This window comes from Camellia sinensis, chromosome 11 (genome assembly GCF_055761805.1).
Source record: "Camellia sinensis isolate YWXY chromosome 11, ASM5576180v1, whole genome shotgun sequence".
Lineage (NCBI taxonomy): Eukaryota > Viridiplantae > Streptophyta > Magnoliopsida > Ericales > Theaceae > Camellia > Camellia sinensis.
The window spans coordinates 173,395,953-173,468,041 of record NC_138971.1 but is presented as its reverse complement, the minus strand read 5'-3'; the positions used below and the strand labels follow the sequence as shown (position 1 = coordinate 173,468,041).

At 37.2% G+C, this 72,089-nt stretch overlaps 1 protein-coding gene and 3 pseudogenes across 14 annotated transcripts in view; 1 reads left to right on the top strand and 3 right to left on the bottom strand.

Moving 5' to 3' along the window:
• Positions 1-17,014: 17,014 nt before the first annotated feature.
• Positions 17,015-20,620, bottom strand: LOC145802882 (protein SPA1-RELATED 2 pseudogene; annotated as a pseudogene). The gene is made up of 2 exons (XR_014344657.1): positions 19,781-20,620; positions 17,015-17,448 (listed from the first exon to the last, which is right to left on the bottom strand). The product of XR_014344657.1 is annotated as a protein SPA1-RELATED 2 pseudogene (transcript).
• A 5,797-nt stretch (positions 20,621-26,417) lies between these two features.
• Positions 26,418-28,263, top strand: LOC114272317 (endoglucanase 6-like; annotated as a pseudogene). Its single transcript, XR_014345133.1, has 4 exons — positions 26,418-26,573; positions 26,755-27,107; positions 27,220-27,285; positions 27,850-28,263. The product of XR_014345133.1 is annotated as an endoglucanase 6-like (transcript).
• A 538-nt stretch (positions 28,264-28,801) lies between these two features.
• Positions 28,802-36,685, bottom strand: LOC145802881 (long chain acyl-CoA synthetase 4-like; annotated as a pseudogene). Its single transcript, XR_014344656.1, has 15 exons — positions 36,668-36,685; positions 36,162-36,173; positions 35,239-35,278; positions 35,063-35,157; positions 34,135-34,302; positions 33,906-34,016; positions 33,744-33,831; positions 33,186-33,256; positions 32,521-32,592; positions 32,281-32,398; positions 31,653-31,898; positions 31,413-31,558; positions 29,832-30,014; positions 29,576-29,692; positions 28,802-29,110 (listed from the first exon to the last, which is right to left on the bottom strand). The product of XR_014344656.1 is annotated as a long chain acyl-CoA synthetase 4-like (transcript).
• A 29,365-nt stretch (positions 36,686-66,050) lies between these two features.
• The window catches only part of LOC114301042 (common plant regulatory factor 1), an 8,512-nt gene continuing 2,473 nt past the window's right edge, over positions 66,051-72,089 (bottom strand). The window contains exons 2-11 of one of the 11 annotated variants that reach the window (XR_014345131.1): positions 71,733-71,849; positions 71,413-71,457; positions 71,184-71,282; positions 70,973-71,053; positions 70,288-70,448; positions 68,498-68,625; positions 68,031-68,236; positions 67,596-67,660; positions 67,352-67,477; positions 66,051-66,550 (exon numbers count right to left, since the gene is read on the bottom strand). Coding sequence is in view for 9 of the 11 variants with exons in the window: in XM_082896294.1 (XP_082752420.1) it covers positions 66,503-66,550; positions 67,352-67,477; positions 67,583-67,660; positions 68,031-68,236; positions 68,498-68,625; positions 70,288-70,448; positions 70,973-71,053; positions 71,184-71,282; positions 71,413-71,457; positions 71,733-71,813 (1,053 nt within the window). In the remaining 2 variants the exon portion in view is untranslated. Of the gene's footprint in view, positions 66,551-67,350; positions 67,480-67,568; positions 67,661-68,030; positions 68,237-68,497; positions 68,626-70,287; positions 70,449-70,972; positions 71,054-71,183; positions 71,283-71,412; positions 71,569-71,732; positions 71,850-72,089 lie in introns of those variants that run through there. The other 10 variants (XR_014345132.1, XM_082896294.1, XM_082896296.1 and 7 more) reach the window with 10 other exon arrangements.

The window sequence follows — 72,089 nt, the reverse complement described above, 5'->3', positions numbered from 1 at the left end:
TGGCCGAGGTGCCACTTTTGTGACTCGTACAAGTAATCTTTTTGTAGGCCGACGTGCCCTTTCTTTTGAACATGAATAGAACTTCTTCTTTTGAATGCTTGCATGTTTGTCATTTTTCTACTCTTGTATGACTCTTATACTTAGAATATTTTACATGTCTTCAATCGTACATCTTAACTGTGTAATCTTCTCGGTATGGAATACTTTGGCTATACCCACTAACAGTTTATCTCAGCTTTGACCTAACACTTGAAAATATTCTCAATATTTTCACAAGTGTTATTTACAACTTGCCACTTCACTCTTTTCCTATTAGGACCTCTGTCTTCTATTATTTCGATATAACCTTGGGTTAACTTCAACTTGTAAACGTTTCTCAAAATTTCAACAAGTGTTAAGCTATCTTCCTTTAACACAGTCTCGACTTAACTTCAACTTGTAAATTTTTTGCCAAATTTCAACAAGTGTTAAACCAATTTTAGCTTGTAAATTCTAATTCCCAAGCATCATTCTCCAGCTCTCTACCCTCTAATGTGAACCTAAGTTCCACTTGGGTTCTCATTAAGCATGTGACTTTGACCTTGTCCCCAAGGTCAGATTCGAACCATGATTGGCCGAGGTTATCAACCTCGGCCTCTTTGTTAATCTGACTGACATGTACTTAGCTTCAATCTGTGTCTGATTCTGCCGATATGACAAGTTCAGTTAATTCAACTTAGTTCAACTCTATTATATACAAGTAGGAACTTTGCCATATAATAAGTCTAAGTTATTCGTCATGTTTCGCTTAGAGACATCGTCAAGTATCTTATCAGTCATACTGCACAATTTAAAAAAATCATGCTAAAACTTTATTATTACTTCGGCTAATAACAAAACAAAAGAAAGCTTAAAAAACAAGAAAATCTAATGATAAAAAAACTTCAGATTGCAACTATTCTAGGGTCTTGGCAACTCTTTGCCTTCACTGTCCTTAAGCCGATATGCTCCATTACCCAAGACCGAGATGATTCTATAGGGTCCCTCCCAATTCGGGCTAAGCTTGCCCTCTCTGGGATCCTTCTTGTTGCCGACGACCTTTCTCAATACGAGGTCACCAACTTGGAACTCTCGTGGGTTGACCTTCTTATTATAAGCCCTGGCAAGCTACTGCTGGTATGCCCCCAGCTGAATTGCTGCTTTCTCCTTTTGCTCCTCTAGTAAATCCAGATCGCGGGTTAAGAATGCTTCATTGGTCCCATTCTCCACTCACTGGGTTCTGATCCCTGGGATGCCGACCTCCAGGGGAATGACTGCCTCTGTGCCATAAACCATGGCAAATGGGGATTCCCCAGTTGATCTTTTCGACGTAGTCCGATATGCCCAGAGTACACTGGGTAACTCATCTACCCACTTTCCCTTTGTTGCTTGCAGCCTCTTTTTAATCCCATCCAAGATAACTTTGTTGGATGCTTCTGCTTGTACATTGCTTTGAGGAAAGCTTGGGGTGGAAAAATAATTCTTGATTTTGAATTTTGCACAGAAGCTCTTAATTAGCTTACTGTCAAACTGTGTGCCATTGTCAGCTATTATTGCTCTTGGGATCCCAAACCTGGTGATGATATTCTTCCATATGAAGTTCTTCACATTAACGTCTCGAATCTTGGCAAAGGGTTCAACTTCCACCCACTTGGTGAAGTAATCTGTTGCCACTAGTAAGTACTTCCTTTGTCCAGTTGCTTGAGCTAGTTTTCCAACAAGATCTATTCCCAATTGGGCGAATGGTCAAGGGCTGGACACTAGGTTCAAGTTTGCTGCTGGTTGGTGTATCAAAGGTGCAAACCTTTGGCACTTATCACACTTCTTGACATAGGCTTCAGCATCTTTCTGTATGTAGGGCCACCAGTATCCCTGAGTAATGGCCCTATGAGCAAGTGACTTGCCCCCAGCGTGGCTTCCACATACTCCTTCATGTATCTCGTATAGAAAATCTTCAACCTGTGCAGGATGCACACACCTCAGAAGGGGTCCAGGAAAAGATCTTCTGTAGAGATGTCTTTCTGCTGCCAAACTGAATCTTGCCGACTTCAGTCTGACTTTATGCGCCTCTTTGCGGTCGTCTAGCAGCTTCTCATCTCTAAGGAATACTATTATTGCATCCATCCAGCTTGGTCCCATCTCCACACACATTGCTTCACGCTCTCTGTGTTCAATGGTTCTATGCTTGGACCTGTCAAGTAGTCAACCATTATCGTTCTTGCCTCTCCAGGTTTCATTGCACTAGCCAAGTTGGCCAGAGCATCCGCATGGCTATTATTTTCTCGGCTAACTTACTGTACTCGACAATTCTGGAATAAGGCTACTAGTCTGCCCATTTCCTTTGCATAGGCCGACATCCTTTCATTTCGGGTTGCAATTTTCCCTGTTGCCTGGTTGACTATAAGTTGGGAGTCACAAAAGACTATTACCTCGTCGGTTTCCATGGCTGCTACTAGTTTTAATCCTGCGATTAGTGTTTCATACTCTGCCTCATTGTTTGAGGCCTTAAACCCCAAACGAATGGACTGTTCCAGTATCTTCCCATCTGGCGATACTAGTACTACTCCTGTCCCTGTTCCTTGTCTTGAACTCCCATTAACAAACAACCAGAAGGAGTCATTGATGTAAATGCTGCAGGGCCTGAGTTTCTCTTCCTTTTTTTGTTCTGCTGTCCCCTGCTGGGTTCTTCCTTGCTCACTTGGACGTTGCATACCTCGACTCAACGGAGCCCGATGTATGACGGCGTCTGGTATGAATTCGGCCACAAAGTCGGCTAAGACTTGGCCTTTGATTGCTGTCCTGGGTCTGAATTCCTGGTCATATTGGCCCAAGGCCACTGTTCATTTGGCTATTTTGCCTGTCAGATCTCTCTGCTGCAGCAGGGACCTCAAAGGATGTTCAGTTAACATCACAATTTTGTGGGTTTGAAAGTAGTGATTCAGCTTCTTGGAAGCCATTACTAACGCCAGTGTTAACTTCTCCAAGGGTAAGTACCTGGTCTCTGCATCTGCCAGGGTTTTACTCATGTAGTAAACTGCCTTTTGCTCTCCCTTTTCTTCTCTAACTACTACTGCACTCACTGCGTGCTTTGAAACTGCCAAGTATAAGAACAGCTCCTCTCCAGGCACTGGATTTGAGAAAACTGGAGCTGTGGTCAAATATTTCTTCAAGTCGGCCAAGGCGGCTTCACATTCTTCGGTCCATAAGAAGTCTATGGCTTTCTTTACTAAGCTGAAGAAAGGTTTGCACTTGTTAGAGCTTCTGCTTATGAACCTATTCAGGGTTGCCGCCATTCCAGTTAACATCTGCACTTGTTTTGCCGATGTTGGGCTCTTCAGTTCTAGGATGGCTTTGATTTGATCTGGGCTTGCCTCAATGCCTTTTCTGGTTACCAGATATCCTAAGAACTTACTAGACCCAACTCCAAATGCATACTTCGATGCATTGAGTCGGAGCCGATATGTTTTAAGGATGTCAAAGACTGCCTTTAAGTCTTCCAAATGGTCCTTAGGTTCCTTGGTCTTCACGGCCACGTCATCTATGTATACCTCTCCTGTTATGCCAATTAGATGTCTGAACATCTTGGTTACCAATCTCTGGTAAGTTGCTCCTACATTTTTCAACCCAAAAGGTATTACTCTGTAGCAATACAGCCCTTTTGGGGTGATAAATGCAGTCTTCTCCTCATCTAGGGAGTACATGGCTATTTGATGGTACCCCATGTGAGCGTCTAGAAAGTTCATTCTTCCATGCCCTGAAGTGGCATCCACAAATTGGTCAATCTTGGGCAATGAAAAACTATCTTTGGGACAAGCTTTGTTCAGGTTGGTGAAGTCCACGCAGACCCTCCACTTACAATTCTTTTTCTTCACCACCACTGTGTTTGATAGCCATGTCGGGTAATTTACCTCTCTAATGGTTTTAGCCTCTAGAAGTCTATCTACTTTCTCTTCCACTGTCTCAACATGCATTAATGTCGACTTCCTTGCTCGCTGGATGACAAGTTTGGCCGATCTGTCCACATTCAGTTTGTGGCAAGTGACCTCGGGGTCAATGCCAGGCATCTCGTAGGGCGTCCATGCAAACACCTCTAGATTTGCTCTCAGGAATGCCTCTAGTTTCTTTTCCTCTTCCTCGGCTAAGCCCCTTGCTGGACAAGGATTTTCTTCAGGGCTTCTTTACTCTTCTTGGCTGGCTCTTTGCCGACGTCTTCTAGGACTTCCACGTCCTCGTCCTCGATCTCTGCTGTTTTTGGTTCTCGTATGTTGCAGGTGGATTTCATTGCTGCTATGGAGCAATTCTTTGCCTGCAACTGATTCCCTATGACCTCCTCTATTCCATGCTCTATTGGGAACTGCAATAACTGATGCAATGTTGAGGGAACAACCCCCATTGCATGTAGCCATGGCCTTCCCAGGATAACATTGTAAGGGGAGGGGGTGTCGATTATGGTGAAGTCTGTTTTTATTCTCTTGGTGCTAACCTGTACCTCCAGACTTGCTACTCCCAGGGGCCACATCGGTGTTCCATTGAACCCAACCATTGGACCAATGGACTGCTCCAGATAATCTTGGTGAAGACCAAGCTCCTTGTAACATCTGACATACATGATGTCACAAGAGCTACCCTGGTCAACTAAGATGCGCTTCACTTGGCATTCTCCAATCTGGAGAGATATTACCAAGGCATCGTTGTGTGGATGCTGCACCATCTCTAGGTCTTCCTTAGTAAAGGACACCACTGGTCCCTGGTTCTCGTCTGCCCTAGTTCTCTTCTTCCCAACCTGATACACATGTTGTAGGTGTTTTACCTTCTGGGTTTTCCCCCTTACCTCATTCTCATTCACCTTCGAGTGAATCACATTAATCAGTCGAGGTCCGTATGTCTGCGGTTGTGGTGTTGGAGGTGGCGGTGCTGTCGGTGCTTGGGGCAGTCTTGCTGGCTCTTCCCTTGTCTTGGCTTCGTCTATTAGGTCCCTTAAATGGCCCTATCTTTCCAAGTCTTCTAGGTGTGTTTTCAGGGCTCTGCACCCCTGAGTCAGATGCCCAGCTTCATTGTGGTAAGCACAGTGCTTGCCAAGGCTTCTTTCCATAAATTCGCTCGGTACCCTTGCTAGTGCTTTGTAATAGGGTTAATTTTGAATTTTCTCCAAGACTTTGTAGACAGGGATTCGGAATACGGTTGTGACTGCCTGTGCAGCCCTTAATCCTGTCTCTAGTTTGTTGTAGCCACCATCACCTCGGCCAAACTTCGGCGAGCTGCTTTTCTTCTCTTGTTTTGACGCCTTTGTGCCCGGAGTGTCCTCCTCGGCCCTGGCATACTTCTCTATCCTGGCCATAAGCTCTTCCATGCTTTTCGGCAATATCTTTGCCAGTGATTTTCAAAGCAGTCAGTCATCTTTCAAGCCATTCTTAAATGACACAACCGCCACCTCTTGGTTGCATCCTGGTATTCGGTTGAATACCTCATAATACCTTTTGGCATAGGCCCTAAGGCTTGCGTCCTCGCTGATCTTCAAGGCCATCAGGGCGTCCACCCTCAATGGTTGTAACTTGTTTGTCACGAACCTGGCCACAAACATCTCGGCCAGGCCTTCTCAGGTTTTCACAGTTCCTTTCGGCAACTTGTGAAACCAGTCCGATGCAATTTCTTCGAAGGATGAGGGGAACACTTTGCAAAGCAGCGGCTCGTTCTCGGTGTACAATGCTAACAAGTTCAGGTACAAACCGACGTGAAAGTCTATTACTCTCTTGTCTGTGTCTAAGTTATAATTTTCTCTGGCCACATCACTTTTCTCCATTATGTCTCTATGATGTTTAATTTTCTCTAGTTGTGTATGTAAATTTCTCTAGCATTTTAATATTATGGACTTGAAATTTTCTCTGGAATGGAAATTTTACACGAATGTGTAATTTTCTCCGGAATGTGTTATTTTCTCTGGTATGTTTATTTTGTTCAATTCTTGGTTTCAATGTAGAATAATTTTCAGTGGCATGTTTACATTACTTTGTTTATTTTATCTTACTAATTGTGGAATGGAAATTTTCTTTGGCTTGTCATGTTTACTTTTCTCTATCATTCATTTTCTGTGCTTGCTAGATATATGGTTCTTTTTTCAATTTTCTCTGGTTATATTTTACTTCTATATGTAATTTTAACAATTATAGAAAATTTCTCTACCATGTTTATGATGCTTTATTGATTTTCTCTAGCAATGGAAATTTTCTATGGCTAGATGTATTCTACAGGAAAACAATTAGTACTCTGACATTTAATTTTTAGTGTTTGATTTTGTCTGACATTTATAATTTTTCCTGGCCACCTTAGTTTTCTCCCTTATGTGTAATTTTCTCTGACATGTCCAATTTTCTCTAGCATGTTCAATTTTCTCTGGGATTTAATGTTGACATCTTTATGTTTTCATCATTGTCTAGAAATGACAAAACGTAAAAGCAGCAAAACCTTAGAAACACCAAGCAAGAAACAGAAACTCTCTAAGTCTTCTTATCATCTAAGATCAAAAACCAGTAGCAAAACACTGGAAACACCAAGCAAGAAACAGAAACTCTCTCAGTCTTCTTATGATCTAAAATAAAAAACCAGTAGTAAAACACTACAAACTCCTTGCCAAAACACACAAGTCCAAGGTGATGAAGCAACTAGCATCAAGATGAGTACCCCAACTTCAACAAACTCAAGCTCAAAGGAGAAAAAACCTGTTGAACTCCAAAGAAAGAGAGCTCACTACAGCATTCAATACCGATCCAACCAATGACATGACCTTGATTTTTGGTTTGCAAAGAGGTAAAGGAGCTATGTCATTAAGATACTCTAAAAAGCCAAAATCTGTATTCCTAGGGAGAAGATTCCAAAATGACACAAGGCTCACTGGTCATGTTCTTAAAAATTCCTTGGTCAAAGCAATGAAAGGCAAGCAACCAACTGACTTTGATTGATTGAGATCAATTTTCTCTGAACTATCAATTTATGTTTCTTCTTTGGTTACCACTGGTTTATTTCTGCCATTGTAATCAATTTTCTCTATAATCCAAATTTCTCTAACCACAATTGTAACACATTAACTTATATGCCCTGATTGATTTTCTCTAATATCTGAATTATGTTGGTTATTTCATAATTTTCACTAGCCCATAAAATTGTTTCTCCTTGTGTGTAATTTTCTCTGGCCCATAACTTATGTGTCATGCATCTTTGATTAACACTGTTTATTTCTACCCTTCTAATGAATTTTCTCTAGAATCCAAATTTCTCTGACAAATTATAGTAAAAAATTAACTTGTATGTTTTAATTGATTTTCTCTAATATCTAAATTATGTTGTTTGTTTCATAATTTTCTCTGCCTGATATAATTAACTCTTTGTCTGTAATTTTCTCTGGCCCATACAATTTTCTCTGAAGTTTGTTTCCCATTAGTATCATTTAGATGAATTTTATTTTCCTTATTTGAATTTTTTCTCTAAGTGAATTTTGTAACATTTCTCTAATAAAAGAGCCTCCTGTTACGAATAGATAACAAGGAGCTAGTCAAAAACCCATCAGAGGAGTTCTGTCTTGGTAAAAAGACGAAGAAAGAATCAAAAAAGGCAATTGTCAAATTCAAGGAGACATTACAAGATTCATCTGAAGAAGGAGGGAATGAAGAAGCAGAAGGCAACAAAGAAGAAAACGAAGCCAGCAATGGACAAGAAGATCAAGCAAGCAGTGGACAAGCAGAAGCCAAAAAAGAAAGTAAAGAAATAGAAGTAGAAGACAAAGAAGAAAATGAACAGAAAGAAGAAGACAGTGAAGAAGAACATGAAGGCACTCAATCTAAACAGTAAGAAGAAAACAATGAGGAAAGTGATGAAAAAAAACATAATGAGCCGATCGACCAACATCGTGATAGCATTTGTGACTCAACAATGCATCAGCCTCAAAAATTTGAGGAATCAAAGGATGCCCAAATTGCTGATCTACGTCGAAGACTAAAGGCACTTTCTAAATCTAAAATAGAAGAAGAGAGAAATTGGATTGAATTACTTGCAGAAAAGGATATCGCAATAAGAACCTTGACATCACTTAACTCAGAACTTCAAGAAAGAGACAGCATAATCCAAATGAAACTAAGGATGTTGGAGGTTTAAAAAGAAGATGATACAAAAACAATTCAACAATTGAGGAATTCAATTTCGGAGCTTGAAAATGAAAATGCTAAATTGCATGAACAAATTCAAGAACTATTCGTCCAACTAGCAACACAACCATATCGAACACCAACACCAGTTCAACCACAAGGTCAGTGAAAATCTTGAGCCACAAAAAGTTATGTCCTTGTGTCAACATAACTCAGAGAAATTTCTATTTATTATAATTTTCTCTATCAATGGTCATTTTCTCTGGAAGTTAAATTTCTCTGAACACATTAGTTTCTGCTGTTTATTTCTATTGATTTCTACTGCTTATTTGATTTTCTCTGTCTATTTTCTTATTCGATTTTTGGGGCTTGTTTGATTTTCATTGTGTATAGTTGCAATGCAAGTGGAACAACAACCAACAACCCAACCAGAACAAATGGCACACAAAGAACAACCAAAACAAAAGACAAAAGACAAAAGCCTATGGTAACTGCAAAATATTGAATCAAATAAATTTACATATTGAAATATCATCTGTTATTTTAGAGAAATTTCACTTTTACTGATATTTTCACTATCTACAGTAAAAAAAGATCCTACATCAGTGATAAAAAATTTAAAGAGAAAAGAAAGGAAAATAAAGCAGCACGATCCAGAATTTCAATATCTCAAAGTTGCGCAAGTGACTAGAGATTCGAAGCAAGCTGCAAAGAAGTATTTGATGCTGATGCATACGTCATGCCTCCACCAACAAGTATCAGAAAATCTTGGGTTTTTTCACAAACTCTACCGGTTTCAAGATTGATAAAAGATCATGTAAAAGACATCTTGCAGCACATATCAAATGCGTCTGGACTTGAGTAAGTACAACAAATAAAATAGAAGATAACAAACAACAATTTACTAACTTATATTGCATTAACAACTATTAAATCCCTTCTTTGTCATCGTGTAGGGCTTTAATCTGGACAAGTGAGTTGAATCTTATTACCTTCAAAGACATTAGAAACCTAATAAAGCAAAAAGAAATTGTCAACAATGTAAGTCTTTCATCAAAATTTCTCTACAATGTTCTATCAGCCTTTATAAACCAATATTACAATTATAAATGATATTTTTTAGGTCATTCATGGCTATGGAGAGATCCTTTTTGCTGACCAAATGAGAGAAAGACAACAACCAACTTTATTTTTTTTCACATCCATGAGTTTAGTATGTTACTACTCTTTTATTTGATTTTCTCTAGAATTTACTTACTACTTTCTCTTGTTAAGATACTTCTTGAAGCCCATTATGTCACTACTTTAATTTTCTCTGGCTAGTTATGGGCATTTAAAATTTCTTTGTGTGTATATTTCTTAAATTCCTGTTATTTTAACTTTCTCATAACATAACCATTTTTTGCTTTTCTTTGACCACAAAATTTCATCAAGATGACGGAAAATCAAACTTTCCGAATCTCATTATTTGACAAGCATATTGAAACAGCATGGAGGAACTACAGTTTCCTCTATTTCCGAATAAATACTGGGGGTAATGAGAAGTCAACACATGGAAATCACTAGACCTTGCTTATCCTAGACAAACAAGACAATTTATGGAGGTTCTATAACTCACTAAAACCAAAGAGGGATGATGCAGAAGACAAATATGTCAAAGATGCAAAACAATTGGTAACGAGTGAAAATTTCTCTGATCCATCATAATTGTCTGCAAATTTCTCTGTTATTTAAAAATTATTTTTTTGCAGCAAGATTATGTGGAGAATTTTTTGAAAGCTTGCCTTGAAAGAGAGGCACAATCACAACCCTCTTTCAAATTGATAAACTCACAAAACACAAATTACGACTTTGAGTATGTCAACAATACTCCACAACAAGACAGTGATTCGTAAGTTTCATACAACATCTATAAATAATCTGATTTGAATGTTTCTTAAAACTAACTATACCTATAATTTGTATGCAGTCAGGATTGTGACCTCTTTGTATGCTATATAATGAGACAATATAGCAGGCATAAACCTAATAGCTCGAAATTGTCCACACAAGACATAAGGTTGATGAGGGCAGAAATCATAGAGAGATTTGTGACCGAAGTTGGTCGGTCATGGACAGAACCAGTTCAAATACCTCCAGAAGAAGAGCCAAAAGTGTAATAGTGAAACTAGTGCAAGGAAGACAATGTACACAATATAATTAGGATTAACTATTCAATTTGTTTTTTCATACATTGAAGGAATGATGATGCTTGACATATATGTATATATCATTTTTTGACTAATGTAAATTTCATACCTATCAATGGTTAAATATATATTTTTTTTATTGTGATTGTCAACACAATCCACACAGAGAAAATTATTTGCAGAAATTTCTCTGGTATGATGTTACTAGAAATTCACAGAGAAATTTAACTCGTATCGTCCCGAGGGAATGCTTATATGATCATACAATCTGTAATACTTTGTGTTGGTACAAAATAATCATCAAATTCAAAAAACACAGCGCACAGTAATTTTCTCTGCTATTGGCAAATTTCACTGGATGAATTTGAAGCTTCAAAACACAATGCCCAGATAATTTTCTCTGCTAGTGGAAAATTTCTCTTGATGAAATTTTCACAGACAAATTTAACTCGTATCGTGCCAACAAGGGTGCCTATATGATCATGCAATCTGTAATACACTGTGTTAGTCCAAAACAATTATCAAATTCAAAAAACACAATGCACACAATACTTTTCTCTACTATTGGCAAATTTCTCTGGATTAATTTGAAGCTTCAAAATACAATACACAGAGAATTTTCTCTACCATAGGCAAATTTCTCTAGATGAATTTGACTGGTATTACAAACCCACTGCCTATAGTATGTATCAACAAACACAATGCACACTTTCACTGCTATTGGAAAATTTCTCTTGATGAATTTGATTGGTATTATTATATACAGTGTCTAAAAAATACATTTCACAAAACAAAATACACAAAATTAATCATCAAATGTATTATTCAATCAATAAAATGTATTATCCTTAACTATTTAGCACTGGTTCCTTGCATGTCCTCTTATTATGGTGACCAATACTCCCACAACGACTACACTTAATCACCCTTTTAAACTCTCCAGTAGAAGCAATTCCGTTCTTCTTTGGCCTCCCAGCTGGTCTCTTACTCAATGGAGGTAAAATCATAGCATCATCAATACTACACACAGGTTTTTCAACAGTTGGAACTGGACAAATCGAAAACGAGTATGCTTAACGATACATATCAGCATGAAAAAATGGTTCAACAAATGAATTCAAATTCTTTCCACTCCTACAAATTGCAGCAACAGCATGTTGACATGGATACCTATTTATTTCCTATTTTCGACATAAACAAGTTCTCAACCCAAGATCAACCATAACCGAAGGAAAACAATGCACTTCAAAGACATTATCAGATGATAAACTCACATTCCATGTCCTCCTATCCAAGAAAGACTTCTCCAATACACTATTCGTACGAGGACAGAGAACTTTATTCCATTTACAAGAGATCAGCCTCCTATCAGATCTCATATTCATAATTTGCAACCGTATCATGTCCACCAAATTTGTTATTGGCAAGTGTCGAGCTTCTCGTATCTATGAATTGAATAACTCAGCAACATTTGAATACATCTCACCATAACGTTTCCTCTCAAAATATGCATCACTCCAATTTTCATATGGTAAACTTCTCAAGAAAACACTCACAACGTCTCCTCCCTCACTTTTTAATTCATTTAACTTGAAATGAAATGATGCCTTTGTTGGTGCATATACACATTCTGAAAACTTTGACACAATCGTCTCCCTAACCAAATTTGTGTTTCCACATGACAACTTATCCCTCAAATTTCTCTTTAGATGTTCAAGACAAAATCCATGAAAGCAGTTAGGGAAAAACCTCGCAATTCCTTCCACAATACCGCAATGTCAGTCTGATATGAAACTTATCACCCTCTCTAATCCCAATACTTCACATAAATGTTCAAGGAACCAACACCAATTGTCTTTATTCTCAGCATCAACAACAGCAAAAGCTTCAGGAAAAAAACCTACAAAACAAATAGGAACAAAAATATTAGATATACACATGCAGAGAAAATTAGAACAATAAACAACCAGAGAAATTTAACATTGCCAACATCCAGAGAAAATTTACACAATGGCAACCTCCAGACAAAATTCACTGAGTACCCAACTCCAGAGAAAATTCACACATTGGCAACATCCAGAGAAAATTGACTTAGTGACCAACTACACAGAAAATTCACACAATCAGAATATCCAGAGAAAATTCACTTAGTGACCAACTACAGATAAAATTCACACATTGGCAACATCTAAACAAAATTCATTTAGTGACAATATCCAGAGAAAATTCACTTAGTGACCAACTACAGATAAAATTCACACAATGACAACATGCAGAGAAAATTCACACGCTGACCAAAATCCAGAGAAAATTCTCACAGTGGCCACAACCAGAGAAAATCCACACGGTGGCCAAAACTAGAGAAAATTCAAAGTGTCAGAGAAAAATAACATTCATTCAATTCCTATATGTATAGAAAATTCACATACTTAGATAAAATTAGACATATTTACAATTACCTTCATTCTCATCTTTTCCCGTCGCAACAAGCATAACTCCTTTGTATCATCCATTTAAAAATGTTCCATTAAGAAAAAACACTGACCGACAATATTTGAAACCAGCAACACATGCATAAAAAGCCACAAACACTCTTTTGGAATGCTTGTTATCTTCAAAATCTAACTCAAAATGACTACCTGGATTGTTCTTCAATGCCTCATCAAAATACCACCGTAATTGATTGAATGACAAACGAGAATCCCCATATTGACTACATTTTGCTTTTTCAACCCCCAACCAACCACAGTTATAACTGATTGAGACCCCATACTTGTCTTTTATTTCTTTGACAACATCCACTAGACGAGTTAAAGTTTTTGCACTTACTTCTTCAAGTATCAGCCCAGAAACTAAGTTAGAAGTCATCTAGTATGTTTATTAGTACGAACCGCCACACCACACGTATTTTCATTGTTCAAAGTTCTTATGTAAAAGAACCCATTTGTTTTTTCAACACGCCACATACATCCCCTTGATTCCTTATATGCACATTCTGCTGTAACCCTCAGCTTGTCATTTTTAACATACGTAAACTGAAAACCAACCTTAATAGCATACTTGCATAAAAAAGTACGGAACTCAACCACACCACCCTCAAACTTTTGTCCAACACTCGTAATATTATTTCGCCAACCAGCTGACAATAACACCTTTTCTTGGTAAAAACAAAACTTAGAGAGTGAATTCCTTTTAATATCCAGCAGCCTATCACACTCACCATCCATAACATTTACCCAATTAGACCCCACTTCATCCTCTTCATCAGAAGTACCACATTTAGTAACTGAAACATCAACTATATCAACACCATGTGCACAAACAACCCTCAACGTATTCAGAAAATTAATATTATTTTGAACCATACAATTCGGATGGCCCACAATAGAATATGAAATACACATAGTCTTAGGTTTCAAATTCTCCCATGTTTTACACAAAATGCCAACCAATTCCTCAAAATTTAATTCGTATGAAACATTAATGACAATAGTATCATTCCCATATTTGCACAGCAACAATACTGCACTGTCTATTGAAACTGAAAGAAAAAACAAGAAAAAATAATTTGTTCAACATAAAAACTCTGCACAAGAACAACATAAAAGTCCAGAGAAATTTCCAAAAATTATAATTTTCTATGAATTATAATAACAAGCTTATAATTTTCTCTGGACTCAAATAAAAGTCCAAAGACATTTACAAACTTATATTCACCTTCAAGATAATAAAAAACAAAATCACAGAAACTTAATGAATCCAGAGAGAATCACAGAGAAATTTACTGTTAACTATTAAACACAATCATAGAAAAAAAATCACACAGAATATCTGTTATGAAATTATAGGCTTCTTTATGATTTTCACTGAATTACAAGCTAACAATTTTCTATGCGTCATTCTCCAATATTGCACTCATAGAAAAATCCAGAGAAATTTACAAACTTATATACACCTTCAAGATAACAAAAAATACTGTATTGTCCATCTAAACTGAAAGAAAAAACACAAAAAATAACTTTTGCTCAGAGAAACAAAAACTTATATTCACTTTCTACAAACATATAATTTTCTCTGAACTACAAATTAAAAGTGAGTAACAAACTTATAATTTTCTCTGAACTACAAATAAAAGTCTAGAGAATTTTATGAACTTACATTTACTTTCTCAAATTCTATCTGCATTAGAAACTTCTAATAATATGTCCATATGAACTTATAATTTTCTCTGTGATTTTCGTTGGATTATAATAACAAACTTACAATTTTCTTTGGACTATACCAACAAAAGTGCAGGGAATGAAATTTCTCTGGTTTAAAAAAATTTCTCTGGTTTGAAAAAACATAGAATAAAAATTATCATTTACCAGCATGTTGATGAAAAACAGAGCACGAAAAATGAACTCTAAATATCAAAATCAACTACACTGTCAACACTCTTTGAAATTGATCAAAAAACAGAGAATGAAAAATTAATTCCAAAAATAAAAATCAACTCTATTAAGCTGGCCTCTCTCTAAACAAAAATTCAAAACAAAAATCAAAATCCATGTGGAATCTCCATCGAAAACAAACCTGATTCAACTCCACTGAAAAACCTACACGATCAAAATACTGTCAACACTCTTTGAAATTGATCAAAAAATAGAGAATCAAAAATTAATTCCAAAAATAAAAATCAACTTTATTAAGCCGGCCTCTCTTTAAACAAAAATTCAAAATAAAAATCAAAATCTATGTGGAATCTCCATCGAAAACAAACCTGATTCAACTCCACTAAAAATCTACGCAATCAACACACTATAACACCTACATGATCGTAGCAATCTTTCTCGTCAACTCCACTGAAATCTCCAACGAAATCTCCACCGCAAAGTCAGTTTCCAAAATCTCCACCGTGAAGTCAACAATATAATATTCAAACAAATTTCTCGTCAACTCCACTGCAATCTCTAACAAAATCTCCACCGCGAATTCAGTTTCCAAAATCTCACCGTGAAGTCAACAATATAATATTCAAACAAATTTATGTTATAAAAGAAGGATAATTTAAGTACTTTATAACCTAAAATAAACTTAAGGGACCTTAGCCATCAAAACATATTATTTTGGACCTCTCCTTCTATCAAAAGTAAAGGAGGGACCTTAGGCCAATTTTTCTATTTTTTTAATTTTTCTTTACAAATATTTTATTTTTTAAGTCCATATAAGTTAAGAAACAAATTTTTTTTAATATCTAAAAATTTCACTAAAAACAAAAAAAAAAAAATTTAAAATCATTTTTAAAATCTCAAAATCAAATAGTCTTTAATTTTTATTCAGATTTTTAAAATAAAAAAAAAATCTCATCATATTTTAACATTGTTTTTTACCAAACTGTTGGATGTTTGAGTCAAATTTAAATTAAATCTTTTTTCATTTGAGTAAAAAATGAATAAAACTCAATTTGATATGAGTATGAAACAAAAAGTTTAAATGAATTTTGAATATTTTTTTACCGAAATTTTAATTTGAGTCAATATATGGATGTGAATGCATTATGCATAATTTGATTACAAGAAAATCTTAAGTTCACTCTCATTCAACTCATTTGGTTGATTGTGACACGGCTACAACCAATATTTTTCTCAAGCTCTAAGTCAAAATAAAATTAGATTAAAACTCTAAATAACATTCCCAACGACTGGTCTCAAGACATTAAATAATTTCGAAAAATTCTAAGTGCACATAAATCGGATACTTGAATAGTTTTTCTATTTGATTGTGATATTTGATTGGTTTATTTTGACAATATCATTTGTTGATGGAATTTTTATCAGTTTAGATTTTGATTTTTAAAAAATAATTTCACCTTTAGATTCATCTAGACAAGGTAGACTAGAAAAATTAAAAAATTGACACAATTTTAAATAAAAAAATCACCAAAAACAAAAAAAAAAAAAGAAAAGAAAAATTGAAATAAAATATAATTTATTTAAAATTTCCTGAACAATTAAAGCTTAACGAGCTTAAAAAGGATATTAAAATTTTAGTTTGTTTATCATTCAAGTCAATTTCAAATGAGTTTTAATCAAAAAAAAAAAATCACAAATTAAGCTATAATAGTTTTATTTTTTTAAAAAAAAAGTTCTATAATACATATAAATTTATCAAGTTGAGTTTGAGTCGAACTCTAAAAATTAACAATCATTAAAAAATGTTCAAACTTGACTTATTTATATAATGAGCTAATTACGAACAAGCTTTTCACTAACCGAGCACAAGTTTGATTCATTTTATAGCCTACATGTCATCTTCAAAAATAGCATATGTGATGAGTTCAGTAGTAAAAACTTGGAATTGCTCGAAAGCAACTCCATTCCATATTAGCTTGGATGAGTACAAGGTCCAAATTAAACCATCTTCTTAGACTATGTTTAAATCATAAATTTGGGTAGAGATTTAAAATATATATATATATATATATATGAGTAAAATATAACTTTATTTCACACCTTATCTAGTTTCCTTTTCAAATTCCTACTCAAATCTATTATCCAAACACAATCTTAACATATTTATACAATAACTTATTAACTAATCTAATATTCATTACTAATTTTCCAGAAAGAAATAGAAACGATGCTAGACATGTTATGTTAGGAAGCTTACACACAAAAAGCATAAACAAAATACAACACCAAATTACCAATCTCAATTTAAAAACCAGATACAAAAATACTATTTAACAAAGGATAATGCTAAAATTTCTAGAAAGGTTGTCTAGTGTTATCCTCCTTGCCAACTTATTATTGGCAGTGCATATATGAATCAAGAAAAAACCTAAAAACAAAAAGAGATGGAGAAATATGGACTGGACAATTTCATCATTGGGCTAGAAATTGGTTTCTAAACTTCCTCACAATCAGGAAAAAAGAGAGAGAGAGAGAGAGAGAGAGAGCCCCATTGATTACCTTCTTTGTTCCTTTGTCCTGCAAAAATTTGCATGGAAGTCCAACAAATACCCGAACTTCCATGTGATTTCAGTCAGATATCCTCATCTCAACTCCAAGAATGTCCTTTACCAACTCGTATGTTACAAATGCAATTGCTATCGATGGTACCACCTAAAGAGTGAGGCAATTGCATTAAAATGTTAATCTAACAATTTAATTCATAAAAGAACGATGATATCAACCTGGCTAGCAATTAAAGAATGCCTTAAGAACTAACGAACCTATGTAACCCTCCTTTGATCAAACCTAGGGTTGCATACGAACCAAGTTGCTCGTGAGCTTGGCTTAGCTAGGTTCGTTATGTATAAAAACGAGCTAGAATAAGCTCTCCTTGTTTATATATTGTTCATATTAGATCAGCTTGTGTATGTATGTAAATGCAGTTAAATATAACCCACATATGCTATGGTTAAAGAAGTTAAAAAAAACCTTTTGCATCTCATTTAACCGAGGCATGCATGTGTTCAAAGAACTTAAGCAAACCTCCCTTTTTTGTATAGGTGTCTAAACTACAGTTTTAAAACTAGAAAGCACAAAATGACCAAAGAGGATTCATGTATCTCATACAGGCAGAGCAAAGCATTTTCAAGTAGAGTTGAGATCTGTCTTTGTGGTCCATGATATTAATTGACTGATCACAAAGGCTTTCAATGAATATAAGATCTCTGAAGTTCCAATCTGTTTTAGCAAAGCATTTTTTTTCCTTGTCAGCCCAACCGTTCAGCAGCCTACACAAATGCTTATCTGCCATTCTGCACTTTCTACTGTCATCTGTTCTACCAAAACATGGGTTTCACATCTTTTCCTCACACCTTAACCAACACCTTTTTATGGTCACATTTTATCACTAACTTCAGCCATATTACTCCTAATTAGGGCAATTTACAAACCTCATCATGAGTGCGTTTCACCACTCCCCCTTTTGTTTTCACCAAATAAAAACTTGAAGTTGAAACCGAAAGATTCCCACATGATCAAAACACTCTTTTCCTTATGGACCTTGACCTTAACCTTATCCCATCCTTAATTGATTGGAAAAGACCAGTTTTTCTCAATTTTGAGAATTGCCCTACATTAACTTTAAGGGTAAACTTCACTTTACCTTCCTATGGTTTGGGCCATGTCGGTTTACCCCCCTAACATTTGAAAATGGCTATATAACCCCCTTGTTGTTTGTGGACTAAAGTTCACCGTTAGGTCCATTAACGATTTAATGAAAAAGACTAAAATACCCAGATATTTTCGTCATTTGTTTGAAAGGCAAAATGCACTTTAACCCCTATGTTTTATTCTCTGTGTGATTTAACTCCCTGTGTTTTATTCCACATGCAATTTACCCCCCTTGAAATCTGAAAATGAGCATAAAACCCCCTTATGTCTGCCACACGTTTCACACTAGCTGTTAATTTGACGGATTGGTTAATGATGCACTTCAGTCCACAAACCACGTGGGGGTTATGTGGTCATTTCAAAATATTAAGGGGGTAAACCTATGTTACCAGAAAATGGTAATACCCTAACGATTTATGTATTGGTACGCATATTCCAAAACATGGTACACTTTCGTTCCAAAATGGTAAATTTAGTGATCCCAAGCGATCCCAAAAGTTTTTTCCAATATATTTCTTTACGTGTTAGGAGAAAAAAAATTCAAATATATGAACTAAAATCTAAGGTGACTTAAGTTTTGACAAGAGACAAAAAAAAAAAAAAGGGTCATAAATTTCATAGAAATGATTTGCTACGTGAAAAAAAAAAAAAAAATTGAATACCTCATAGTTAAAAGAAAATTACTCTTGAAGTACCATAAATTCTTAAGTGTAATATATATAAGTTTACTTCTATCATACCACATTTTAGAGCATATGGCATACCACGTTCCCGTTCCCGTTTCCGTTCTATGTACCAGAATGATCTACGTTCTAGGTAACATAGGGTAAACTGCACATGGCCCAAACCACAAGGGGTAAAGAGAAATTTGTCCTAAATTTAATCTAGGGGGGGGGGGAAAGGAGAGTAGAGTCTAATCACGATAAGATGAAGCAGCCTATTTGTTTTCAATTGACTGAAACATTTGCATATCACAAGGACAACAATGGATATGGCATATCACAACAAGCACAATGGATATGCATGACTGACTCAATTTAAAACCATTTGGGACACAAGATCGAAGATTCAATAATGGCGTGCCCAATCCCACTCCACCAATCTTTATTAATTTAGAACCCAATGTAGATAGGTGCATTGGAGAGGTGATAGTTAACAAAGAATATTCCCACTAAAGTGAAACACCAGATTTAGTAATCAAATTTTGCATCTAATATCTCTGTGCACAAAGGTTGAACTGTTCAGCTTGGGGTTGGTCCACGGATAATTATGACCAAAAAAAAAAAAAAGATGTATTTAGTAAAAAGATTCTATAATGCCAAAAGATACATACCTTGACTATGCCATCATAGTCTGTTAAAGCCAGATAGTTCCTGATATAGCTATTCCAGCAAATGCAGCTGAGCCTTGATTTGTTCGACATCTCAATTGCTGGATAATGAATATCAACACCGTCATTAAAGAGTGCATCAAACTCATATATCTTTATTTTCTTTGATACCCCAGCAGTAGCAAAATAATCCTGATCTCGATCAAAACTCAAAGAGCAAATTACATTTACAGAATTATGGAAATCTCAATTCCTTAATATCCCATGCACTTCAAACTTATTATAATGAGCATACTTGCAGAAACCACTGAAGAAGGCCCCTAGGAAATCAATGGGTTTGTTTTTCTCTTCATCCTTCTGTGGCCGATACCTGTTGGCTCTATCTTTCAATAATTCCTTATTTGCACGTGTGGTCACATCATTATTAGAAATCTGAATATTGGATCTCGTGGAGAAGTAAACACTTTCCAGCTGACTGATATTCTTCATCAACTTCAATTCATTATTAGCTACAGGATAATGTACCTCAAAACTTGAATGTTCTCTGTGACAGAACCCGTTTCCCCTTGGATGAAGAGACTCCTTTGATGAGCAAGCAAGAACTAACGATTTTTTTGTCTGCCTTCTTTGTACCTCTTCAATATCCGCTTCCAGGTACTTAATTTCTTCTACTAGCTTCAAGGTGTCCTTCTGCTTTTGCTCTTCCAATGGAAAAAAGAAATGTAACAATAACTCTGATTCAGCATCATCTTGGTCTATTAATGATGACAACTTATCTTCAAATGATTCTTCAACTCCACTTATAACATCAGACTGCAGGACTTCCGTGGTATAGACCAATAGTTATAAACCCAGGATTTTGTATGACAGTGTCAATTGATTTCAAGGATTAATATGTAAGAGACTAATGTTAAATGCCTTTTGCTTTTTACTAGGTGACTAATGTTAAATTCAAACTTTAAAAATAAAAGATAAAGCAGATATCTATTCGGACTTGATAACATGGTGATGTTTGAACATCTAGCAATCTTGAGAGATCGGCGCATTAGGTGCCCTTATTGGGCAATATTATATAGCCGAGGGGAATCATCTGGCTAATTTTGATTTGTTTCTTCAAAATGGAAAACATTTTTATTTATTAACGTATTATATGGACAGGGGGAATCATCTGGCTAATTTTTATTTATCAAAATGGGAAAGTAATTGCTCCTGCAACTTTGTTTGATTCAATTTGGGATTATGAGGTTTTCCAAAGAAAAAAGGCAAAGAGTAGACCACACAGGTTTGGTAATTCCTTTTGATCACCAATAAAATATGAAATATGAATTAAAATTAGTTGAATTCTAGAGTAACACAATTTTGAGGTCATTAATGAACGACAGGTTAAGACTGAATATGAACATGGCAAGGACAAAGTTACCACCTGAAGTTTTATTGTTTGATTAATAATACCACCTGAACTTACTACCTGAATTTTTCTTGAATGGAAAAGCATTTGATATACGAATTTTGAGAACAAACCTACGCTTCAAGGTTTATAGTTATTTCCATGTATATCTTCCAACAATTATTAAATAAGTAAAAGGAAGCCAGTGAGTCAGGATTTGGCAGTCACTTTTAGCGTAAATTTTAAAGATATTCCCAGTTACAATTAGCAGGGGTTCATTATTTCATTTTAGGCTTCATCTTTTGGGTGGGTGGAGGTTGGAGGAGAGGAGGGGAAATCAACAATTGAGCTATACAAGAGAAGAGAAATTTACAATCTGGGAAGGTTATCCTCTTAGACTACTTGTTCAATTATCTGGTAAAGGCCACAGGCACATCATTCTAAGTCTGCCAAAGCTAACCTTTCCAAAAAAAAAAAATCAGGAGTCCTATTGACTACATAGTTGTAGGGGAAACATTAACATCCACAGACATCATAACTCAAAAGAAGGCTTCTCAGAGGTGAAAGGTATTAACTTTGATTTAGAGATAGCTTTCCCTGAAAAAGTAAAATGAACAACGTATCTCACAGTTGGACTAGAATAAAAGTTTAAAGACAGTATTACCTTGCTGTCGGGCGTAATGAAGGTTCAAGATGAAGAAGCCAAAGACAGAATCCAACTTCCTTGGGATTCTTCGACAGGAAGTTTGGAGGAAGAATCCTATAATGCAGATCAGACATGGCAGCAGCAAGTTCCCTTTCAAAGTGAAAAGGGCTAAGCAACTGAAAGAGATAATCCATATTAGTCCAAAAATTAATTTGTGTACTCAGTCCCTCCAGAGGAACCAAAAATGGGAGAACAACAACAATTATCACAAAACAATACAAAGTTATTTTTTCTTAATGAATATAAATACGAAATTAGAAGAATCTTCCATATCATCCTCCTCTTCTTCTTCTTCCTTCTTCTATTTCTTTTATAAGTAAAATATATAAAGAGCCAGAGAAAAGCGGAACTTCCCTTATCCACAGTACATATAGGAAAGGAAAACTCTATTATCTACAGGGACACATGAATCCACCAAAAACTCTACAAAGAATATAAGGGAAGTGGAAAATCTTCAGCTATTGTCCCTCATCAACTCAATGCCATAAAGTAATAACATTACCAAAAACAGATCATCCAATGGTTTATGATCCATCTCAACAAAATGAAACAGGAACCAGGAACCAGGATTAATGCCTAGACCTTCTAAGGAACCATTAAGCTGTTGCTATTCATATGGACGATCCATGATTGAGAATGACACGGGGGGTACTTGGGATTTTTGTTCATTGAGAAGTTCCTCTAAAAACTTCTGACTGCACCACTAGTCAAGCCAATATCTATCATTTCAACCATTTTTTATCTAAAGCCCTCCAAAAACTAGCATAGTCCCTAAACATAATGACAATTCAACTAATTGAGCAAAGCATAGAGAATCTGCATATGTTTCTTGGAATATATAACCCAACACCATTGTATTATCACAATCCAAGCAACAATGCTAATGTTATCCCTTAAATGACTTTGTAAAATTACAATACCTCCACAACCCACCATTCAAGGAAGAGTAGATAATGTTCAACTATACAAAATCCAAATTCCTAATGATACAAAAATAAAAGGATAATAGATGGAATTTTTGTCAAGACCTTGATAACAAGGATTGCTACACATTTCTAGTTCACGATGCTATAGTAAAATTAGATATAGGGGAAAAAGCAAGATACTGAATAGCGTCAATGGAAATGTATTCATATTCCTAGCTATGCTGAGATTACCATGTTTGAATACCTCACATTTTTTCAGCATAAGAAAGCTTTTCTTGTACCTCAAAGAGTAAAACCCCTAGAATGTAAATATTTGATGAAAATGTGCATCCTTTCCCGCTAAGCTCCTCAGGACTGGTATACCACTTCTTCTCTTCCAATGGGTCGCTTGCATAAGTAGACCGCAGTTGGGGTGTAAGCCTACTGTAGTTGCTCTCACTCTTATATTCTCTTCTCAGGTTATGCTCTTTGTTCAATTCATTCCAGGAATCCTTTGGCCCAGCAATACTGACATCAGTATCATGAGCAGTTGCGGTTTTAAAGCTAGATCTTGATGGAAACTGATGCCACTGTCTGATAAAGTTCAGGTTCTCTCCAAACTTTTGCTTCTTTATCTGCTCACTAACAGCAGGATGCATCGCCTGTTCTAATGGCCTTTTCTCATTTCGATCATTTTCTGAGAGGAAACTATCCTGATCTATAGAATTCTCTGCAGTTTCATGCGGACACATGATCCAAGGTATATAACCTGATTTGATGGCAACAACTTGAAGCAGGACGGCCGTAAGCCTTGCAAGGCAACTCCTTTAGCGTGAGAGATATCCACGAGACCCACAATTTGCCTAAATATATGAAAATTATTGACTTTATTTGCCTTATATTGCCCGGCTTTCAGCCATTCTCTCAGACTGACTCAATCATGAAAAGTATTGAGACAGGGACCCAGCCCAGGCCTGGCAACATCATGAGAAGGAGGCACAACAGTTTTAGAACTTGAACACAATGGTGCATTAGAAGCTACCATAGCAGTACTGGAGGCCTTGGAATCCGTCTAGCCCCTAATCACAGCACCAAATCCTTCACGAGCTAGACTTTTAAATATAACCCCCTTACTTTTCAGGGTATTCTTAACAAAATACTTAGAAAACCCAGATTTAGAAAGAATTTTTGTACTGATACCTCCAGGAGGTGCTAATGGATTGCTTACAACAACTTTGCTTTCATTATTCAATACATGTTCCACGTTATCATTGTGAACATCATCTGGTGGTTTTGGACCCAATAATTCTGGAAAAACTGTATATCCAACATCCTTCCAAGCATTTGATATTATAGCATCCCTATTGCTTGAGGTACTCACTATAGCTATGTTTTCATTCTTAAAATTTTGTAGTGTTAACTCTTCAGCCATGACCCCAGCATCATCCACACAATAAATACTAGCACTTAGACGTTCAAACACACAACCTCTTTCTGGGTTCTTGCCCTCTAAAATAGTTGTAAATGAAGGGGACGAGCCCCCATGACATTCACGCTCACTGGGTATCATCATTTCATGTGATTCCATCATACCAGCATGTTTGCTTTCCGTGAATACTCACCATCTTTGCTTTGAAAAAGTGTGTTATCCACAGCATCAATTGTAGCCAATTCATCACCAACTCCATCCATACTATCTGAGCAAACTTTATTCAATCATATTTTTGATTGCTGCAAAAATAATTTGCCAGCCAAAAACTGCAGAACAAGAGTAATCAAAATGGAATATGGTAAATTTTAAAAAATCATACAGTTCAAGAGGACGTTATAGCCATGCCATATTACAAATTTTCCAAGGGTAGAGCACCCAATCCAGTTCAAAGTTTTAAAAAACACAACACCAACATACAAAGCAATTCACAGTAATGACAAGAAATCAAGAAAGAATGTCAACACATATATGGTGTGTTTACATTCATATAGACAGAGGGAGGGAATTCAAAAATTAAAACACATAAATCAAAATTGCCATATTAAAATCTCACAGTAAAATTATCTATTAAACTAACACACTTCAGTGAAGAAGAAGAAGAAGAAGAAGAAGAAGAAAGAATACAGCAAAAAATGCATCAACCTAGCTTTGGTGACAGCTTCCTAATCAGGTCAGACAATTTTCTTTCCCTTTTTCTTTTGGTTCTTTTCTAATCAATCACTGAACATGCCAAAAATGAAATTGTTCACATTTGCTCATGTAGTGTCCAAGAGCACAAAAAATGTAAGAAGGCGAGAAATATGACTACAAACAAATTCTTAGACTTGTGGGAGGTTTTTGGAATTAAAGCTAAAAGTATAAATTCCTAACATAAAGATGATACAACCTGACTTAAAAAGGGAAGAAGAGCATAGGGATGGAGAAGGCTAAAAACATAACAGAGAGTGATGCCACTTGTGTTGAGATTGTTTGGGAAATGAACTTGAAATGGAAATGTCAAAACTTTCCACATTAATACCCCTAACTTAGAGAGAGAGAGAGAGAGTTGCTAGTGAAGGAAATGAAGTTGAAATGGAAATGTACTAGTGAAGGAAATGAAAGTTGAAATGGAAATGTCAATAAAATTAAGATTGCATCCACTTGTTCAGGGAAAAAAATATCTATACACTTCTATGAGTACATATGAAACCAAAATCACCTCCTCTTGTTATTCTTCTTTTCTTTTCAATTATTTTTTCCTTTTTATGATTTAATATTTTCCATGTGTTGGTTATAAACATAAATAACCTTCCAACATAGGCAAATTCTCAAAATCTTTTACAATGCAAAAAGCAATCATAAAAAATTACCATATTGTGCAAATTTAACAAGAAATCACCATAAGATATAAGTTGAATGAAAAAGCAAAAAAGAAAAGAAAAAGGATATAACATACTGCAAACCGTAATTTGTAAAAGGTAACATAACAGAATATATATATATATATATATATTTATCTTATAAACGTAAGAATGGAGGCTTGACCTAGTAGTATATCAGTTGTAGCTATCCTTCATAAGCAAAGTGGTGCACTATGTGTTGCGATGCAATGTATTAATTTTAGTAGCTAGGTGAACTATTTATTGCAATTATTACCGAAGGTAATCAGTGAACGGAATCAACAAACCGCTTGCCTCTTTTTAGTCATACCTCATTAAATCAAACACAATAAATCCTTGATTCTTGGTCAAAGAGGAGCCATTAACAGATTGCCCCTTACGCAATTGCTGCCTATAAAGAGCACAAACAGCATTCATGCATAGTTTGGGATTGTTCTGAAATGCTAAAATCATGTCAATTTCAAATAACCATATTTTCTTTTTATCATTCCTACTTCGGAGCTTTTTAATCGTACTTTCAATGTCAGAAGAACTATCTGCACTGTCAGAACCATCACCCACATCTGTAATCAACTCTTGAGTTGCCTTTGTTTTAAGTTTACTAATTGGAGTCATGTCATCATCATCATCATCATCGTCATCGTCATCATCGTCATCATCATCTTACTCACATCAATATTAGTCCGTGGACCTCTTTTTCTTTTGGTACTTGAATCCAAGAGGCGATTCTCTGTGCAACTTCTCCCATTTTCATCACCAGTCTGATGAAAATGTGCACTTCCTATTTCTTTATCACTCAGAATAAATCCTGAAGCAACAACATTGGGCACGCTAGTTGTTCCATCCCTTGGGCACGCCAAGAAAAACCTGAAGTGTGCTTCTGGCAGTGTCTCTCCATCTGAGCTTCTTTCATTTGCCAAATCTCAGGTTAAGACTTGTTATCATCTGACAAGATCAATACATCTTTGGAACTGGGACTAAACTGTTCTTTCAAAAAACCAAACCAAACTATACAATTTGAAGTGATTTGAATCAATTTGACATATTTTTTTAGAATAGGAACTAGTTTGTTACAAGGCTCTAATTCTTGCAATGTTTGAACCCTCAGGTGGACTATATTCTTGGAGACAACCCAAGAGCTACAAGTTATATGGTAGGCTATGGAAACAACTACCCACAACAGGTTCATCACAGAGCTTCCTCCACTGTCTCCTTTAAGGACAACCCTTCATTTGTCAGTTGCCGTGGAGGCTATGCCACATGGTTTAGCAAGAATGCAAGCGATCCAAACCTCCTAACAGGTGCTCTTGTTGGTGGACCCGACGCTTATTTATGACAACTTTGCTGATCAAAGAGACAACTATGAGCAAACAAAGCCAGCTACCTACAACAATGCTCCTCTTCTTGGCATTTTAGCAAGACTACACAGTGGACATAGCGGCTACAACCAGCTCCTTCCAGGTATGTATACGGGTTATAATCTGAAATTTTGTCACTTACTTATTTCTTTATTCTATATGATTAAGAATAACATTTTCTCTTGCTGATAATGTTTAATAAATTTGCTTTACAGTGACCTTTCCAGCCCCTAAAACCCAGCCAAAGCTTGCTCCAGTTACCGGAACCACACCATCTCAAGGTATTCTTGCAATCCTCATGCAAAGACATCCCTGTTGGACTTTGTCTAATTCTAGGAAGCACGTACTCTTCAAATTGGGTATTGTGTTTGTGTCCAACATGTATTGGATACCAACACACCATTGATACGTGTGTTCACATTTAGACACGCCACATGAAGTGTTAAATTTTTTTTATTATTATTATTTTGCATAACACTTAACGGATACATGTGTCATATGTTTGGACATGCCTACACTTTTATGGATTTTTTAAAATAATTTTAGAAAGCTTATTTGAGTTCAAAGTAAAGAAACAAAAAGATGGAAAGTGAAGAAAAATAAAAATACACACATACATTGATGTCTCTTATATCTTTATACTCAAAATTTATATCTATAATTTTATTTTATTTTTGGTTTACTATATCCCCAATATACCTTAACTTTTTCAAAATTGTTGTGTCTCATGTCTGCGTCCGTACTACTTCGATCCAGAGGTTGGAAGAATTTCTTGTGGCCTGTAATTCCAAATGTTGATCTAATATGGGAATAATTAAATCTAATGTAATTTGCTTGTTTTGCAGTTTCGTCTTCTGCACCCATTGCCATTGAACAAAAGATGACAAGTTCATGGGATTACAATGGCAAGACTTACTACAGATACTCCACAACTGTGACAAACAAGTCACCCAAAACACTGAAATTTCTCAACCTTTCAATCTCCAAGCTCTACGGTCCTCTGTGGGGCCTGACAAAGTCGGGCGATTCATATGTTTTTCCAGCATGGCTCAACTCTCTAACAGCTGGGAAGAGCCTAGAGTTTGCTTACATCCACTCTGCCTCTCAAGCTAATGTCTCAGTCTCAAGCTACAATTTGGCCTAAAATTACGAAAAGAGGTGGCTGACACGGGTTTTTCTTGGGTTGTGATGTGAGAATTGGGATTTTTCAGCTATACAAGATGCAATTTGGAAAGGGATTTGTTCTTTTAAGTTGTAATTTTTCAATTACTTGTTGATTTTGGATTGAGAGTAGGTTTGCCGATGGAATGTTAGGAGGGAGAAAGGCATGAAGAGATGATTAAACAGGTGTGCTCATCCTCTTTCTCCTCCACTTCAGTAGTTATTAGCATAGATAGTTTTGAGACACAAATAGGGCAAGTGTGCATGTTGAGAAGAAAATTATTTCTCAGTATGACAAAAAAAAAATCAAGGAGCTTGTTTGTTTGTTTGTTTTTTTTTTTTTTTTTTGTGTCCTTTAAAAACAACTGAGTGCTCTCTCTCTCTCTCTCATGTAATTGTATTTCCAAAATTTCACATTTGCAATACAAATATAGTTTGTGCAATGACAAAAGATTTCTCATTGTTTTATCATTTGATTGATGAATCTTGGTTTATGTATTGAATTCTTTTTCTTGGTATCTTTGTTTCAAGTTCACATTATAATTAAGTGCTCCAATCTTTCTATGCCTGTGTTCTTTGGCCATTTTTATATAAAATATAATGTTTTCTAAACAATTTTAGGACACAGCTTCAATAGAACTGAACAAGATTTGGCTTTGGCATGCATTAATAGAACTATGAAAAGTGAAATTGAATCCAATAAATTAACATGATTGGTGCCACATCGGTTTGTAAGTTTTGTTGATTTGTATAGCACTAATCATCAAGGTTATACAAGTAACCAACAATATATACAGTTTCAAGAAAGAGTGGGATGCCAAAAAGCCAAAACTGGCAATAGCATCGAAGAATGAAGATCCTTTTTTAGGGCTGTTAAAATTTAGAAAACACCATCTTCAGGCAGTTTGCTTACTTTGCACCCTTGTACATGTTGTCAACAATGTTCTGCAATGCAACACAAAGATTTCCCCTTAGTACTGTGCCACCCAAAAAAAAAAGAGTACTATAAAGTAGTCATAAACAGAAATGACAAATTAACAAATTCCAAAAAAGTTAATTGGAAATTTAAGTCGACTAAAAGTTCTTGCATGCACTAGTTGCTTGGCAGATGGCAACATGGAGTGAACTAGAAATCTCCAATGTTCAAACACTCATGGCCGAGGGCGGAACCAGGATTTTAACTCGAGGGGGGTCAATTTTTGGCTTTTCTTCTCCACAGATTATTCTAATACATATTTTTCTACAATGAAATGGTTTCCTCCCGATTCCTCTCAAGTCTCACCGGAAAAAAATTAGAATTCTAATACACATTTCACATATTTCAAAACATTTTTGGGTCAAAGCATCTAGTCAATGAACATAGTACAATGGCATGCCATGAGATTCCTTGAGAGAATCAAGAAGAGCTACCTGGTAGTATTTGAGCAACTGAGGCCTCTTCTTGAATGTTGGGGTCAGAAGGTCACGCTCCATGTCGAATGGCTCGGGGTCAAGATGAACAGCTTTTATAAATTCAAACCCTTTCAACTGCCAGGCACATCACAAAAGTTTCAGAAATCTTCTGGAAGTAAATAACGTTTTCTTCCCCTCTGCTAACTCAGATTATTATTCAATTATCAAATGGAAGTAGAAATGAGAGGTGGTTGGAAGTGTAAAAGACACAAACCTTCTTTTCCTTTCCAATCCGTGTGAGCTCTACAAGTACGTTTTGTTTTGCCTTGGGATTTTCACAGAGGGAATTGAAATCCCCAGGTACACCATTTTCTTCAGCCCAACGTTCAAATACTTGCTTATTTGGGTTTACAACAGCAACAAGGAAAGACTCAAAGCTGTTCCCATATACCCATATCTGAGATTGAAATTCAGACATAATCAAACACAAGAAGATTCTGGAATAAACAAAATGCTCAATCTCCTAGCCCCAAGTACAGGCATAGATTTGACCGTTCATTAATGCTGTGTTTGGTTGGGGGATTTGGAGAGGAATTTGGAAAGGGAAATGGAAAATGTAGGTGAAATATGAATAAAATATGCATATATTTCACCTAGTTTCACACACTTTTTCTCTTTTCCTTTCCAAATCTCTCTCCAAATCTCCCAACCAAACACACAACATAAGTCACTCCAAGGATTGTTTCCAACAGGAAAAAGTGCACAAATGTGAGAAATGAGAACATTCTTAGCAGATCCATAAGCATGCACAAAAGCATGAATGAACCAAGTATATAGATATCCTCAAGTTTTAACAAGAAAGAATAAGGTTGACCTCAGGATGCACACATCAAAATCAACCTATGGCAAATATCTTGTGCCTTAAGGGCATGTTTGATTGGGTGGATTAGAGCATGGGATTGGGATTATTAATCCGTGAGCCCAATTATTCTATGTTTGTTTTAACATTTTGGTTTAGGATTATTAATCCAATGGATAATTAATCCAACAAATTTGTAGGATTATTAGTAATGGGGTAGGGGTGAGATTATTAATCCAATGGATATTAATCCAATTGGATAGTGAATACCACACTAATTTAATAGGATTATTAATACTTCACTATTAATCTTGTGAATCAAACATGACCTAAGTGTAATAAAACAAAAAACAAATCTGATGGGAAAAAAGCATGCAAATGCAAACACTAATTTTGTGAGATATAATCAATCATAGAGACCTGTGTCAAGTTTCTTCCAGTGCTTAAAAGCACACAACATGCACAAATTAGTTTAGCAGAAAAGGGATTGAAATTTAAAATAGAACGCACTGGAAATGTGTGTGTGTGTGTGTGTGTGAGAGAGAGAGAGAGAGAGAGAGAGAGAGAGAGCATATGTAAGGTAATACATAAAAAGAATAACTTTTAACGGTCAAGAGGTTCACACAAACAATATCAGAAACAAAAGAAGACCACATTATAATGTCATAACAGTCAAGAAGTATTGAAACAAGGAAAATGCTATGGATCCAAGTAAATTACCAAATAAATTACCAAACCTCTCACATGGGTGTGGGACCCACACACATGTGATTTGTGTGGGTCCCACACCCATGTGAGAGGTTTGACAATTTATTTAGTAATTTACTTGGGGTCCCTAGCATAACTTTTAAAACAATATCATAAACAAATCCATGCTCTCATCACTAGAAGGACATTGTTGGTAATATCTACAACGAATACATTCCATATTTGTTGACAACAATTGGAATGCTCACAGAGACAAAACTGAAACTTATATTCCATTTATATATTTACAATAGTTCAGAGAATACCAGTAACAGAACCATAAACATTCTCCAAGTTTTCAACCGCAACGTATTCTCCTTGTGACAGCTTAAAAATGTTCTTCTTTCGGTCAATAATTTTCAAGCTCCCATTGGGCTGCCACTCACCAACATCCCCTGACACAAACATTGTTAGGGGCAGGGTTGACTAAGAAAGAAAATTATGAGCACTATATCAAATTAATTATGAAAGACACTGTCGTAGACAAACCTGTGTGGAGCCATCCATCAATCAGGACCTCTTTGGTGAGGTCTTCACGTTTGTAGTACCCTGAGAACAAGGTATCGCCCCTTATACATATTTCTCCACGTGGTGTGCTTGAGAGGGCATCATATCCCATTTCAGGAATAGATTCTAGGCACACATCCACATTAGGCACTGGAGGACCAACAGTACCAAGCATACCCAGCTCATTTGGTAGTGAGACAAATGTTCCCGCACAGCTTTCTGTGAGACCTACATCACAGAAAGAAAACAAATTAAAAAAAAAAATTAAGTTTTCTGTATAATAATGGATATACAATGGAAGATACCAGTGCTGAATCAGTAGAAGTCTCTATTCATGGGCAGAAACAGGGGGAATATGGCACTGAGGTAATGGATTTAAAGAAATTTCATCAAACTTGCTCAGATGCCTCCAAAGCGAAGTGTAATAGAACTCATTCCCAAGTGGAGTTTAAGCAACAAAGAAACATATATCAGCAAGCTGTCTCAAATAGGCTGATAAGTAACAAAAACCACTTCCAAAGGGAGGAATGAGTGAAATTCAAATGTACATGCTAAAAAGGCAGATAAAATAAGTTAAATTGATATGTACAGATTTAAAAGGACAACATACCATATCCTTGCAGAACATGACAACATGCCACCACCCGTAGAAAAGCTTCTACATGGGTAGCAAGAGGTGCTGCTCCAGATAAAATAAGCCGTACATTTCCGCCTAGCCCATGCTTTACCTGAGAATGGAGTTAAAAGAAATGAAAGCCACATTAAAGATTAAGTTTTGTATATATGGTCCCATGAGAAAGTAAAAGAGGAAAACAAGAATGAAAAGCTGCTACAAGAATATGCCCACCACCTTATTGAAAACAATTTTGTCACAAAGTGGAGCTGCATCTACATGTTTACTCCCCTTCTTCATGTTATGTAGCTTGCCGCAGCATTTGTTTAAATGCAGATAAAAATGAGACAGCACAAAATAACAACAAATTAGCTACCTTACAATTAAAGCAAACACTGTAGAAAAATCCAAGTCCCTGTAGATACACATAGGGTAGCCACAGTTTATGTTTCGTACACATGATGCATAAAGGGTTGCGCCCCCTTTTGATTTGTGCCTTTTAATACAAAATCTATCTTATAAAAAAATGCATGATGAATGAGATGACACTTGAAATAGGAAGTATAAAGTACAGAGTTCTGATCTTAAAAGGGTAATTTCAAGGTTCTATAAATACAATGAGAAACAGAATTAAGAACAAGAAATTGTTCCAAAGGAGACCAAAATTTTGGAAGAATTGAATATCTAGTCACAAATTTTTGACCAATCAATATATGGTTGCGATGATGTCCTTCAAGAAGTGATGAAAGGTCTTCAGTTGAAAGGGTTAATAAATAAAATAGAATCTTCAAATGAAAAGAAATTGATGTGGGCATAAGTGATTCCACAAGATATCCCTATTATTCTTTTCTTTTCTTTTCTTTTTTTTCTTTTACTAGGAGGTTAGAGATGCGGAGTAGAACTTACTATGAGTATGCAAAGTTGAACATAGTACTTTTTAAGAGACCCCCAGATGAGATCTTCTGTTGCAAACCTGAAAATAAGAACCGGAGTTCGAGAATAAAATGCATGAAACTTGAAGTTATGTTTTGCACAGAATGAAATTATGAAAGAACACTATGTGCCTCTGAAATGAGCACCATTGTATTTAAATTTAACTCTGCGCTCATTAACCATTCTGTTTCTTGTGTTCTCTATTCATATTTTAATAGTCCCATGGCAGACCAAAATAAAAAATTATCAAAATTTAACAACTTAAAATACACTGAATTTGTTTCATGCTTTCTAGAGCATAAATGTTTTTGGAATTAAAACAGAACACAAAAATAAATCACTAACATTAAATCTTTTACTGTTTCATATTTTAGTTGATTACTGTGTGATGGATCAAAACCACTGCAGTTGATTAAAGCCATTGTGTTTCATTATCTGCTACCGATGAAAGTGTCCCTTTTAGGTTCTATTTTGCTCAGAACATGTACCAACTCGCATTTGCATCCATTGAGAAAGAAAAAACTTACCTGCATAAATTCTATCCAGTACTCGGGGAACAGCACAGAAAATAGTAGGTTTCAGCTCACCAATATCTTCAGTCAATAGTTTGACATCCTGAAGATGTAACAAACACCGAATTGTTACATTGAACTCTAATGTGGAAGGAAAAGAATTGGTAGTCATATTACCCCTCGACAAAATCCTATTGGGCCACCAATATTGATAAAACACTCTTCAATCACTCGATCAAAGAAATGTGCCAGAGGAAGATATGAAAGATATACATCCTTTTCAGTCAACTGTAAAATTTTCAAATGGATGTGCAAGAAATCCTAAATAAAGCAGAATAATTTAGATTAAATCAAATAAATAGCCTGCCACGTAGATTTATGAATGTAAATTGATTCACATGCTTACCAATTCATGAACGCTCCCTAGCAGGCACCTCACCCCAGCTATAAGAGTAACAATGCTATTATTGGAAATCAGAACGCCCTTTGGGTTACCAGTAGTGCCACTAGTATACATTATTGTACAAATGTCACTTTTCTTTTTTACTGGAGGATCATACTGTTTATCATCTCCCTGCAAAACCGATAGGGTGAAATTCAAATCGAAGTAATATATAGTCAATGGAAGTATCATCCATACTTAGCCCCCCTTGGGGAAATGGTATCAGATCAATTGGTGATTTATAAAAAATTTCCAATTCAAGAACAGATTTTTTTTAGGGATGCACCACATAATATTTGAAATTAACATTCAGTACTAGAGACAACGTATATATAGCACACATCATTTCAAGTGCAAAATGCCTCAGATTTAACCACAATTTACTTCAGAGCACCATCAGATTTAGTCAATAGTACTCAACCTATCCTATAACCAAATGTAATAGAAGTAACACAATGGAAATAACTGGATCTTAAAGTGAAACATATTTTGACTTTTGACCTTATATCATAACCCTGAACCAATACGACTGCCTGCCTGCAATATGGAAACACACCAATGCCAGTGACCTCTTGTGCCAGCTGTCAACTCCAGCATATCATCTAAGTTATCCTCAAACCACTTTATTATTAGATAAATAAGGATCCATAAAATGCAATAAAGTGGCACAATACAATGATTTTTGTAATACAAAATGTGCAGTACGCCATCCAGCATCCCTGCTTTGAATTCAACAAATTATACACCAATCAAATTCCATTTAAATCATAAAACTGCTAGTTTCTTGAAACAAATTTCACGTGGTACAATAATGGGCATTATTCAAAACCAAAAAATTATTAACAAAACAACCAGATATGAAATGAATAATGGATTAACAGAAGTAGCTTACCAATAACAAAAATTCATCCCAAGCATATATAGCCAAACCAAACTTTTCAACTTCTTCTTTTTGTTCAGGAGTAACCTTGCCAAAGCTCACAATTGCTATATCAAAAAATGAATACAGTATTATTTCTTAATGCCGCATGCAAATGCAAACTGAATATTGTATCAAATACAACTTACTTTTCAAGTATTTCGTTGCACTAGGAAATGTTTTCAACACCTGAAAAGGCAGAAGAAAAATTAAGACGCGTAATCCAGTCATCCTATTATATTTTGTTCTATTGCCACCATCTTAGCACTAAACACAATAAAACTACAACAATAAGTTGGACAGAAATGGACCTTTCCGAGTATTGAATTATAAATGAAGTCACATAGAAGATGCACCAAATTTTGGTATCAACTTGAACATATTCATCAAATCAGATCAAGATACATCCACGAATATCTCATAACAACCTTAGTTGGGACACCAATCATAAAATGAAAACCTGTGTACCTCAGGAATCTTTTTCTCTTGATCAACACATAATAACCATATGTAAAACTCCAAAACGAATCAAGTTGATGATGAAAAATAATTAAACCACAGGTGAGAGATTCACTGCTTCATCACTGAGTCTTTAGTTGTGGTTGGGATGGACCAATACCACCAACAGGTGACATATCAAATTTTATGAAATTAAACAAATCTTTTACTACATGGCTTTACTGTTAATTGAATTCCAGCCAATGCATTATGTGGTGTGCATTGCATAAATATTTTGAGTCATCAACAAAACAAAATCCACCACTATAGCAATAGTTATTATGAACATAAATCAACAATTTACCTATCTTTACTTGAGGCAGAATTCTCATTTCCAAAGACAAGCCCAACAACCCCTTGTACACGATTCGGTAAATTAATCACGTGTAAGCATAAAATTAGTAAAATGGCACTTACCATAACAACACATCTGAAAATTGATTCCAATACATGTATATTATAAACCAAATACACAATAATGAGAAGTTATCAATTGAAAAACTAACTGTGACAAAATCCATATTGAAAGATGACAGTAAACACTGCCGAATAGCAAGCTAATGAGAGAAAATACCTCGTACCCAGACTAATGAGAGAAAATTCCTTGTACCCAGACATCAAATCCATCCTTTGATACAAATGGACCACTAAAAGTCAATCAAACCAAAGCTTTCTGAAAAATAACAAAGAAAAAAACCCTCGACAGTGAACAATAACTGACCAAACTAAACAATTTGATCAAAACTACAAAAGTACAGAGATATCATTCTACATTACTAAGAAGGATCACACTACGATATAGTTAGCATTCACATATACACATACATATACATACACTTGAAGGGTAGAACACGTTACGTACATACACACTTTATTGGCCTTGTTCAATGCAGTGTATAAAGCTCTGCCGATAGCTTCTTTTATTTTGGAATTGCGTGCCAGAGTGTTTAGTGTTGCTTCCAATTATAGCTTATAAAAAAAAATAGCTTAAAATACTAATTACCGGAATGCTGAGGAAGATGCAATTTTAACTTTTGTTTTTTATTATTAGATTTTAACTTACAAGAAGCTGAACCAAACAGGACCATTATGACCCATCGATTGAATTTTACTGTTTGAAAAAAATATTTACAAACTTACTGATCACTTCTCAGAGTCAATTTTTGAATCTGACATTTACAACCGGCCAACATTCAAAAATACATTCTAAAACAATGTCAGAGCAGTGACTTTCATGAATAACTGGCTAATGTGTGCATATTACTAATATCATTGTCTCCTTGTCACACTTATGCCCAAAACAAGTCTTTTGACTAGTAGTACAATACATATGACATCAAAGCACTGATTGATAGCATATTTTTATATACTATTAAAGAAATTAATTGTCACAATTGATAGTGAAAGGACTTCAGTGAAATTTAAAAATGCAAGGGCCAGAGTGCAATATTACACACACACACTCTCACAGAGAGAGAGAGAGAGAGAGAGTTAGGAAATGAAAGTTGAAATAGAAATCCTACCTTATCTGACTCCACTATCAATGCAAATCAGCAATTTTATTTTAATTTATTTTCAACACAATAACACAATAGGATGACTACAAGGAAATTTTCATCTCCCATTACCTCCAAAAAAATGTTAGCTACTCAGCTTACTTTGCAATTTAAGAAATGTTGATCATGAATTTCATCTTTCCTCCCCCCCCCCCCACACACAGAGAAAGAGAGTTATGGAAATGTCAATACTTTCCATTTGATACCCAAATTTTGATACCCAAAATTTGATACCCAAATCATCTCCCACACACACACACACACACACGTACACACACAGAGAGAGAGTGTAGGAAATGTGGACTGGAAATGTCAATACTTTCCATTTGATACCCAAATTTTGCAAGGCAAAAAGAACCTACCAAAGCAAGAATATGGGAAAAAATGAACTACCTTTCACCATAAAAGGCACTCCCTACATCTCTGCATCTCTACCCCAATTCTGTCTTTTTTCCCAAGAGTTACATCTCTGTCTTCTGTCTTTTTTCCCAATGGATCAGCAAGTTGTTATTAAAAAACCCTCAAAATTTTCCCGGATCCTTCGATCAATTTTTGGCAGCTGCGGCGGGAAGTCGGTGGAGAAGACATTAGTTGAGGATGAAAAAGATGGGTATACAGATTATTTTTCTTCTGCTTCTTCCTTCGGCTTGGACTCGGATTCAGCTTATTCTTCAAAGGAAAAGGGCAGTAAAAATGGAGAATTGCAAAATGAGTTTCAGATGGTGACAGATAACATTAAGCAAGAACTTCAAGTGGCTGACTTGAAAAGGGAGTTGACAGAAACTACTGAAGAGAAGGAAGTAGAGAAGATGATCAGTGATTTAAAGATGGAAGCTGAAACGTTGAATGGTGAGAATTCAAAGCTTTTACAAGAACTTGTCACCGAATGTAGCCAGCTGAGGGAGAAATTGGGTGAGAGAGAAAGGGAACTTGCGAGTCACACCGAGATGCATGAGACCCATAAGAGTGAAACATCAGCTCGAATGAGGGGTTTAGAACTTGAGCTGGATTCTCTGCGTACCCAGAAAGGAGATGAAGTGAAGTTGCTGATGGAGAATCTCAGCGCGATTGAGGAAGACTACGGCTACTTCGAGAGCCGTGCATATGAAATTATGAACGCGTTTCAAGGTGCACAGAACAGGGTCAGAGAATTGGAAGAGCAGGTGGACTCTCTACGGAACCGGAACAGTAATTTGGAAGAGCAGCTTAGAGGTAAAACGCACGAAACTGAGACTGATCAGATGCCAGGGGTCCAAGAAGAAGAAGAAAGGAAGAGCTACGAAGATGAAGATGAAGATGAAGATGAAGATGATGCTTTTGAGTTCCCCACCCCTGCCGATAAGATCATTCCTGTTTACCCCATTTTTGGCAGAGACAAGCTCGACGGAGTTCCGGCAGGAACCTACTGCGTTTCCGGAAGAGTGAAGCAGCCGGTGGCCGGAGGAGGAGTGACGATGGCGCAGGAGAGAGATCGGAGGAGGCGGTTGTTGATGCTAAGAGGTAAAACGCACGAAACTGAGACTGATCAGATGCCAGGGGTCCAAGAAGAAGAAGAAAGGAAGAGCTACGAAGATGAAGATGAAGATGATGATTTTGAGTTCCCCACCCCTGCCGACGAGATCATTCCTGTTTACCCCATTTTTGGCAGAGATGAGCTCGACGGAGTTCCGGCAGGAACCTACTGCGTCTCCGGAAGAGTGAAGCAGCCGGTGGCCGGAGGAGGAGTGACGGTGGCGCAGGAGAGAGATCGGAGGAGGCGGTTGTTGATGCCGTACAGGCAAGAAGGGTTCTTTGCTAACGTGAAGATGTTGACCAGAAATGTCAAGCAAATTGGAAATGCTCTCAAAGCTATCAATAGCAAAGTGTTCTAAATTTTTATTTTTATTTTATTTTATTTTTTTGTATTAGCAAAGTGTTCTAAATTTTTATTATTTTATTTTTTGTATTTACGTATATTATTATAATTTTTAGTTTAGTTGATTGTGATATTATGGTGGAAGCTTTATCAGTTTAGTTTTGATTTAAAAAATAATAATTTTACCTTTAAATTTATCTAGTCAAGGTACACTAGAAGAATAAAAAATTGGCATAATTTTAAATAAAAAAATCACTACAAATAAAAAAAATTGAAATAAAATATAATTTATTTAAAATTTTCCAAACAATTAAAACTTAATGAACTTAAAAAATATATTTAAAATTTTAAAATTTTCCAAACAATTAAAACTTAATGAACTTAAAAAATATATTAAAAATTTAGTTTGTTTATTATTCAAGTCAATTTCAAATGAGTTTTAATATTAAAAAAAATGACAAATTAAGTTAAAATAGTTTGATTTTTTTTAAAAAGTTCTATAATACATGTAAATTATATCCTCCAATCATGATTGAAGTTTTTACACACTGATTTAAGTAAATATTTTAATAAAAATTCTAATGGTAAACTTTTATTCTGTTTAGAAATTGATTGTTGCGCTATTACGTAATTTAGTGGGCTTTTTCAATTATTTTAAGTATTTTTTTTTTACTTATTTAATTTAAATACACCTAAAAAGTATTAAAAAAATAAGAACATAATTTTAAAAAATCACTAAATACAATTTTTTTAATATTTCTTTACAAATATTTTATTTTTTAAGTCCATATAAGTTAAGAAATATTTTTTTTAAAATATTTAAAAATTTCACTAAAAACAAAAAAAAATTAAAAATCATTTTTAAAATCTCAAAATCAAACAATCTTTAATTTTTATTCATATTTTAAAAAAAAAATATATCTCATCATATTTTAACAGTGTTATTTACCAAAATGTTGGATGTTTGATTCAATATTTAAATTAAATCTTTTTTCATTTGAGTAAAAAATGAATAAAACTCAATTTGATATAAGTATGAAACAAAAAGTTTAAATAAATTTTGAATATTTTTTTACCAAAATTTTAATTTGAGTCAATATATGGATGTAAATGCATTATGCATAATTTGATTACAAGAACATCTTAAGTTCAATCTCATTCAACTCATTTGGTTGATTGTGACACGGTTACAACCAATATTTTTCTCAAGCTCTAAGTTCGGAATAAAATTAGATTAAAACTCTAAATAACATTCCCAATGACTGGTCTCAAGACATTAAATAATTTTGAAAAATTCTAAGTGCACATAAATTGGATTATGTGCTAGACTTTAATAGTTTTTCTAATATGGTACATGAGTCACGCAAATTGTTCATGGTCCTTTGCATTGTAAAACAAGGTAGACGGTTCTCAAAAAATATATAAATAAAAGAAAAAAAAGATAGAAGTTAAGGAAGCTCATAACTCAGAGAGAGAGAGAATAAAATCCAATCTGTAAATGACAAATGCCCTTGTGCTTAATTTGGAAACAAGTAGAGAGTAAATAATCACACATTCTGGTAGTATAATTATGTAGCAAAATGATGACAAGCTAACTCATTTTTGTGTGTAAAGGCAGGTATAGACAAACCACAAACCAATCTAGAAAACAAGAACTGTCGCTGTGATTCCAGGTAGCCAAACTGAGAACATTTTTCAATCCCAATTGCAACACGCCCCGGTTAGGCCAACAAATCATGTCCTCAAGCTAGAAAAACACATGTCAATGTAACGTTGAAAAAACTTATCTGCGACGTCTGTTTAAGACCACCTCCGGATTGTCTTTCCTCATCATGGCAACAAACTCATCGTAGTTAATTCTTCCATCCTGCAAAAGAATTAAAGGATACATTTTCGAAGTGCCAATTCATCATGAGTTTTGGAATCAAAAGACAGTGCATTTATAATCTAAAAAGAACAGACACTTCAGCGGAGGAAGCGTATGGTGATCACGATACTTCAGCGATACTTCTTAAACCCTCTGAACATGTCATAAGTGATAACTTTTTTTTATTAACAATGTTCTGCATTCTTCATAACACAATTTATGCGTTCTTCTAAATATATTTTGAAATATTTATAAGATGCATATAACATGTGTATTACAATTTCTATAATTGTTTTGCATTCTTTAGAATGTAATTGTAACATACAAGATATCTTGATGTTTTAAGTTACAAAATATATAAACATTCATATGTATGATATATAATAAATTTGTAAAAAATATGAAATTTTAACATGCCACAAGTGTGTCGTGTCTTGCATTTTTGAAAAATAACATGTTCGCTAGTCCGAGTGTAGTTGTTGGATGACAAAGAAACATGGACATGAAGTACTATATTTTTTCGATATGAAATTTCTATGTATGAGGAGAATAAAAAAGGCTAGATAAGCATTGCATTAGTAAAGGAGAGAAACCATACGTTGTCTATGTCAACTTCTGCAATAATCTCCTTTATTGTTTTCTTATCGCCCGTATTATACTTCTTCAGGGCGTGCTCCAATTCTTCCATTGTGATGTACCTAAATTAAGAGGCAAGAATGACAAAGCATAAATTATTTAAGAATCAGTCCTACAACTATGTTTAGGCGAAAATGGGAACAAAAATTGCTGTAATGATGTGTAACATAATAAGATAACAATAGATTTGAGAGAGGAGCTCACCCGCTCTTGTCCTCGTCAAAATATTCGAAGGCAATGTATAAGTGGTGCTCTCTTTCCACTCTATTCATATGCATCATAGCAGTTATAAATTCAATGTAATCAATTGTTCCATTTCCATCCACATCAGCCTGGAAGAACCATGATATTTTAGTTTTAACATCTGCAGCTATATACTATGGATCACATTTGTCTTGAAAAAAATGGACAACAAGTATGATTTCGATAATAGACCGTCTATTTTATTTAAAACAAATATGATCCAATCATACGGCTACTAATATCTGATCCTAATTTCTTACATGGATGATCTACTAGGCAAGCACTAAAAGATGAACGGTCTAAATTAAGTTCAACAAATCCTACCTTATTTGACTCCACTATCAATGCAAATCAGCAATTTTATTTTAATTTATTTTCAACACAATAACACAATAGGATGACTACAACGAAATTTTCATCTCCCATTACCTCCAAAAAAATGTTAGCTACTCAGCTTACTTTGCAATTTAAGAAATGTTGATCATGAATTTTATCTCCCCCCTCCCCCCCACACACACACAGAGAAAGAGAGTTATGGAAATGTCAATACTTTCCATTTGATACCCCAATTTTATATGGAAAAAAAAAAACCTACCTTTCAAGAATATGGAAAAAAATGAACTACCTTTTACGATAAAAGCCACTCCCTCTCACAATCTCTACATCTCTGTCTTCCTTCTATCTTTTTTTCCAAGAATTACATCTCTGTCTTTTGTCTTTTTTCCCAAGAATTACAATGGATCAACAAGTTGTTTTTTCTTAACCACCACCACAATCCATTATTAAAAAACCCTCAAAATTTTCTCAGTTTCTTCGATCCATTTTTGGCAGCTGCGGCGAGAAGTCGGTGGAGAAGACATTAGTTGATGATGAAAAAGATGGGAATACAGATTTTTCTTTTTCATTTTCTTCCTCCGGCTTGGACTCGGATTCAGCTTATTCTTCAAAGGAAAAGGGCAGTAAAAATGGAAAATTGCAAAATGAGTTTTAGAAAGTGACAGATGACATTAAGGAAGAACTTCAAGTGGCTGACTTGAAAAGGAAGTTGACAGAAACTACTGAAGAGAAGGAAGCGGAGAAGATGATCAGTGATTTAAAGATGGAAGCTGAAACATTGAATGGTGAGAATTCAAAGCTTTTACAAGAACTTGTCACCGAATATAGCCAGTTGAGGGAGAAATTCGGTGAGAGAGAAAGGGGACTTGCGAGTCACACCAAGATGCATGAGACCCATAAGAGTGAAACATCTGCTCGAATGAGGGATTTAGAACTTGAGTTGGATTCTCTGCGTACCTAGAAAAGAGAGATTGAAAAACAGAAAGCTGATGAGCATTCCAGTCTTCTGAAGAAACTTGAGGAGAAGGAGAAAGAAGATGAGGGTGAAAAAGATGGGAATACAGATAATTCTTTTTCTTTTTCTTCCTCCGGCTTGGACTCGACATCGGTGTTGCAGATTGAGAAAAAATGACTCGCATTCGCATTCTTGAAACTGTTTCAAGAATGTGAGGCAAACCTTGAAGTTGCTGAAATTCTGAACTCGTTTCAAGGTGCAAAGAACAGGGTCAGAGAATTGGAAGAAACAATCAAAGAGGAGTCAGAAAAAAAAAAATTGCTGATCAATGGAAGATGCTCCAAGAGAAAGAGGGTCTTATGGTACAAGTGAAAGACCTGGAACGGGAGGTGGACTCTCTACGAAACCAAAATAGTGATTTGGAAAATCGAATTTTTGAATTGGAGTACACTAATTTTCAAATCCTGATCGACGGAGTTCCGGCATCTTATGCATCTGCAGTAGCGGAGTCGCCGGAGAGATGTAAGAAGAACAACAAGAAGGCCTCCGAGAGAGCAACAGAAGTAAAAGTCCCCGGAAGAGTGAAGCCGATGGTGGCCGAAGGAGGAGTGACGGTGGCGCAGGAGGGAGATCGGAGGCGGTTGTTGAAAATTCGAATTAAATATTACCCACTGATTATTTAAGTAAATCGGAAATGGTCTCAAAGCTGTTTTCTGGTAGAAGAACGCCAATCAATAGCAACTTGAGTTTTTTTATTATTATTTATTATTTATTTTTTTATTTTTTATTTATGTCATGTCTATTATTATGGTTTTCTTAGCTGATTGTGATATTATGGTGGAACTTTCACCAGTTTGGATTTTGATTTTAAAAATAATAATTTTACCTTTAGATTCATCTAGATAAGGTAGACTACAAAAATAAAAAATTGACATAATTTTAAATTAAAAAAATCACTAAAAAAAAAAAAAATTAAAATATAATTTATTTAAAATTTCCCTGACAATTAAAGCTTAACGAGCTTAAAAAATATATTAAAAGTTTAGTTTGTTTATCATTCAAGTCAATTTCAAATGAGATTTAATCAAAAAAAAATCACAAATTAAGTTAAAATAGTTTGATTTTTTTTAAAAAAGTTCTATAAGACATACAAATTATATCCTTCAATCATGATTGAAGCTTTTAGGCACTAATTTAAGTAAATATTTCAATAAAATTCTAATGGTGAACTTTTATTCTGTTTGAAAATTGATTGTTGCGCTGTTACGTAATTTAGTGGGCTTTTTGAACTATTTTAAGTTTTTTTTTTTTTACTTTTAAAATTTATTTAATTTAAATATACCTAAAAAGTAAAAAAAATATGAACATAATTTTAAAAAATCACTAAATACATTTTTTAAAAATATTTCTTTACAAGTATTGTATTTTTTAAGTCAAATAGTTAAATAGCCAAAAAATCAACTAAAATAATAAAGTTTCAATCAGGCCATCTAGAATATTGAAGGTAGAACCAACACTAATAGGGTGTTTTGGGCGAGGGGAGATTCTACTCACTTTGTTTGGTTTTAATTTTCAAATTTTATTTTTTGGAAAATTTTAATTTTTTGTTTTTTGTATTTTTTGATTTTACTGAATTTTTTTTAATTTTTTTTTAAATTCGTATAATATTTGTGAAAAATCTTTAAAAATTTCACTAAATACCAAAAATACAAAAAAAAAAGAAGATACAAAAATTCAGAACATTTTTCATATTTTTGTATATTTATTAATTTTTAAAAATATTTTTTCACAAATATTTTACTATTTATATACATCTAAGTAAGGTACATCCAAAAAAGTAAAAAAAAAAAAAAAACTTAAAATTTTAAAAATATTCACTAAAAACAAAAAAAATACGAAAAATAAAAAACTCAATTTCTAGAAAACTGAAACTAAACACATTTGAGAGGGAAAAATATGGTCCGGATTGGGCCGAGGTAATACCAGGCAAATTGTGGGCCGAATACATTTGGGTCGTGGTATCCCAGGTCCACCCAGAAGTGATTTTTGCTCGGCAATGGCAAGGGCATGTGGAACCGAGCTACTTCACCTTGTCGGCGCGGAGCCCGGTCAAGTGAGGGTTCCACGGTTTATGCGTTGCGCGATTGGAGAGCACACATCCATAGCTTGGCGATAAGGCTCATGCCTGAAGCTCGGCAGGAAGGACTTTGGTTGACCGGTATGACTAATCTCAAGCTTGGCTTCGCCGAAATGCAGTAGAGCATGGCAGGAAAGGAGCTCGGTTGTGGGCGGCACCTGGGCATGAATCGCAGCGTGGCCGTTAACAGCCGAGATGTTGAAGCCCGGCTGCCGAGCTCCTAGAAAAGTGGGCTGGCAGTCGGGTAGGCGATGTTCAGCAAGATTTGTACTGACAGATAGGGTAGCAGAACCACGTGTCGAGAGATCACTGGAAGTAGATTTAGGGCGCAAAAGGTATATAAGCAAGTCTGCGCCCCCCCTATGCTGGACACACGAACATTTGGTAAGAGAAATACTTACACTCAACTCTCTCCTCACTCTCTTCATCCTCAGGTGTGTGCTAACTTGATCGTCGGAGGGGTTTTCCGGCCACACACCGCCGGGTAGCTCATCGCTGTTGTGCACGCAGGTGATCGGATAGAAACGGAGCGTGGAAGTAAGGAGTGCGGGCTTGCTTGAATATTTGCTCCTCGCACAATTGGCGCTGTCTGTGGGAATTTGACAGACAAAACCTTGTCTTCCAGGCTCATCCGATCGCCGTCCATGGCAAACATCGAGGAGATTCCGCTGTCCGCCGTCGACGGAGTTACCCCGGAGTCGGGCAAATGGAGAGAAGGACATCCCACCATCATTCCTCCGATGGCGAACCTGGAGATTTCTCCAGGAGGACATTCAAGAGATACGCAGGATAAGCGCGGAAGAAGTTATGGTCATTCACGGAGTCCAGACGGTCATCGGCGGCGGAGAGAATCCCATGCCATACGTCTGGAACACAAGTTAAGGGACCAGGACGCCGTCATCCGGCGAATGGCGACGGAGATGGAGGAGCTGAAGCGGCATGTCAAAAGGAAGAGTGTTGCTGGAGAGGGAAACCACAGTGAGCGCACCCAACCCCGTCGTTCAGGCAGTCAGAGTCATCGGCACACTCCTTTCATTTCCATCACCCGAAGTTACAAGGTTGCAGATTCCGACGTGCACGAAGAGAAGTCTAGCGCGCAAGATAGCACCTATCGACCCTCACGTCCGGCGACGACGTCGAGGTATTCTTATTCTGCTCATTTCGAGGATTTGCGGGCAGTTTTGAAGGAACAGGCTCACCGGCGGGAGGCTCAAAGGGTGCCGGCATTCCAGCGGCTATCCTATGGGGTTCACGCCAGCGAGGAGGTCGGAATGCCTCTACCCCGCCCAGCCACGCCTCTCCTTGTAGATACAGACTTGGCGAGGCTGAGTGCCACTCCATTCTCTATGGATATAGAGACCGCACCGCTTCCGACGGGCTTCCACCAGCCAAAGTTCACGCTCTATGATGGAAAAACCGACCCGTATATGCATGTAAGTCATTTTCGACAGGTCATGGCCGGATATAGGCGGAATGACGCTCTTATGTGCTTGATCTTCCCGTCAAGTTTGGGCGAGCTGGGTTTGAAATGGTTCGAGAGGTTACCAGAGGGGAGCATTGAAAGGTGGTAGCAGTTGGCCGAAGCCTTTGTGACGCGCTTCAAAACCAACACCAAAACACCAAAGGAAGTTGATCACCTCCTTAGTGTCAAGATGGAACCAAGCGACACATTGAAGGCATACAACTCCAGATATTGGGAGACCTTCAAAGAGATCTTGGATTGCCCGGTCAACCTTGCAATCACACAATACAAGCGTGGTCTCCCAGTCGGACATAGACTGTAGGACTCGCTTACCATGCACCAGCCGACATCCATGGGCCAGCCAATGCAGCGCATCAATGAGCACATCCGAGTGGAGGATGATGCGTCAGCATCTAAAGTGAAGGCAACTCCAGTAGCAACAAACAAGCGGTCAGCTGGCAAAGTGCACGCGGTCGGGCAGGAGTCCGGCCAATCCAACGACCGCGCTGAGGAATCGAACTGTGGCACTAATCACAAAAACGGGGGTAGGGGACGTCAGAATGACCGGGATGACTACCCCCGGGATGACGTAGCTGATGCAAATAGAAAGTTGAAAGCAAGGACAGGCATCACCACGGTCTTTAAGATTCCAATCTATCGCATACTTAGTGAAATCCGTGACGAGGAGTATATCCAGTTTCCTGCTAAGTTAGGCGACGGACAGAAGGGCTTCAATTCGCGGTACCGTTGCACGTTTCACCGGGAGCGAGGTCATCGGACAGAGGATTGTTTGCCTTTGAGGCAACACTTGGAAGAGCTAGTCGCAGCCGGATACTTGGACCTTTACATTGATGGTAGCGTGAAGGCCAATCAAGCTACGGTTGACCCACGAGGACCGGATGACCGAGATGCGCCTCCCCAAGGGGTTATTAATGTCATCTACGGCATAGTGGAACTGGCGCGTATATGCAAGCTCCGAGGAATGATCAAGAAGGCAAAACACATGAGGGAAGTTTTGTCGGTTCAGCCTGTGATCAAAAGGGGGAAGACCGAAGAGAAAGAAGTGATCAGTTTCTCCTCAAGAGACCTAGAGCGCATTCAGACGCCGCACAATGATGCCCTAGTGGTAACACTCCACGTCAAAGAATTTGATGTCAAACGGATCTTGATCGATCAGGGAAGCTCGGTCGAGATCATATACTACGACGCTTTCAAACAGCTCAAGCTCCGGGATACAGATTTGGCCCCGGCGACTTCACCACTCATTGGTTTCAACTCACAACCGGAGTGGCCTTTGAGAAAGATTATCCTACTGGTCAAAGCGGGATCCGTGGTTAAACAGGTGGAGTTCTGGGTGTTGCAGGTGCCATCTACTTATAATTTGATCCTTGGAAGGGGATGACTTCACGCTATGCAAGCTGTAGTGTTAACCTACCACCAAGTGGTGAGATTCCCCTCGGTTAAGGGGGCAATCGAGGAGGTTTGGGGTGATCAAGTCATGTCGAAGCAATGCTTCATGGCGGTCAACGGGAGCCGAGCTGCCAAAGGCTTTGTTCAAATGATTGAGGGACCGAAAGATCGGGGAGTCCTTAACGTCATAGGCACAAAGGCCGAGGACAAAGTTGTCGAGGAGTTGGTGGAAGTGCGCATTAATACAGACTATCCGGACAAGTTCTTCTTGCTCGGCTCAAGCCTTACAGCCCAAGAAAGGTCCGACATGGTTGAGTTTTTGATGACCAACATCGAAGTCTTTGCATGGTCACCTTACGACATGCCCTGTCTCGATCCGAGTTTTATATGCCATCATCTCAATGTCTTCCCCAGAGCCAAGCCGGTCATTCAGCGAATAAGGAGATCGGCGTTGCATCACGCCGAGGTAGTTGCGGAGGAAGTGAAGAACTTGCTCGAGGCGCGAGCAATTCAGGAAGTGCATTACCCTCGGTGGATTTCAAACACGGTCGGGGTGCCCAAGAAGAATGGGAAGTGGCGAGTTTGCGTTGATTACAAGACCATCAACCGAGCTTGTCTGAAAGACAGCTTCCCTCTGCCTAGAATAGACTAGCTTGTGGACTTAACGGATGGACATAACAGGCTCAACTTCTTGGATGCCTACCGCGGCTACCATCAGATTGCCATACATGGGCCCGACCGAGAGATCACCTCGTTTACTACACCAAGGGGACTATTCTGCTACCGAGTCATGCCTTTTGGTTTGAAGAACGCCAGGGCAACTTTTCAAAGGATGGTGACCAAGATGTTCGCTCCTCTGCTAGGTCGGACAATGGACGCTTATATTGACGATATGGTGGTGAAAAGCCGGCATCAAGCAGACCATTTGTCCGATTTGGCCGAAATGTTCGCCATTCTCAAAAAGCACAAGCTATGCCTGAATGCGTCTAAGTGTGCCTTCGGCGTGGGATTCAGGAAATTTTTGGGTTTCCTAGTCACGAACCGAGGTATCGAAGCAAACCCTACACAAATACAAACCGTGCAAGAGCTAAAACAGTCTAGCTCGGCTAAAGATGTGCAGCATCTGGCCGGAATGGCCACCGCGCTTAACCGATTTATAAGCCAGTTATCAGATCGCTGCCGCCCTTTTTTTCAAGCATTGAAATCAAAGTTCTCATGGGATGAAGAGTGTGACTGGGCTTTGGCCGAGCTCAAGGAGTATTTGTCTTCAGCGCCGTTGTTGGTCACACCAAAGCCCGGAGAAGAACTTTACCTTTATCTGGCTGTATCGCAGCATGCAGTCAGTGCAGTGCTTGTCCGGTCGGAAGGGATCAAACATCTACCCATCTTCTACGTCAGCAAAACCTTGCTACTGGCAGAGTCGAGGTACTTGCCACTGGAAAAACTTGCATTAACGTTGATGATGGCTTCAAGGAAGTTGGTACACTATTTCCATGCCCATACCATCATCGTCTTGACCGAGTTCCCTCTCAAAGCTTTGTTCGAACGGGCAGATTTCTCCGGTCGGATTCTTAAGTGGGCGGTCGAATTGGGATAGTTTGATGTGAAGTTCCAGTCGCGCACAGCCATAAAAGCCCAGACTCTAACCAACTTCGTTGCTGAATTCTCACCTGGAACTCATCTGGTATGCCCGATCGATATTGCCGTTGTAGATGAAGAGGTGAATGCAAGCTCAACTGAAATACCACAGCTTGGCAGCATTGACGACGCGGAACTTGCGCTCCTCGCCGAAACCCCTTCAGTTAATACAATACTACAGCTCGGTGATGCGATGACAGAGTTGGCTATCACTGACCAAACCGCTTTGTCCGACACCACATCACCGAGGATGGAAGAAATGGAACCGCTCAGCACAGAGCCTGCGGCCGGCATAATACCACAACTTGGCGATTCGCCTACGGACTTAGGCATTATGGATCAACTTGCTGAGTCCGGCGGTGAATCACCAAGGGGGGCTGAAGTGGAACCGCTCAGCACGGGACCGGAAGCCGAACAGCCGAGCAACCGTGATCCCATCAACCTTCAAGCTTCTCAGGACCCCTTAGAGTGTTGGAAGCTTTTTGTCGGTGAAATATGGAAACTTTTTGTCGATGGTGCCTCAAACCGTCACGGTGCCGGGCTGGGTATAGTTCTGATTTCGCCAGACGGACTGACCATAGAACATTCTATCACTCTTGGTTTCCCAGCATCCAACAATGAAGCCGAGTACGAGGCGCTATTGGTCGATCTCAAGAGCGCGCTTCAGATGCAAGCATCCAAACTAATGTTTTACAGTAATTCCCAGCTTGTGGTTAACCAAGTTTCTGGGGTTTACGAGGCAAAGAATGACAGAATGATGAAGTACCAAGCTCTGGTCAGAGACCACATCAAGCAATTTCAGGCGATCAGGGTCCAACAGATTGGCCGAGAAAAAAACGGCCGAGCAAATGAGTTGGCCGGCCTTGCTTCTATGGTCGACAGCACATCTCCCAACCCTCTTTTGATTGAATTCCTTCCGAGGCCCAGCATTGAGGAAACCGGGCAGACAGAAGTACTCTGCGCCGAGCTAGGTCCTTCTTGGATGGACCCCATAACCCTCTTTCTCTGAGAACGGACCCTTCCAACTGATAAGAAGGAAGCGCATAAAGTGCGGGTGAAGTCCGAGCGGTTTTGGCTCTCTCCATCAGGGGCTTTATACAAGAAGTCTTTCACTGGTCCCTACCTAAAGTGTGCGCACCCGAGCAGCGTGGAAGCCTTCTTTTACGAAATTCACGAAGGCATCTGTGGTAGTCATATAGGGGGCAGGTCCTTGGCCTACCGAGCTATTTCGCAAGGTTATTGGTGGCTGTGCATGCAAGCCGACGCCCAGAAATATGTTCGCAAGTGTGAAAAATGCCAGAAGTTTGCCCACCCGATCCACCAGTCGGCCAGGGAACTTCTTCCCCTCACCAGCCCTTAGCCCTTCGCGATGTGGGGGCTAGATATAGTGGGGCCGCTACCAACCGTACCAGGCAACTGGAAGTTTTTCGTCGCGGCCACAGACTATTTCACCAAATGGGTTGAAGCGGAGCCTATGGCAACAATCAAGGAGAAAGACGTGAAGCGGTTTGTCTCGCAGAATGTGGTCACGCAGTTTGGCGTTCCCAAAATTCTGATCTTTGATATTGATACCCAATTTGACGGCCGCCTGTTTAGGGGGTTCTGTGAAGATTTGAAGATCGAATTCTACAACTCTACTCCGGCTTACCCGCAGTCCAACGATCAAGCCGAGGCTTCGAACAAAACCATTCTTGATGGATTGAAGAAGAGGCTTGAGAAAGCCAAAGGAAAGTGGGCTGAGGAGCTCCCCAGTGTCCTTTGGGCATACCGAACAACCCCGCGGTGATCTACCAGGAAAACTCCTTTTGCCTTGGCATATAGCATGGAGGCGATCATCCCTTTGGTAGTTGGTATGCCTACCCTCAGAAGTGAAAGTTTTGAGCCCGAGCTGAACGCCGAAACCATGGCCTTGGAATTGGACCTAGTGGAAGAACGCCGGGAAAAGGCTCTTATCCATGTGGCCGCCTACCAACAAGAGTTTTCAAGGAAATACAACAAATCCGTGCACCCCAAACCGTTCAAAGTGGGTGATTGGGTCTTGCGGAAGGTCATGGGCAATACCCTGGTGCCAGGCGAAGGCAAACTAGGGGAAAATTGGGAAGGACCCTACAAGATAACCGGTTTGGCGGGCAAGGGGGCATATCACTTGAAAGACTTGGATGGTAGGGGAATACCCCGGCCATGGAATGCAGCCAACCTCAAGTTGTATTATTTCTAGCTTTTGCTCTCTTTTTTGTGCAAAGAAATTTTTTGCCTTACACTTCCATGTAATATTCATTTTTGTCAATATATAGAAGTGACTCATCTTTGCCTTGGCATTTTTTGTTGCTTTGAGTTTTGCGTATTCTCAATCGAGATGACTTACTCCGGTTGCAAGAGTTGATGTTTTGTTCAACTTAGGTAATCTCAACCGAGATGGTTACTCCGGTTGAAGGAGTTGATGTTTGTTCAACTTAGGTAATCTCAACCGATATGGTTACTCCGGTTGAAAGAGTTGAAGTTTTGTTCAACTAAGGTATTCTCGACCGAGATGTTTACTCCGGTTGAAAGAGTTGATGTTTTGTTCAACTTAGGTATTCTTAACCGAGATGATTACTCAGGTTGAAAGAGTTGATGATTTGTTCAACTACGGTAATCTTGACCGAGATGTTTACTCCGGTTGAAAGAGTCGATGTTTTGTTCAAACTAGTTCGCCTCAACCGACATGATTATTCCGGTTGAAAAGTTGATGTTTTGCTCAACTTAGGTATTCTCAATCGAGCTTTTTATTCTGGTTGAAAGACTGTTGCTCAACTCTAGGTGTACTACCGAGATGATTTATTCCGGTTATATAAGTTAATTAATGAAATTTGTCTTACCGAGATATTTTGTCCTGTTGAAGTTACTCAGCCCTAGGACCTTGCAAACACTTGGTGAAACTAGATCTTTCTCATTAATGAAAAAGGAAGTACAAAAGGAGGGGCAGACAGCCCAGTTACATGTGCAAAGCAAAAAACAAAGAAAAAAGAAAAGCTAAGCTAAGGGGAAAAGGTTGGTGAATTCATCCTCGATTGCCTCCAAGTTGACCGTTGGAGGTTGGTCTTGGGCACTTCGGCCGGGCTGCTCCTACTCTTCGCGGTCCTCTCCCTCAGCATCTTCCTCGGCCCCTTCTTCAAGTCCTTCCTCGGCCTCAGCCTGCAACGCGCTGAAGACGTCGTTGGCATATGGCACGAGATAGACCGCTAGGAAGACAGCCAGTGGAGCGGCAAACACGTCGGTATCAGGACCTTGACCTAGATATTCGCAGGCAGACTTCCAGCCCACTTTGAAATAAATGTCTTGAGTTGCGAAGACTTGTTTCTTATAGTTGTCCTCGGCTTCTTTGAAGCCGGCGTTATTGGCATCCTCGCACTCCTTTTCCCTTGACTTCTTGAGTGCATCCAGCTCGGCCTGGAGCTCATCTCTCTTCTTCTCGGCTTCATCAAGCTGGCCGAGCAACCTGTTGTTGTTAGCATTGGCAATTTGCAGAGAGGATTTTGCTTAGCCCAGCTCAGTTTGAAGACTCTGGACTTGGCCGGCAGTGTCATTCGCCTTCTGCTGCAGTCGATGGATTCACTCCATGACCAAGTGTTACTTCTGGATGGCCTGCAAGAAGAAAATTTGATCAGAGAAGAAACAGTGCAAACACTTGTAAAATTTCAGTAGAAGATTGAGATTCTTACCCTGGTCATGGACTTCACGGCGGATTTCACCAACCGCGTGTCAAGAACGTGGTCGCTGCCAACCACGTCGCTCGGCAGGAGAAGGGCTTTTGAAAGGTCAAAGGCGAGCAAGTGCTCCTTGTCGCCCTTGACGAAAGCGTTAGCCAGGATGTCTTTACCCCGATGCTTTAGCTGCGGTCGCCACGGTGGTGTTGGGTCGACAGTATCGGTGGATTGCTCGGTGGTTAGCTCGGCAACCAGCTCGGCAGTTGGATCTGCGCGAGGTCTTTTGCCAGCCTGGCGAGTCTCTTGTCTGACCTGCTCGGCGGCTGGAGACGCCAAGGCAACCACGGGGCCACTGGATTGACCGGCTGCTTGAGAGTGGGTGGTGATGCTCGGTATCTCGACTGAGGTTGTTGTGAGGAGGTTCTTGATGCGGCTTCGTTTTGCCATCTCCGGTTCTTCGATCAGCCGGATTAGCGGCACGTCCGGTAGAGTTGGGTCCGGAGGAGGTGTTGGAGCACGGAGAAAGTCTGTAACTTTGCTCCGGCGTGGAGCTAAGTATCTGTAGGTTGGAGTGTAGTCGAGCAACTCGTTAAAATCCCGGTGGCTGTAACGGAGCACGGTTCGGATGGCTTCGACATTGGGATATTGGTAGTTGGATTGCAAGGCTTGGATTGCTGCAAAAGAAACAGGAAAAATGGTTAAGTACAGAATGTTGAAGGTAGGAACTTAACCGAGCAAATTAGCGCGGCTTACATGTGGAACCAAAGTTCTTGCTGATGAACCAGCCCGGTACGTCGGCTGTTTCATAATTGCTAGACACCTAGAAGAAGTCGTCATCATGTAAGTCCTTGTTTGGAGTGCCGGTCACTATTTTCTCTTTGCCCGGCCTTATTTTTAAATAATAGGCCAGGCCGTCGCCGGTGTGCCCAAGGGTGTATTGTCGTAGTATCTCGGCTAAACCTAAGTTTGTTCCTAGCCGGTTGTTTAGCTCGTGCACGCCATTGATATTCGGTAAATGTTGGTCGAAACTTGGGTGGGTGCTAGCCCGGTGCGGCGCAGAAATTCGGTCATCAAAGGGTTGACCGGGAAGCGGAGGCCTCTTTCAATTATTGACAGCACGGTGAAGGGGCATTGGTCAAGCCTGCCCCAAGGGGTTGTTTCCATCTTAGCGAGCTCTAAATGGACATCTGCCGGGATACCGTATTCTTCACTGAAGGCGGCCAAGGCAGCAGGTGTGTCCACAAGGAAACGAAATTTCCCCATGTGTGACCAACTAATTTAGCTTGGCTGAGGTGGTTTGGCACAGACTGAGAATTAATCGCTGCTCGGTCCTTGAGAACCTCAGAATTGGTCTTTGGTCTCCTTGGACTCTGCAGGAAAACGGAGGGTAATTGTAAGTGGGAGCGCGGTCGCGCAAAACGAGCTAGAGTTGAGCTCGGTCGTGGATTGTGCCAAACCACTTCAGTCGTAAAGGTTAGCCAAGGAGCTCGGTCGCCCAAGCGAACCAGAGATTAGCCCGGTCGAGCGGCCAAGTCCTTTTTGCTACCCCGGTTTCTCCTAAGGTTGGGACAAACTAAAGATTTGCTCGATCTGAGTGATTTTTTGGATCAGATGAAGATCTGGAGCCCGGTTCGCCCCAGATCTTCATTGTTCATCAGGGAAATTGAAGAACAGTGAAGAAACTAAGGGGCATTGAAGGTTTTGGGTGGGGGAGGCCCTAAAACCTACGGATTTGGTGCTATAAAAAAGAAAAATATGAAATGAAAACAGTAATAACAAGGGCTGGGGGACTTACCAGTGAAAGGCAGAGGCTTCTTTTTCGAACGAGAGTTTAGGGATGGCGAGAGAGAAAGGGCAAGAGCTCAGAGACGCTTGAAACGGAGGAATGTCAGTGAGAATGAATCAAAGAGGGAAGGGGCATGTTTATTGAGGAAGAAAAACCGTCCAAATTTGAATTTCAGGAGACGGCTGGGTTGGCTGCTCGAGGACCAATAGGAGATTGACACGTGACCCCATTAATGGCAGCGTCAGAGTTGAAGAGGCAGGAAGGTCAGACGAAGCGTCGACCGAGCAAGACAAGGAACCAAGCGCGAGAATTAGCCCAGTTTGCCTCTTGCTAATTATAGACCAAGGAAGAGTTTATCCCGGTCTGGACAAGTAATCCCGGTCACGCTGGCGCGGACAGAATTAAGGAGCAATTGAAAGGGAAAAATATGGTCCGGATTGGGCCGAGGTAATACCAGGCAAATTGTGGGCCGAACACATTTGGGCCGTGGTATCCCAGGTCCACCCAGAAGTGATTTTTACTCGGTAATAGCAAGGGCATATGAAACCGAGCTACTTTATCTTGTCGGCGCGGAGGCCGGTCAAGTAAGGGTTCCACGGTTTATGCGTTGCGCGGTTGGAGAGCACGCATCCATAGCTCGGCGATAAGGCTCATGCCTGAAGCTTGGCAGGAAGGACTTTGGTTGACCGGTATGACTAATCTCAAGCTTGGCTTCACCGGAATGCAGTAGAGCATAGCAGGAAAGGAGCTCAGCTGTGGGCGGCACCTGGGCATGAATCGCAGCGTGGCCGTTGACAGCCGAGATGTTGAAGCCCGGCTGCCGAGCTCCCAGAAGAGTGGGCTGGCAGTCGGGTAGGTGATGTTCAGCAAGATTTGTGCTGATAGATAGGGTAGCAGAACCACGTGTCGAGAGATCACTAGGAGTAGATTTGGGGCGCAGAAGGTATATAAGCAAGTCTGCGCCCCCCCATGCTGGACACACGAACATTTGGTGAGAGAAATACTTACACTCAACTCTTTCCTCACTCTCTCCATCCTCAGGTGTGTGCTAACTTGATTGTCGGAGGGGTTTTTCGGCCACACACCGCCGAGTAGCTTACCGCTGTTGTGCACGCAGGTGATCGGATAGAAACGGAGTTTAGAAGTAAGGAGTGCGGGCTTGCCTGAATATTTGCTCCCCGCACAACATTGATTTATATTCAAAAAAATGTTTAAGTGAATCCAATTTTTTAGTATATCTTATTAAATTATTTAAGGTTATAATTTATTCCCAGCATACCCCTTTTTTTTTTCAAATTATCCTTTTGAGGTACACCCAAATAAAATAAATTAAAAATTTTAAATTACTTTTGAAAAACCTTTATTTTGTTCACGTATATACATGGAATACGATCAAGAAACCCAGTACCAGCGAAGGAGGATGGAAAAGGAAAATAACGAATATTTAGCATGCTTTTCGTCATTATTCTTCAAACTCTTATAGACGAACAAATTCACTTTGTTCGGCTGTATATTTCAGAACAAAATGAAATTGTTCGATTATAAAAATCCAAACAATAATAACGAAAAATAGGCTGAATATTCGCTTTTATTTAAAAAAATACAAACATAAAAAATTGTACTTTTAAATTTATGCGAATACTTACATCCTCTTTGATGGGTTGTTTTAAAAAATTGTTTTAATTATTACTCTCATACAAAATTCATTTTTTAAATTTATTTACAAATATTTTATTTTTCAAGTCCATATAAGTTAAGAAACAAATTTTTTTTAAATATTGAAAAATTTCACTAAAAACAAAAAAAATTAAAAATCATTTTTAAAATCTCAAAAACAAAGAGTTTTTAATTTTTGTTCAGATTTTTTTTTTTTTTAAAATCTCATCATATTTTAATAGTATTATTTACCAGACTGTTGGATGTTTGAGTCAATATTTAAATTAAATTTTTTTCAAATAAAATAAAAATCACTAAAAATAGAAAATTGACATAATTTTTTTTAAAAAAAATCACTAAAAAAAAATTTGAAATAAAATATAATTTATTTAAAATTTCCCGAACAATTAAAATACAGATTATTTCCTGTGATTTAAAAAATTACAAATATCCCCTTATTAGAATTTTTTATTTAACAGAATTAACTAAAACAATAAAATTCATAATTACTCTTCTATACAATAATAAAATTATTTAAATTATTAATTGAAATCTATTTTTAACATCATTAAAAACTGTTACTTAACTTGATGATTTATTAATAAAAGGGGCGATTTGTTATGAAATTAGAAACCTCTGAGGTGAAATATAATTTTCAAAACTATATTGGGCGATTCATATTTTAATCAAACCTCAAAGGGTGTATTTGTAATTTATCCTTATTTTTATGATATAATTTTATATTTTATTTTAATATGGAGAGTTTTGATTTTCTTAACTCTATAATTTAACAATGGTCTCCCCAAATATTTTTTATTAAAATTGGATTGGATTAAATAGAAATAGGTCGAATAGTTTTGCCAAGAGAAAGAGTTGAACTTTTAGAATAAATTATGAAAAATTACAAATGAATGTAGAATATTAAAAAAACTTATAAATATATGGGGTGTGTAATTTTTTATGTGTAAAAAAATTACAATAAAAATTACATTTTACCTTTTGGTAAATAATTTTTTCATTTCTCTATTGTCTTTTAACTTTTTTCAATAATTGTTGAGAGCAATAGTCACTGATCAATAAATAAATTAACAACAATGATTCATCCCCCCTTTTCCCCCCACCCCCTTTGACCCCCTCTCTCTTATTGGTTACATTTTCATTTTCATTTTCATTTTCTTTTTCTTTTTTTTCCTGCTCCTTCAATCACCACCCGCCACGTGGCAAAGGGGGGTGAGGGGGTGACCCCCAAAAGGGGGTCCCAAGTATTATTCATAAATTAAATGGACAATTTTTATCTTTGATTAATTTAATTATGTAATTATGTAATTTTCATTACCATAATACCATCACACTACCATAACTTTAAAATTTTCAATCTTGTTAACTATTATATTCAATATTTATTTCAACTTTTGATAACTTTTATTTATATATATATAGATATATATTTATATATCATTTTATCTCAATTTACACCATTATTTGATACATAATTTTATTTTTTATTTTTACTCAATTCTTACCACTTAATCCCTATAATACCAACACCTTCATCCATCAAATTCTAAAACTAAACCAAACCCCATTAACCACCACTTGCTTTTCGTCTCAATATTGACACCCTTTCTAACCCCCTTCTCTCTCTATCTTCTCTTTTCCAAGTGCCTTCCAACCCTAGCCCAATCCTTTCTCTCCCCAATGTCCTCACATACACCACTATTTTCTTTTGCAATTGCCCCTTCTCCAACCTCATCTCTATTGTGCCCCACATCCCCCTTCAAATGTGACAACCTAGCCCTTCACCTTCACTAATCCCTTCTTTTTTTCTAGATGATTGTAGACACCCCATTTTTGACCGTCCTCAAGACTTGGACGTCACCGTTTGAACACTCGGTGATTATCCATGTTTGTGTTCGTTTGGAGTTCCCGGAGGCCTCGGCTCGCGCGTCTTGCCTCAGGATCTCCGAACCCGACCGTTTAGTGTCTGGTTTTACACCAAACACTTGTGTTTTGCCTTTGAGAGGCAGGGTAGGGCTTGTAGACCATCCCCACCCACCACCGGCAGTGGCTAGAGGCCACCGGCTGGTTTTTGCTGCCACCGGCAATGTTTATTGCCGGACGACACTATTTGTTGCCGGTCAGCACTTTTTAGTGCCGGCCGGCACTCTTTTTGGCCAAGATGGCATTTTTGGCCGGCCGACTACTGTGCATCTGCTTTTGCAGATATTTTAAGACAGCTGTCTTGCTTTTGGCTCCCCTCCATACACGTGTATGGAGGGATCTCTCTCTTGGAAGCTTGTCTTGTAAGCTTTACAAGACAAAAGCTTCTATATAGAGAGGGGTTGGTCTCTTGGCTTGAGAGGTTAGACACTTAAGATATTTTGAGAGCTTAGACAGCCATTGTTAGGGTTTGAGTTCTAGGGTTAGGGTTAGATACACATCCTATCTCTCTTTCCCTCTCTTTTGTGCTCTTGTGTGTGTTTTAGTCCATACTATTGCACACAAGCACCTAGTGTTTCACCTTCCTCTTGGAACTGAGGTTCTAAGGGACTGATTTTGAAGTTTTGGTGTTGAATTCAAGCCAAGGAAGGCCATTGGAGCACCATTGTTGAAGAAGGCTTCAAGGGTAAGAATCTTACCCCTTTTTATCTCATTTTTGCATTGTATTTCTACCTATCTTAAATTCGTTTTTGAGCTTAGTGTATAATACAAAAAAGTTCTGTTTTTAAACCCTCTTGGTTGTTTGTTAAGAGTGTTTTGTGGTTTGGGTAAGTTTGAATACCCTTAGGCCTTGAAAGGCCTCATTTTGTGCCATTTTGTGTGAACTCCGGGATTTTGGTGTTGGGGTCTCTTCACCACTGAAATCTTGAGGGATTTCAGTGGTGAAGGTGATGCCTTGAAGTCCCAAGAAGGAGAGGGCCACCCCCTCCCCTTATTGTCCTTGAAAAGGGCATGTTTTGGCCTCTTGAGGGAGCACCATGTTAGAGGGTGTATTGACCATGACTTGGCTACTTTTTATGCTTAATATGTCATGTTATGCCTCTGTTTTTACTTGGTTTTGGTACTCCATGCATGCTTAGCATAGTTGCCATGTAACGCCTTGTTATGCCTTAACATGTCTTAGGTTGTGTGCCTTTGTTTCTAGCATGTTTTAGGCTTACATTTGTGAAGATTTTGTGCTTATCTTGACATGTTTTAGGTCTGTCCATAAGTGTTTGGGTTGATTTTGGCATGCTTGGTATAGCTCCTTTGTATTTGGGCTTGTTGGCCTTGAGCATATGAATGCATAGCATGACATCTTTGCATTGATTTGGTGATTTGGGGTCACCTTATATGTCATTTCAGTCCCATTTTCATGCCTATGTGTTTGCCTTGAATGCATCTTTAATGCCTCATAAGCTTGTGTAGCAATGCTCCTTGTTTTGGCACTTGTGCATGCCTCTAAATTTGAGCCACTTATATGCCATCTAAGTAGTCCTTTAGCCTTGTTTTAACATGCTAAAAACCTGTTTTTAGTTGCTTAATGCATGCCATGTTTGTTGTGATAAACGTGCTTCAAAGCTTCATGACTTGCCTCAAGTACTTGGACCATGCTTGCATGCATTTGCTTGTCTTGTTTAACATGATTTGGCATCATTTTATGACATGATTTTTAATGCTTATGTTGCATGCTATGTGTCCATGATTACCCCCTTTCAAATGTGTTTGAGGTTTGTTCAATTTGTGCTTAAGTGTTGGCCCTCAATTATGTGCATGTGTGTATGTATTTGGTCCCCCCATATTATAGCATTTTGGCTACTGTTTTGGGCCCTATTAGAGCTGCCCAAATCATGTTTAAGACCACCTTTTCATTGGCTAGCATTGCCTCATGTTTGCTTGCATGCTTGCATAAGTGTATCGCCATGACATGTTGCATCCTTAGCTTGTATGCCTAGGTTGCATTGCATTTTGCATGCATGCTTTGTTCCTTGACTTAGTGATAGGAATTGGGCCTTGTTTGATTTGATTTGGTTTGCATGCATTTGAAATCAAAGTTGCATACTTGGTTCTTCGGGCCATCATGCATGGAAATGTGTGATTGGTGGTCCGAGAATCGAGGCGCATGCCCCTTTGAGTCATTACCATGATAAGGGACATGATTGGTGCATACATGCCTTGAATTGTGCTGCCATGCTTTGCCTTGCCCTCTGTTGCTGTGAGTTGCAGGTTCTGCAGGCTTTCTATGCCGACCGGCAGTGTAAAGTGCCGACCGGCAATAATTTCTCTGCCGATAGCTTTATTTTGTGCCGATGGTCACATGCCACTGCCGGTGGCAATTCCATTCAGCCGGTGGTGTTCTTCCATGTCCAAGGAAGCAGTCCCGAGGTTTTGGCAGCCTCCAGAGGAGTGAAGGAAGGAAAACAGAGGCAGCCTATGCATGGCGGCGCGTTTCTCGAGGCGATTTTCCTGTTTTCTTAGCTTAAGTTATTTTGCTTAGTTGATTAGGCAATTTGTAATCTTAATTAGCTTGCGTAGTTAATTAATTTGTAATATTTATTTGTACCCTCCGAGGGAGGGCAATTATGTAATAAGTGTGCGTGAGTGTGTGTATGTCTTCCAACCTCACGTCTTTCTTCCCTTTTATTTACCTGCTTATGATGGTAGATTAGGGCACGTTTAATTTAGCATACCTTATGCTATGCATGTGTGCATCCATGCATTTGTACTGCATGCATTAGGCTCGGTACATCACGCTAACTGCATTTGTACTTCAATTCAAAAAATTGAATATGTGATAGTTGATCGCATTTCATATGCCATGCTTAGATTAGCCGAGCCTATCTAATTGCATCCTGTATGTGTTGCATTAGGCAATTTAACATGAACTAGGACACGCATGTTTGCTAACTAGTTTGTTGTTTTGGCACGGAGTACGATGTAAGTATTTATGCTTTAGCATCCCGCATGCGTGTGAATGTTGCCATGACAGTATGCTTGCCATGCGGCTAAATGCTTATATGATAAACTGTTTGAAATGCCTGTGGGTGAAGGTTGGATTGTTTGAGTTGGAAAAACTCATTGAAATCCGTATTTTGGCCTACTTGCGAGTAGCAAATTCCAAAGCATTTTCAAAACAAACGGATATGCAATGTTTCTTTCCAAATTAGGCAATCTAGTCTATACTTGTTCGCTGCGCGCATAACATAGTAATTCTAGGCTAATAAATGGAATAAGAACACATAACGTTTTCAAAATCGGATATCATGGTTAGTAGAGGCCGGTCTTCGGACCGGGCGAAAGGGGGTGCTCATAGCTGACCTTCCCCGATCGCACCTAAGCTCCCGATCCGAGACAACTCCGGTGATGACGGACATGTGGCCTTCGGCACCGAGTCAGGGTTTCCTAAATTTCCCCATTTTAAAAATATTTAGGTGGCGATTCTGTATCTGGCAAAGCAGTCCATGTTTGGCACTACTTTTTCAAAAATCTGTTTCTCAAAACGATTTGCCAGATTTGGACTCTTTGGTTCAGATTACGAACCGCGACAACAAAAATCGCGAGTCCGAACTGTAGTAGCATGAGGCCCTCCGCGGGCGCGTCTACAATGATGATGGGATTTATCATGATGGTTGGCGATTAACAATGGTGAGTGACTAAAGGAGAGGTCACGATATGTGAGATCAACGGTGGTAAGATAAATGTGTCTAGATACCCAATTATCCACACAAAAAAAAGAAAGCGAAAGGTGTACTTTTTATCCTAGTTGATAATTTGCTTGAAGGACAAAATGATAAAACAATAATAGCAATAATGCGAAGTGAGCGGATTGGTGGTGTACAAATATGTACTTCTCAACTTCTGTTCCCATAATATTTTCTCTATCCTATTCTATTCACACTTAGACTTAATTTGGGAACTTAGTTAGAAGTGCAATTTTGGCTTTTAATAATTTGGAAACTTTTTGGTCATATTATTTCTTCTTTTTTTTTCCACATTTTTTCCCAAAAAAATAAAAATAAAATATCTTTTAACTAATTTTTCAAAACAAGCCTTAATCTCAATATATATATATATATATATATATATTCTGCAGTAAAAAAAAATCTTACCTTACCTCCTAACTTTTTCGATTATGACTATAAGCAAATGTAAAGTATCTTGTTAGTTGTATTAATATATTCAAAAGAGATAGAGAGCTCAATTGAACTATTGAGAATTTTAATATTTTCTCGTGTGAGTTTTTTGATAATTTGATTCAGGATTTGATGCAAAATCATTAAATATTTCAATATTTAATTAATTTGTTTTTTTATTGGGAGGAATGTTGACTTTATAGGTTTGTATGATCTCGAACAAGGTAATTATTCAGTAATTTTAAATATGGACACGTGATATTTCATAGTATTATGATTAGTAAAAAAAGTAGGTAGATGAGATATCATGTTGAGTGATTGAGAAATATAAAAAAATATATTGAATGATAATTGATTAGAAAATATAAATACATGATACTCTAAAAATATTAAATAATTTTCTCTTGAACAAGGCACACCATACTCATATCAAACGAGGCATTATATTCTATAGTAAAATTTTAACCTTTAAAATTTGATTGAATATTATTAAATGAGAGTCGTCAAATATCAGCATTCTTTTTTATTTGACCCAAATAGTTCTGATCTAAGGCCGATAATACTAATAGTAATGCTAAACAAACATAGAGTTGGGTTGAATTTGGATTGGATGTGGAGTGAGTTTAAGTGGGTATTTAAGATTTAGGTATTGTTTGACATGTGTTATTTTAGCACATCATTTTATTTTGATCACATCACTTCTTTATCATATCATTTTAATCCCAACCTACATTTCAAATATTTTCGTAAAAAGTCAAAAAGTATACTAATTTGGAACTTTCCAAATAGCCCTTTACTTATTTAGTAGTTTTTTTATTTTTTGTATATAGTTATTTTTATCTTTAATGACTTTATTAACAAATTAAAAATTTTAAATTTCTAGATTTAGTTTGACGAAACGAATTGAAAAATTAATTTTTTTAAAAAAAATTCACAAAAAAAAGAGGGCAAAAATAGTGGTATTTTTTTGGGCTTATTTTAGCTTTTTTTTTTAATTTTTTTAAACTTTTTATATTCATCTAACAAATGTAAAATATATATATATATATATATATATATAATTTTGAGAAAAGCCACTAAAAACAAAAATAAAAATATTAATAAAAAAGATGAGACTTTTTCCAGAGTTTCCAAAGTGTAAAAGTACAAAAATATCTCGAGTAAGTCTAGATTGGCTAGGCTTAAATCTCTACAATCCCATCCTTCAACAAATTTCATAATAAAAAATATATATTATAAAAATAAAATAGGTAAATTATAAATATATTCTCTGAAATTTATTTAAATTACAAATTATCTCTGTAGTTTTAAAAATTATAATCTGCTCTTAAAGTTTTTAATTTCATAACAAATAAGTCTTTTTATTAATAAATCATCAAGCTAATTAACAGTTTTAATGATGTTAAAATTTTATTTCAATTAATAATTCATATAATTTTATTATTATATAGGAGAACAGTTAGAAATTTTATTTTTTCAGTTAATTCTATTAAATAAAAAATTTTAACAGGGAGGTATTTGTAATTTTCCAAAATCATAAGGAACAATTTATATTTTAAGCAAACTTCAGAGGGTGTATTTGTAACTTATCCAAATAAAATTAAGTAAATTATATAGATATAATTGTACTAATATATAATATTTATAATTTCATATAAAATTAAATATCAATAGGGTATTTATTGATAATTCCCTTTCCATCTTCTTATGTTTCATTTAATTTAAATTATTTTCTTATATTTTAATAAATTCTATGAGTGACATAATTACCAAAATATCCCTAATAATGATAGGATGAAGCACCAATTCATGTTCACAATGATAGTGTAAATGTTTCATAATATGAACATTCATATTGTTAATGGAAGCATTTACACTGTCAAATTTATTTATCTATTTATTTTATAAAATTACATATTCAATTGAGATTTTATTTGATAGATCTCGTTAATTAGGTTTGAAAAATATAAATTTCATTAACAAAAATATGTACAACAAAAGGTCTAAATTTCTAAAGTTTAATATATGAAAAATACAAAATAGTCCAAAATATTACACACCATGTTGCTAAGGGTTCAAAAAATATTTTTAAGGGTAAATTATTTATAAAATACCTTAAATATGATAAATAAGATTTGGTAGATCAAATGTCCAAATAATAAAACTTATTAGAATATAAGAATATGTTATGAAATAATTGAAATAAAAGTACTTGAAAGAAAATTTCCTAATAAATTTTCCATCCTGATTTTTTTTAAAAATAAATTAAAATAAACAAGCTGAATCAACTAGTGCACATCCATAGATGATAATGATGTGGTGCAATCAAGGGCGAACTCATAAGAAGTATTATGAGGTCAATCTCATGTATACTTGCTCTCTTTTGTTTTTGCCAATTAAAAGTTCATTTACCATCAATTGAGCCTTAGAGATGTAAATCCCACAATTCTATAATGGAGACTAATCTCTCAAATATAATAGGACCTCGACTACAAGCAGCCAATTTCAAACTTTTTCTCAAGAGTTGGTAAAAAAAAATTTATCACGAGTCTAAAATATTACAAGATTATATACCCTTAATAATATTTTATTATTTATTCATTATAAACACATGTTTTGAAAAAATAAAATAATTACTCAAAAAATATAAGAGGGTTGCATTTTAGGTGACTATTATATGGCACCTCTAATTATTTCCTAGACAATTTTATGTAAATTACCAAAATTGCCCTTATATAATAATTAAAAAATCTAATTAAGGAACAATTTTGGCAATTCTTTGAGTAATAATTTAAATGTCAAAGCAAAATAAGAAAGAACCCCAAAACTATGAGAAATGACATTGAATCTACAAAGAAAGTAAAATATAACTGATTTTGATTTACATAAACATTTAAATTATTTACAAATCTTGTAAGCACACTAAGCTCAAACCCTGCATAGACAGCTTGAACCCTAAGCAAATATCATGCATAGAATAATATTTATTTCCAAATTTCACCAGTTGGCAATGATTTTTTTTTATATTATTATTTTAAAGCACAAATTTCTGCAAATTTCAATAACAGTAAGCATTTACAAGAAACTTTAATAAAATAAAATGTTACATTGTGGATACCCAAACAGATGATGAAAGTAAATAAATTTCTCTAATTTTGAAGTTAAGCTAATGAAAAGTGCATTCTTTCAACCTGTTGTCAGAAGTAACTGTTAAAATTCGCACAACACTACGTGGATACTTGTAGTCAAGAACTAACCACACCATGATTAGTTAAAAACTTAGAAAATGCAACTCGAGAGATCTTTCGGAAGTAATTTAATCACCTTTCCAACCTATGTGCCTGTGTCACCAACTAAACATATCATACAAGTGAATTGGGGGCTTTCAAGCTATTTGTCAAAAAGTACAAGAGAAAATATATGAATCAGCTTGTGGCAATAGCATGGGCCCTTGATCCAAATATTTGCAGCTTCATCTCAAAATAGAGTTCTCAAGGGTCTCACATTCCTTTTGTTTTCCTTGACAGAATTTGAGTCTTTTAGCAAAAATCCATCCCCGCTATTCTGATTCAATATTATCTAAACCCGTCTCTCCGGATGTGCAACTTCTGAGCCATTCAAATTCTCCTGCAAGATCGAACTCACATAAGCTCCAATGGTAGAGGGCAAATTCAGCAGAAAAGGACTTTTACAGGCAAAATGATCCATAGTAAAGATGCTGACTGGGTCTTCCAGGTTAGATTTGCCACCAAAGCATCTTAAGTTATTTATATAATTATATTTCATCTAATTCAATTACAGTCCAACATAAACCGATCTACACTAACAAAATATCAAACAAAAATTCAGATTTTCCGTGGCTCCCACCTCTACAATCCCCCTGCCTCACTTCACTCATTTGAGAGCTAGCAAGACATTACCCATCAATAGTGAGCTTTGTGAAGAGTTAAGTGTTGGGTAGTGTGGATCCTAATTAGTATCTAATCACTCCACTTAATTGCATAGTAAGGGTATTTTTGGTATTTCCTCAAGTGACCTGTAACCCTAATACTACCTAAATGTAGTTAGGGGGGTGACTATCTCTGTATCTTGTTTTGTAACTCTTTCTAACCACAGTGGAACAGCAGTGACTGTTGATGTAGCCCTATGGTGAACCACGTAAATCTTGTGCGTATGTAATTTATGATTATTGTTTATTGTTGTTCTCTCCTTTTCGTGTCTCACAATTCCTAGTTAGGTGTCCTGCAAATCCTAGCATTAAAAACTACCATCCTCCAGGTAAACAACTCATGACCCCTTTGGTTAGAGTTTCAGAAACACAAGTGTTGCTGAACTGTCTTAAACAAGGGCCCTCCAAATAAAACCAAAAAAAAAGTAGCAGCAGCCAAAACTAAGAAATAAAAAAGAATTCTACAAGATAGAAAGTACCATCAATGCAACATTCTCAACCCTAAGTTTCTCTGAATCTTCCATTAATTGTTTCATTTCAGATTTAAGGGTTATGTTTTCCACTTTCACGGTTTCATATCTCTTCATCAGTTTCTCAGTTTCAGCCTGAAAAGAAAAAGCAGATTGAACTAATAACATTCAATTGGGAAGCTGAGTTACAAAGGTGAAAACTAAAAGAATAAAAGAAATTATAACTTAAATTCTATATGCCTGCTTTCTTAACCTAGACCTCCTAGCAGATTGTTTGTTAGCGTGTTTCCTCTTCTCTCGTTTCAGTTGCCGCTCATCCTGAAGAAACAGACACAAAGCAAATAAGAGTTTGAAAATAATATTGCACCTCTGCTATACTCTGCAAGCTATTCTATATGGAAATGTTCGAACTCAAAGTCCCCACAAATATCTTTACAATGTTATAAACATAGCTTTAGAAAGCTGCACTATTAACTAGGTCTTAATACAAGCAATCTCTCAGCTAATTTTGGCTATTGAATTCAAAATTTTCCGTATTCCCTTACCACTCCTGTGGTTCATGCATTGTAGAACTATTTTAAGAGAAGGGCAAGAAAAGAAATGTTTCTTGCATCTATGGACAACCTGAAACATGTTAGTTCAAAGCATGACAAGTAATATCAACTACAGATGAAATATACTATCCTACTTTTTGCCAGTCTTCAGAAGGCAACCCTACAGCTGTAGTAGAAGCAACACAAGTTGCTCTATTTTCTGTTTTCCAACTGGGAGAGTCTACTGGTTTTCCTGCAACATTTTCAGGAGCCACATTAATCCTCGAAATCCACCTGGAAGTTACATTGGCATCCTCTTCAGGTACAGACTTGGCCTGTTTATGGACTTTTACTTTGTTGTCTGTTTAAGAAACAATAAATAGCAAACAATAAGTTTGGAGACACAATTAGACAGTTTCTCTACTATCTTGGAGTGTAAACAAAGCTCCTATTCCATCATTATGTTCCAACACCAATATAAAGGCAACATAAGCCCAAGATTTTTATTCCAGAAGGCTGGCCCCTAAAAGCACCATCTCCTTTCAAGACTAATTGGTTGTGCAGTCCAAGGTGCCTTCCATATTATTATCAGAATAAAATATATTCAAGGACTTAATCGTACCAGTGGATAGCTTGCCCATTGGATCACTTTTCCTCAGACTTTGCTGTGCCTGGAAGATAAGAGAACAATAGTTTCTCGTAACTCCACATTTAACGTCTTGTAGCTCCATTTGGTAGAGGAATGGATAACTGGAAAGAAGTTGCATGAAGGATGGTTGAAAAAAGAAAGGGAAGTCTTTCTTCCATTTGTCTAGTTGAGACAGAATGGACGAGGAAGGCAAGGGGTCTGTCTTTTTTTACTTTTTCACCCTTATGTATTACTATGAACGTGTCGTTGGAAGAGACAAATGCAAAAAAGAAAGGTATCATTATCTGCTTTTCTTCGCTCAATTTTTGATAGATTGAAAATGGTGAGCCGGGGAGGATATGCTCTCTTGCCATGTTTGCACTCCCTTCCCCCTTCCTTCCAACTAAACAAAGAATCTGTCTCCATTAAGGGAGGAAGGCATGTTGTCTTTCACCTATGTTACCAGAAAACGCTAATACCCTAGCGAATTACGTATTGGTACGCATGTTCTGAAACATGGTATACTTCCATTCTAAAACGGTAAATTTAGTGATCCAAAGTGATCCCAATTTTTTTTTTTTCAATATATGTCCTTAAATGTTGCCTTAGGAGGAAAAAAAATCAAATATAATGAACTAAAATCTAAGGTGAGTTAAGTTTTGATAAGATAAAAAATCAAAAAAAATGGGTTATAATACTTAAAGAAATTATTACATTTTATTGGATGTCTAATAATTAAAAAAAATTACTTTAGAAATACCTTAAATTCTTAAGTATAATATATACAAGTCTACCTCTATTGTACCACATTTTAGAACATGTGACGTACCATGTTCATGTTCCCGTTCCCATTCCAGTCTCACGTATCGGAACGATCCACGTTCCAGGTAACATAGGTCTTCCACGTGTTGGTTTGGTTCAGCAGGAAATAAAGAAAAGTTAAAGTTAATGGTGTTATGTTACTTTATTTTACCATTATATTGACATGAAGATGTTTGTATGGCAATGATATGAAAGTAAAACACATCCTTCTTTCTTCATCTCTACTCACTTTTGGGCAGATTGAAAATGGTGAGACACTAGAGATTTGTCTACACTTCACTACTCCTTTCCCTTCCCCTTCCCATTTCCCCTTCCCGCTAAATGGAGGAAACTATCTCCGTTCGCTTCATTTATTTCATTGCGCATTAAGGAAAGGAAAGGGAAAGCTTAGGGATGTTCGTTCATTTTACCATCATAATGTCAAATATTGATAACATGGTTTTTGAATGACAAAAAACAAAAAAGTAAGAGATAATCTTCTCATTTGTTCCTCTCCTTCCACTTCTAGGTAAAATGAAAAATGGTAGCCAGGATAGACTTGCTCACCTTCAAGTTTTCCTTTTTCCTTCCCCTTCAGTTTCTACAAAACTAACAATACTCCTTTATCCTTCCCACTGTCCTCCTCCTAATGTTCCCTCATATCAAACAAAGCCCAATGACAAAAAGAACTTAAAATATAAAATAAGACAGAATCCTTACTCGTGTGTTACAATCACTTGCATCACTGGAAACATCAATACTGCATTCTACCATGCACATGTCAGATCCAGATGTCCAGGTTAGATCCAACAGAGCAATGATTAAAACAGGACTCGTCCAACTGAGATACTAACTTAAAGCATTAAATGGAGCATGATTTCAACTCATGCACCAAGGGCACTGGAAGCAAACTTATCTGCCTCACCTAGTTTGCTCCCAGGAAATAATTAAGCAAACAGAAAAGCAACATTGGTTTAACAGACCTCTGTGATGCTCTATGGGCTGATCCTTCACCATCAACCTCAGCATTGTCATTGACTACTTGCTTAGTAACTCCGTCCAATCTTTTCAGCTTCTTTATTGAGCCTTGATCCATGTTGTATGACGAAGTAGAAAGCATTTGTGCACTCACAGGAGTTGCAATCTGCATGACAGTCTCCGAAGTAAGACTTTATGGCTGTAGAGCAAACTGCTACTTCAAGTTAATTATTCTAGCCCAAAAAATTCATAAATCATCACACTTCTAAGCTACGAGAATGTTGTGCAGATTTCACCTCTAAAGATTTTATGGACAGATTAATGGATATTGGGAATATTGCAAGCATGGAGTAAAAAATTTCTGCAACAGAACAGGCTACTTTAAAGGATGAATCTGACTAGAGGAACTGTTTCCCATATCAGCAAGAGGAAGAGGGATGCAATGTGGTGATGTAAGTGTCATCGCACTAATAGTTTGAAAAGTAAAAAAATTTCAACAATCGTTGGAAACTAAGTCGCACCAATCATAGTTGTTGATGAATTTTGAATGGTATAAGTTTCTTGCTTCTATAAAGTAGAGAAGGTACTCTGGAACTATTTCGTGTTTACAATTCACTCGGATTTAAAACAACCTACAAACAGAAGTTTGCAAGTGGGGAACCGAAGTTCTAAAGGAAAAGCATGACGTACAATAGGAACTGTAGGATGAGTACAAACAACTCCAGGAGAATAGATGGCAGAGTAAGGCACCCCATATGGTGGCATCACATGCTGCAATAGTTATATGTCAAATAGAGAATGAGTTCAACAAATATTGCATTTGGAACACAGCTCCAAGCTAGGCATACAGAAATGCCATGTGCAGAAGATGACTATAAAAACTCAGATAACTCCAGAGTACCTGTGGTGGTGCCCACACATGAGGATGAGGAACATGACAAGCCATGGTTGCAGAGTTCAAATATGATGGTGGTATGGGTACTCCAGGCCCATAATATGCCTGAAAGTGAATCAAATTATTAAATTGCTAGTAAATTAAGAAAATTGGCAAAAACAAAATTTTCTGAACCTAAGGTTCAACTAAAGTAATTGCCGTGCAAGAAAGGAAGATGCTCCATAAAGGGAATAACTTGAATAGTTGCCCAGTCGGGATAGAGATGAATGTTTGTCTGGTCCTGCCAATGCCAATAGGTGGTCCAATTTCAGATCTTGAACTCCAAGAGTTAATCCGCCAAAGAAATAATGCAATAGACCTCTGTCTCTCATGCAGGCACACATCCATGTATCTATGTTGGATTAAAGTGTACATAAATAGTAGTACTGTTTGCTTATTACAATCATAATTCATAAACTATTTGTACATACATTTAACAAAAAGGAGAAAAATCATTCATTTGTTGTTGATAAAGACATATAATCCCACAACAAAAACATATCAAGAACACATAACCTGTTTAGGTGGAGATGCTTTTTCTGATTTTGGACATGGTTTTTCAGATTTTGGAGATATCATGTCTTCACTTATTCCCATGTAATATAAAAGTAGATGGCAAGAAGGAAAATAAAACTGCAAAAAAAAAAAACAAAAAGAAAAAAATTTCTGGAGTGAAGAAGAAGAAGAAGAAAGAATACAGCAAAAAATACATCAACCTAGCTTTGGTGACAGCTTCCTAATCAGGTCAGACAATTTTCTTTCCCTTTTTCCTTTGGTTCTTTCTAATCAATCACTGAACATGCCAAAAATGAAATTGTTCACATTTGCTCATGTAGTGTCCAAGAGCACAAAAAATGTAAGAAGACGAGAAAT